Source organism: Micromys minutus, assembly GCF_963924665.1.
Source record: "Micromys minutus genome assembly, chromosome: 1".
NCBI classification, from domain to species: domain Eukaryota; kingdom Metazoa; phylum Chordata; class Mammalia; order Rodentia; family Muridae; genus Micromys; species Micromys minutus.
Genome location: NC_137969.1, coordinates 40526679 through 40598767, shown reverse-complemented (window position 1 = coordinate 40598767; position 72089 = coordinate 40526679). Strand labels below are relative to the sequence as shown.

Here is a 72089-nt window from a genome sequence, read left to right as displayed (position 1 = left end):
TGTGTGTGTGCATGTGTGCATTGTATGTGTGTGTGTTCCTTCACACACATTAGTTCCCTTTTTGGAAGACATTCCTTTTGAAAGCCTAGAGTAAGTATATTTATAAAAAGAAAAAGCTAAGCAGATGTATGTAGCTTTGTGTCAATCAGGAGAAGTGCATGGCATCAGGAAATTGCTGTCCCTGGAATTGCACGTGTGTTCCCTGTTACACCAACATCCCTTGAGTCCCTAGTCATTAAGTCTCTATTCTCATTCCCTGGGGTTCCAGCAGTAATAATGATAAACTCTTAGGAAAAAAAGTTGTTTTAAATAAAGTCAATAAGTCCTTCCTACACCAGGCCTATATATACAGTAGGTGTGTATACCTGCACCTTTATATAAAGGTATAGAGAATGATGCACACCCTTACCTGTATGTAACTATAAAGTCACCAGATATTAGGACATTTCATCATCTTGAGAGTTATTAATAATGTAGGTAAAAGTGAAAACTAGACTTTTGGCTTAAGTACCAACTCTGATTTATAATGACTATGTCACCAACCATGCTGAAAGGATACTAGGGCCACATTTCAACCTAACAACAATTTGTGATGTCTACATAGGCAAGAGTGGCTGTGTAGATTCTGCTTTTTACTTATTTAAGCAAGGTGGCTGCACAGACTAGCAGAGCCTTTACATCAGCGTTCCAAGTTCTGCCAAGTCCAGAAGTCCTATATGTTTTCAGAATAAGACTATTGAAAGTATTTCCACCACTTTAAACTCTTTTTCTGTTTGTGACAACTGGTCAGGCTCTCCAGTGACCCAGGAACCCAGCTCGTTCATTCATTAAATCTGTATAACTACACAGTTAGGTACATGGATTTTCTGTTTTTGTTCACCTTTTGTTTTATTTTGTGCATATGGGTGTTTGGCTGTGTGTGTGTGTGTGTGTGTGTGTGTGTGTGTGTGTGTCTATGTACTATGTGTGTGCCTAGTGTTCGTGGAGACCCGAAGAGGGTATCAGTTTGTCTGAAACTGGAGTTACAGACGGTTGTGAACTTTCCTATGGATGCTGTAGTTGAACTTGGGTCCTCAGCAAAGGCAGCCAGTGCCTTGAAATGCTGAATATGTCCCATAGTACTATGTTTCCATTTTTAAAACAACAGTACGTCTAACAACAACATTTGTAAAGTGACAACATGTTGTCCAGGTCAATTTAAAGGTAGCTTCAAGTCTTGACTAATGGGTCTTTGAAGTTCAAAGTTAAAGTTAACGTGTTTCTGGAAGCTATCAGAAAGCAGGCAGAAGCGAGAAAAGGCTTTCCTTCATGTGTCAGGGGAACATGGTGCTGTGTACTCCTGGATTTCACAAACGTAGAGTCCAAAATACTAAAAAAACAAACAAAAGCAAACTAACAAAAAAAAAAAAAAAAACCACATTCACATTTATGTTAGTTTAAACCGCTGTTTGGGTAATTTGTTACACCAGCCCTAGAAAAATAAACAAAGTAAACACATTAATAATAATGTCCCCAAAATATTACCAAATGGAGGAATGTCACAGGAACTTTAGATGCAAGCTTCAGAGAGCCTCATCTCTCTATCTACTCAGCACTGGGATTGCAAGCCCAAGACACCACACCAAGCTTTTAAAGGGAGGTCAGACTTGGGTCCTCTTGTTTTCAGAGCAAGCACTCTGGCCTAGCTCCATCATTTCTTTCTCTTAGTTCATTCATTCATTCACTTGTTCATTCATTATTGTATACATTGAGCTGCCTTTCTGTCTTCCCTCGGCTCTACCATTTCTAAACAAGCGATGCACTTTCACTGAGCTAAGCAGGGAATGAACATTGCCTCCATTTCCATCCTGAGCAATAGTGTCAGATGGATACCACCCTTAGTTACCATCCAGGGAACAACAGAGGAACATGTAGATATGATTATTAGCATGATTTAGAAAACCATGTGTCAGCATGGAAATCTTTTGGGCCTGTGTCTTGTGTTTGAAGGCTTTGACTCAATGTCCCTGTCAAGCCTCTCGGGAACACACTGCTCTGGTTCTTCTCTGCAGCTGCTGGTAGCCACAGGACAAGCTCAGAGGATAAGGTGACTTCCCTGTGGACTTTACTGTCTGTGGCTGTTCTTGTTTCATTTTTACGTAGGGTCATCCGTCCCTCCCAGGATATGAATAAACTTGGCCATTTAAATAACTTGGTACCATGTGACTACATTTTACAGTGTTCCCTTTAGGGTTGGGCATTAACGATGGTGGAGAAAAGGAAACATCAACAACTCTAAACAAAATAAAAAAAGCTCTCCCTTCCAGGGAACCTCTTAATTCATGCAGCTTGACCTCAAGCTGGAGGACTAGGAGATAGCTCAAAAGAATAATGGTTCTGTTTGCCTGTGGAGTCACGACCTGTTTCTTCTAATTAAGACACATATTATACTTGAGCATAACATGAAAACCTGAGCAAAGTGAAGGAGGGTGAAAAATGAAACACTTTCAAAATTGCCTAATACTATTTGTTTTGTTTCCCAGATGTTACCAGCCACTTCCACTCAGAGCTTGAAGTGGTAAACACCATCTATTTATTTTGTGATGACAGGCTGAAATCATTTGTAAGGCCATTTCTGTGATTAAAAGTCCAGGAAACTGTCATAAATTACTAGGTAGAATCATCCATTTGCAAATATCATAAATAAATAACATGATGTTTCTTCTTTCCAGCAATCACACAAAACAAGCTAGCTGCTGACCCGTACCTCTATGGAGGATGAGGCCATCTACTCTAGCAGGAGGGACTGGGCATGTTCTCTATGGCGAACAAAATCTATTCTGCTGGAAGATCTGGGTCTGTTCTTTAAAAGGAATGAGGCTTTCTACTCTATCTAGAGGGCTTGGTTCTGTTCTCTATTGCAAATGAGACCGTTGATCCTAGCTTGGAGACCTGACTGGTCCCTACATGGACTGAGAGTTTCTGTCCTAGCTGGAGGAGGAGGGCAGTCTGGTATCTATAACGATCCAGACCTTCCATTCTTCTGCAGGACCAATGTATGTGTGCTTTATTTTGTGAGTCGGACTATTTCTGCTGGAAGGCTTGATTGTTCTCTGTAAAATTGTTCTTTGAGAAAACGCTGCACCTTAAATGTTAACAATCAAACAGCAATAGTCTCTCTACATCCTAGTGTTGATTCTCATCGTGGAGTTTCTAATCTTTACAAACGCTGCTCTGACATCAGGCATTAAAGTCTGAATGGTCTCCTAGGTTCAGTATGTACTGCTCTGACCATATGCAGAAAGTAGCTAAAATTAGCTCTGCCTTAGCTTTTATATAAATAGGAATAATACTGGCTCCTCCATACAATTATTGTATGAAGTAAATTAATGAGTATATATAAATTATTTAGACTAGTGCCTGGCAATCAAATAAGGTTTAGTGCTGTTATTCTTTGTTGTATTTCTCAGTTGAAATGGAACTTGACTTACCTTGTCCTGTTTTAAAAATGAGACTAATGGAGAGAGATGAGAGGAGAAGGAAAGGGAGGGGGAGGGGGAAGAAAATGCAACCAGTGATGCAGGTCTGTGTAGCATCTGACTGAAAGCACCTATGAAATCATCATGTTACAGACCATCACTGAGACTTCCATGCTAGGGAGATTTCCACTACACAAAAGAAATATGGCGTGTGACTTTATCCTTTAGGCTCCTAATTTGGGAGGTTAGACTTTTTGGTTTTTGTAGTATGATTCCGTTGGGGTCTGTGGGTATGTGTTGACTGTCCTCGAAGACCAAACTTGTTCACCTTGCTGCAAGAAAAAGCTAAAGGAAAGGCTGAGGCCCCAGTTACCTCTGCCCAGGTATTCTAGTTTACTTCCATTGCTGTAATAAACACTGTGATCAAAGCAACTTTGGGAAGAAAGGGTTTATTTTATTGGACAATTTATAGGCCATCACTGAGGGAAGCCAAGGCAGGAACTAAGTCAGAATCATGTAGGAACACTGCTTACTAAGAATTTACTCCGAATATGGCTTACTCAACCTATGATTTTATACAACTCAGAACCACAGTGGGCTGGACTCTTCCATAGCTATCATTAATAAAGAAAATGTTCCCACCGATGTACCACAGGACAATCTGATGGAAGCAACTCCTTGATTGATATTTCTTCCCAAATATGTCTATATTTGTGCCAAGTTGACAAAAACTAACCAACACCCTAGGTTTTCATACAATTACTGAACAACTTTGGACTAGGGTGTACTTCTTAGAGTATCCATCACTTTCCAATAGAATCATGGGCTATGAACCAAGTCTTTGTAGGACACTGAAGACACATTTCCAAACTGTAAAGAACTCTCCAAAGAAAGACAAACTCTCAAAAACAAAGAAAGAAAGAAAGAAAGAAAGAAAGAAAGAAAGAAAGAAAAAAAGACAAACTCTCTAAACCTAGAACTCATCATTTCAGTCAAACTGGCTGGACCAAGAGTCTCCAGGATTCCCCCATCTCTGCCTGACCCCCAACACTTTTATGTAAATAAAAGATACCCAAAAAGTCTTCATACTTATGTAATGGGCACTTTACCTATTGAGCATATTCTAGGTTCCATGTTTGCCTTCTCTCTATAAGACTGGGCACTATATCCTTTGGGCCATATAAGGCATTAACACTGTCCACCAGAAAAGAATAAAGTAAATATAAGTCTGTCAGCTCCCATTGCTCATTAATCAAGCACTATTCCATGTATAGAAACCTGCTGTGGAATTTTGAGTTGTATGTGCATAAAGAATAAATATAAGAGAATGCCATTGTTCTAACTAGATTTTTGCCAATTTTACACAATCTAGAATCATCGAGGAAGAGGAAAGCTCAATTAAAAATTTGCTTCCACAAGATTGGCTTTGTGAAAGACAAGTTTGTCAAGGTTTTCTTTATTTACAACTGATGTGGAAAAGCTCAACCTACTGTGCATACTGCCATTCCTGGGCAGTCTAAAAAGGCAAGCTAAGAAAACAAGGCAGTAAGCAGCATTCTTCCATGGCCCCTGCTTTAGTTCCTGCCTTGAATTTTCACCGGCATCCCTTTACATTGAACTATTATCTGGGATGTGTAAAGCATATCTCCAAGTTGCCTTCAGCATAGTCTTTATCACAACAATAGAAAGCTAAGTAGAACATTTATGCTGCAGCTATGAGGAAGGCATATATCCTATGAACCTGGGAAGCTCATAAAACGTATGCCTAACTGGTTGTCCATGGCAGTGTCTGAAATAAGAGATAAAGTCAAAATGATACTAAGTTATGTCCAGTTAGCATTGATAAGGAAAGCAAAGAGGATGAAATGTGTTTAGAGGCTGGACATTGTGGCACACATCTTTAATCCCAACACTCCTGAGGCAGAGATAAAGGTTGGTGAATCCGTATGTTCAGACCGTCTGATCCATATAGCCAGCCAAGGATACAAGTTCCTGTTTCATAACAAAAAACAGCAAACATTTGAATGTAGGCATTCCAGATAAGTGCTTTTATTTTGAAATCATAGTCAAGCCCATGTCTGTAGACAATTGGAACTTAAATATTTCTTATCTCCTGACTCAAAATATCTATCTGAAGGTGTTCTTCCAAAGTCAATATCCCAACTTCATCCCCTGACTTCATTCATTTTCATTCTTTGACTTCAATATCAGAATCTTAAGGTGAAAATTTCAAAAAAAATGTGAATCATCTTTGCCATGAGCACAAGCTAATTCCTAGATGGTGCAGGGACAGTCCTGGGAAATGAAACTATAGCTCTTCTCAAGTATGTTCTTCCTTCTTCAGATGGTTCTGTCAGAGAAACTGATGGTCTCTGGCCAATCAAAAGAGAAGTAACTCTTTACTATTAATCCATGTGCTTCTCATCAAACACCCCAGACCTCTTTTGACTCCATTGTGACACAAAGTGAAAATCAATAGGAATCTGGGACAAGTAGGGAAAGGCATGAGGTTATCTGTGACTACTGAATACTAAACTGCATTTACCTTCATCTCTTAAAAAGATAAAAGCAGTACATTTTAAGGGTGAAGAAATTTATATCATGTATCCCATGTTGGATTGTTCTTCACAAACCCACAATAACAGCACTGAGGTTGCCATGCGGTCAGTGTGGTAGCCATCTATTTTTAATCCAGCATCAGTCTGGTGAACTAGGTGAAGCTATGGCAGGGATCATCATGCTTCTTCAGATGTTGGAAGGTATTATCATTTCATCTAACCTAACACCAACACAAAGGCAGTGGTTTGTACTGCCATATCAAGCCATTTCATATGACATGTTATATGATCATATTATATGACATATCAGTCATTTCTTCCCTTGCCAACTTCCCTTGAGGGCAAAGATTCATGTTGCATCCTGGATACTTACACTATTTGTTTGATGCTAAAGAGGTAAAACACAAGTCATATGAAATGTACCTACTATTGCCAACCTAGCATTCAATACAGGTAGGCTTCTCTTGGCTCAAAAAAAAGAAAAAGAAAAAGAAAAGAAAAGAAAATTAAAACAAACGCTCTAAAATTTCCATCTGCCTGTTTTACTACAACATAGTTGAGGAACCCTGGAAAATATCTCATTTGGGTATTACATCCCAAGAAATAAAACTTTTGTGGAGCAACCTGTTTCTGGAGAAACTAGAATGAGGCCTACACATCTCAGAGAACTACAACTAAAGAGGAGAAAAAACAGGGTTGGTAAAAGTTCTTCAGGTTGGTAGAATTATTCTTCATCTGTCTTTTGTGTCTTTGTCCAAAGAAGGAAGGCCAAAATTTGGATGCCTCAGTCCTTCTTAGAAGGGAGAACAAAACACTCACTGGAGGAAATACAAGGTCAAATAGAGGAGCAGGGATTGAAGAAAAGATCGTTCAGAGGCTGCCTCACCTGGGAACCACCCCATATGCAGCCACCAAACCCAAGCACTATTGCTGATGCCAAGAAGTACTTACTGGCAGGAATAAGATATGAATGCCTCCTCAGAGGCTTTGCCAGAGCCATACTGATACAGCTGAGGATGTTTGTAGCTAACCATCAGACTGAACACAGGGACTCCCAATGAATATGCCAGAGAAAGAACTGAAGGAGTTGAAAGGGTTTGCAACCTCATGGGAAGAACAACATTATCAACAAACCAAACCCTCCTCAACTCCCATGGACTAAAACACCAAGCATTGAGCACTCACAGAGAGACCGACCCATGGCTCCAGTAGCATATGTAGTTGAAGATACAGTGTCTGGCATCAATGTGAGAAGAAGCCTTTGGTACAATGAGGGTGCATTTTTCCCAATGTAGGGGAATGCCAAGGCACTTGAATAGAGAGTGTAATTGGGAGAGGGTATACCTTCAAGGAGACATGTGGAGGGAATGAGGGAATTAGATTGGGGAAGGGAGGGATAACATTTGAAATGTAAATACAGAGAGTAATAAAAATAAAAACAAATAAAAGCAAAAAAAGAAAAGAAACACACATGTGTTAAGTTTTGAGATTTTTATGCTCACCTTAAACTGTGCTATTTTTCACTATCAAAAGATATTCTAATCATTGTATAATTACTACAGATGCAAAATAAGTTACATAATGTCATCTGAACTTGCATTTTCAAAGCTAAAATCAGAACACATGAGAATTCCTACGCTCGGAATTTAATGCTCAGAACAGGTTGTAGGCTCATCTCTAGGCCTACAACATGCCTAAGGTAAGCAAGTGAGCATCAGCGGCAGCGTAAGCCAGTGGGCTGTGGACACTAACACGGAGACCCACAGGGAAGCAGTCACTGCTCAGAAACAGGAAGTATATTGCTAGGAAGATGTTTAGTGTACAGAGGACCTCACTGGGATGTGGAATTGCTGATATTCTGGTATCAAAAAGATCTACATCTAATCTGGCTCTTCTTTCTCCAAGTTGCCATTGAACATGTTATTTCATATCATTGATTCCCTATTCCAGATCAGAAATGATGAAGCTTATGATATATTGCAATGTTCAGTGAAGGACAATGAACATTTCCTTCTTATCATACTTTCATAGAACCCATAAGCCCTGACTGGTCTAACCTGCAAGCAAATCGAAGCTCAACTGGAATTCTCGTTCCATGCCCAGGATGTTGCTTGGTATGACTAACTCACAATACTGAGCAAATGAACTGCTTTTTAAAGTAACTGCCTGCTCTGAGGCCTCAAAAAATTATCTGTAGGTTTTAGAAAGGAAGAAACAGAAATTACTAAGTGGAGAGCTAAGGGCAGAGAAATCCTGTGGTGCTTATGAGCCTGGAGCTAAAGCAGCCTTATAGTATCTGTTCGTGTTATAAGTAGCGTAAATCACCTCTGGGCCGTCCTACAGTGCTAATGAGCCTAGTGAAGCCTGGAGCATACAATATTTATTTGAAAGAGAAAATGATTTCATTTTCACTTTATTTCTGGTTCAGCAAAGCATTCAAGTAGCACACAATAAGCCTTTCGATTACATGTTTAATTTGTTCTGATGATTTGTGCATAGTAAGGAGAACCTAATCCTAGGGATTCTCGTAAGAATGATGTTAGGTCTGCATAGCTCTTAGGGAGTTCTTAGATCCAACTCTATTTAGCACTAACTCATGGACAGAGCCAGAAAGGCACAGAGCCTACCAACTGTCCATCTGACAATAGTAAAACTTCTCTACATGCCTCACTCTCAGAGATCCCTTCACATCTCTCTCAGGCAAGACCAGCAGCTGTACTGAGCATACACACTCAGGTCACTGTAACTCTGTTTGTAATTAGTAATTATTTTAATCACAAGTCCCCACACTACTACATTGATTAGAGTGTCAGAGACCATCTTATTTAGTTCAGGTGCCCAAAACAAGACTTAACTCATTTTAAGTACTCAATAAAATGTGGTGACTAAACATCAATACAATATTATTTATTGATTTTGTTCTGAATAATATATAAATACTTGAATGTGATGTGATATGTGCCTAATATATTTTATATGATATATGTGATAGAAAGTGTGAATATGCATATAATTTAAATATGATATAAAATACATGTATAAAAATACACATAATTTGATATGATCTATACTCATTTTATATGTAATCTAAGGTACAGGTACACATTTATTACAAATACATAAAAATTTGGAGTAATCATCTTTTCTGATATAGATATGTAGTTATTAGCAAGAGAGGGAATTCATGTACTTCTTCTCCAAAGTAAGTCATAAAACAATATTTGTAGCAAAGGGGTAGAGAATTAGCTTGGAGAGTGTTTGATGACTAGGAGTGTAGACAAGGCCCTTACCTTCATTAAGCATCACTCGTCATCCATAAGGAGAGACTGATAACACTTCCAGGCATAAAGTGGTTTTACCATGACAAGGTAAGAACTAGTTATAGAAAATAGCACAAAACAATAATTAGCAAACACAAAAATTCAATAGCATGCCTGATGTTTAGCAAACATTTGTTGCATTGAAGGTGATGACCCCCTAAAGGCTTCTTTGGCAGCCACTTTGACAAAGTTTATTCAAAGGTATAACTCAAAGGTCACACACATGACCCAAGCCATATGCACTGGACTTTCTCTGATCCTTGTCTGTCACATGCAGCTCATCACCAAGAGCAGCAAGTTTTGTGATGACATCACCAACACCACTGAGGAAGAACACACGACCCAAACAGAAAGACTTGTAAGACACACTAGTAAGCTAAAAATCTAAGTCACAGAGTAGTACATAGCAAGACTCTATTTTAAAACTACATCTATGTGGGCCTTACATGTGTATTTACATGCACAGAAAAGGTCTAAACAGTAAAAAACAAGTAATGTTGTCATATCACTGTGAGGTTTCATTATGCATAGATGCATGTATTCACACATGCACACATATGCGTGCACACATGTACACACACATGTATATAAACATACATACATGCATGCACATATACACACATATGCACACATGCATGTGCGTGTGTACACATATATGTACATATATGCATATGTACATGCACATGTACATACATTCTCACACACACATGCACACACACATGCATACACATATTTACACACAGCTACACACATAAATATCTCCATATATACAAACACCCATGACCACACACGTACTGCACATAAACACTGCTTAAATGCTTCTGGGAAGCCAGTGTTCATGTATTGGCTATATTTTTACTTTGAGAAGGAGCCACTCAGTCCTTAGTCCAGGCTCACTCCTGTAAAGCAGGTAAAGGCACATGGCATTGTGTAGAGTTTGAAGAACATGCTGAGCAAAAGCCTCACTTTATACCTTTTCTCAATCTGGATGTAGTGACATGAATATTAAATTTCCCCTAAATGTGTGTTTGCTAATCTATGGACAGTGGGCTCTAAAGGAAGAATTTATTCACTGGGGGTTGCGTCCTTCAAGAAGACACTGGGATGGCAGACTGTCTCTGCATTGTATAGTCATGATGAGATAAGAAGACATTCCCTTTAGTCATGTACAATCGGGTGAACAAAGTCTCTCATCTGTACATTCTCACCAAGGTAAACCAACTACAGTCACGCCTCTGAAGTCAGGAGCAGAAATATGTGTTTCCTTCCAAGTTGACTGTTTCAGGTATTGTCACAACAGAAAACTAACATTCTGGTTTCTCCTACATTGCTTATGTGTTTGTCTGTGTTTGACTATGGCATATCTCTCTAGGTGTCCTTAAATTCTCAGGCAGTAAGAGCCAAGAGCATGAAGAGTGAAGGGTCCCAGTCTGAATCCTTGGGATCTGGTCTGTTCACAAGCTCTGATTTGCTACAGAGTCTCCAAGTCCTCGCTGCCTCATGTGCTCTCAGAGTCTCTTTCTTCTAAACCTTATGTTTTTTTTTAACAACTTTATTTTACAAAACAAAGATAAATGTACATATTTTAAGCATTGTTTGCATAAAATTATATAATACATTTTTGTCAGTACTTTTTTTTCAGATTTTAAAATAATTTTTACATAAAACTGTATGAATATATTTTTTAGTCAGTACTTGATTTTTTTAAAGGTTTGATAGTATGCCTTGAAAACTTAATAGTTACAATGAGCATAAAGTACATGGAAAACAAAATGTAACATGGAAATAGTCAAAGTTTTCTTGTTGTATAGACATTTTTTTGTTTTGTTTTGTTTTGTTTTCTTTATTTCTTGGACTTCATACAGTCTGTGAGTTGTTTCTGGGGCAGTGCGAGCCTCTGGCGTTAGCATCCCATTATCAGTGATTGCATATTATGTCTGTTCTTTTGTGACTGGGTTATCTCACTCAGAATGATATTCTCTAGATGCAGCCATTTTCTTAAGAATTTGGTCGAGTCATTGTTTCTGGTAGCTGAGTAGTATTCCATTGTGTAAATGTACCACAATTTTTGTATCCATTCATCTTCTGAAGGACATCTGGGTTCTTTCCAGCTTCTGCTTATTATAAATAGAGCTGCTATGAACATTGTGGTGCATATATCTTTGTTGTGTACTAAGGTGTCTCTGGGGTATATGCCCAGAAGTAGAATAGCTGGGTCTTCAGGTAGTATTATGTCCAATTTTCTGAAATATCACCAGACTGATTTCCAGAGTGGTTGTATTAGTTTGCAACCCCACCAACAGTGGAGAAGTGTTCCTCTTTCTCCACAGCCTCGCCAGCATCTGCTGTCATCTGAGTTTTGGATCTTGGCCAATCTGATTGGCATGAGGTGGAATCTCAGGGTTGTTTTGATTTGCATTTCCCTGATGGCTAAGGATGTGGAGCACTTCCTCAGATATTTCTCAGCCATTCGATATTCCTCAACTGAGAACGTTTTGTTTTATACACCCTGATTTCTCCTTTTCTCTACATCTTAAAGACCCACAACAAGAAAGTTAGGGTTCTTAGCCCCACTCATCAGCATGAGAAATGGGGCTCTACCTATGCCTGGGGGGGGGGAGATAGGAGCTGATGCTAATTGCCTGTTAGTTAGTGGTTAAAGTGCATAAGGAAAATATTTTCATCTCCCTCACAGCACTACTCAGCTGTGGATGCAATTCTTATAGATTTAAGTCTTCAGGGCAAGCAGTCACTGTGAGATTTACAAAGCTAGCCAGTTTTTCCCTGTTGGGAGCAAACTATTTGTCCCACCCTTGCAATAAAACAACTGCAGTCGTATTACAAATACTCTTTGGGTCTATGTTGTTTTGTATATGTGTGTGCGTATACATTCATACATACATATATGTGGATGTGTGTATACATATAATGTTTATATATCATATATCATAATGCATTACATATAGTAAATAATATATAATTATATGTAATATAAATTAATTATATATAATATATAATTTCCTGCATAATCTGTTATTTTATAAGTTATATGGCCACACATGAATGTATGTTCAAATGCATGCATAAATATGCTACTGAAAATGAATTGTTAATGAGCTGGCAAGATGGCTCAGTTAGCAAATACACTTTCTACTACCAAGCCTGATGTGGTAGTTTGAATGATAATGGCTCCACAGCCTCATATATTTGAATGCTTGTTCCCCTGTTGGTGGAACTGTTTCAGAAAAATTAGGAGGTGTGGTTTTGTCAAAGGAAGTGTATCACAGGGACAGGTGATGTGGAGGGAGTACACCTTGTGAAGGCAAATGGACGGGAGTGGGGCAGGGTAAAGGGATAACATCTCAAATGTAAATACAGGGTATCTAATAAAATTTTTTTTAAATAAATGTTACCTAGCCAGGCATAGTAGCACACTCTTGTAATCTCAGCACTTGGGAGACAGAGGCAGAACTTGAACTGCAAATTCAAGGAGAGCCTAGCTGAATAGCAAGACCTTGTACTGATAAAAGAAATTTTAAGACTACTTTTATGTGTCTCCTAAATCATTAACACAATGTTGACCTTTTTTATTTATTTATTTTTTTGCTTACTCAGTAACTCATCTCATTCTTTCTTAGTTAACTATCATTTATAAGGGTATTTGACCTAAGGTTTATTTTATAGCTTATTTTTAATTTTTAATTTGAAATAATTCTAGAGATTCACAAGCAGTCCCAAAAATAATACACGGAATTTTTACGTACTACTATCCAGCTTCTCCTAATGGTGTCATTTTATATATCTTATCAAAACCGAGGAATCTACACTAACTCTACACAGTTAACTAAAGTACTCGCTTTCCTCAGATTTCATCTTTTTGAATGGACTGTTGTTGGTTGTGCTTTCTGAAATGTATAACTTTCATATAGTGCTGTGACAGTTTATCCCATGTGTCACCTCTCTGTCCTCACAAAAGAATTCCTTTGCCACCCCCAGTCACACACATGGTTCAGCCATTGCTCATGTCCCCATCTCTGTTTTCATTACTCTGGAATGTGACATGAGTCATCCACTCAGAGGCGTGTGTGACACACTGCTCAGTTCATATTCATGAGAAGTTGGCTGCATCTCCCAACCCTAGAGGTTTATAATGGATAAATATCTCAATTAGTTTTTTTTTTAACTACAGAATAAATTTTTACCTTCAAGTCACATGGGCTATTTCACTCCAAAGGATATTTGAGAACTCAAAGAAACTGTGGAGATAAAAGATTAACATCATAATTCTTTAAAAGGCTGAAAAGAGTCCCTGAAATGTAGCCCTGGAAGGGAGAAAGGTAGTGATCCTCTGGGTGGTGATGGGGGGGTTCTCCATGGTACTCCAACATCCCATGGGGCCAAATTTGAACCCTGCTAGTCCTGACAAGAGCCTGAACTTGCCCTCTACATTAACAGTTAGTCAGCTTGGAAGAAGTATGCCTATAAATGTCAGAAGTAATATCCAACTACTTCTGTTAATCCCCCCCTACTCACAACTGACCAGAAAAGGAGACTGTTTGAAAACTGCTCAGCAAGCCAGGAAAACCAGCTGAGAACCCTTTCAATCAGATCTTTTGGAAGGAACAAGTCTAAAATAACTTTTGCCAAGTCTCTGGATAGCTCCTTTGTATACTCATTTTTTAAAGACTGTCACAAAGCAGTAACTGGAAGGGAAACATGTTTTATCTTGTGATACAATGAAGTCTTTTGTCCAGAGAATAGAGGTGATACCATCAGCATGTTCAGTATGTCCTGCTAGTTCTGCAAAAAGGGCTGTGGCTGCAGTCAAAATGTTTGCATCTCCAGTGCAGCTGAAAGCACATGAGAAAGGCTGGAAAAGCCTGTCTTTGGGCGCTTCACCCCTTCTTTTGTTTGAGTTTACTTCTCCTTTCCCACCCTGTCCTTGGCATCAAACACAGTTCAACAAATCTCATCCAACTGGCATGGGAAGGAAGTCAACAGGAGCTGTGCCAAGTGCCTCTTGGGCTGTGCTCAGCCAGGCACTGCAGACCAGCTCGCCACAGAGGATAGCTTTGCTACTCTCAAAGCTTTGTGCTCAGGCCAAATAGCTCTGGGGACAGCTATGACAGAAACCTACTCGCTCTCCTTTTACCCAGACCATCAGAACCACTTTGCACTTCAACACCTTCTCCTGTAATTCTGAGGCTGTCTTTGGAAAGGAATTCTCAATGAAGAATCACCTCTGAAAACCAATGATGACAGTTTCTGCTGACGGTGGGCAATCCATAGACTCCTGTTTGCTTAGAAAGCCCACACACATAAACTACAGTTTTTCTAAGCAAAATACACAAAAGTGCAAAGACATACCCATTGATATTCCTCAGAGGTAAGGACTCAAGCATTGAGTTAGAGACTCTCTGTGGCTCATAGCTTAAAACTGGAATGATTTTAATCCCTCCCCCAACAGATACTTAGTAATATCTGGAGGCAAGTTTCATTTCCTCAGCCTGTATTTGCCACTGAGATCCCTTAAGTAAAAGGCTGAGCTGTCCCTACATGGACTGGCTCCTCCCAGCAAGGGTTCTCCTGGTTCTAAAACCCATAGTCCTAAAGCACAAGCTATAAAGTCAGAGGACCTGGATCCGGATCTTTCCTTCATGTTCAAATTAATCGGTGAGCCGTTACTTCCATTGTCACTCCCTCTAGTTCCTGACCCCGGAACCAAACCAATTCTCCCAGCCCTTGAAAATCTTCCCACTGTGCCCTCCATAGTAGATGGTCAAAGGCCCATAGCTCTTCTATTGGTAACCAGCTGTCAACAAACACAGTTTTTAAGAAAGTCTCTTGCAGGTGATGAAAACTACTTCTTGTAGCATCCTGACACAGTCAGGAGGTATCATCCTCTCCAATGGTACTTCAAACGGCAATTGTTCTTCCTGTAGCCCAAATTCCTTTCCCCTGGCTTAAAATACTCCTTGCCCAGTTCTTCTGAGTTTCTTGGTAATTTAACACCTACATGGGATTTCCATCCAATTTTGTATGCTCTCATTATCTGGGACAATTCACACTTCTCACCTACAGTAACATAAAAGGTGTTGTCCCCGGTGTGAACAGAGTCACCTACAATCTTGCATTACACACACTGCATGACCGTGTGTAGCAGCCCGGGGTCTTTACCTAATGTGCACTCATCTCTTCCTACTCTGAGTCAACAGCTCCCCCAGTCATACCCTTAACTCCCACCATCACTGAAGCATACAGCTCCTTTCAGGTCAGTTCCTCAGATACCCTCACAACAACACTCCTCTACAGAAAATGACAAAAATCATTTCTACTTTCTGCCCATTCTCTCTGCTTCCGCGTTTTCTTGACAGGGGTCCAGAGTCCGCCATTATTCACCGGTTAGGGCCCACAGTCTGTAGCTGTCTTCCATTTTTCCACTTGACTAGCAAGGCCCCATCCCAAAAGGAACACAGTCACCTGCCTTCTCAGACATCAGTATCTTCGAAGTAGCATTCCAGAGGGAATCTCAAAGAAAGAAAGATTTGAATCAGAGACAATATAACGCCTGCCCCTCCCTCACCACCCACGTGCGTGCTCTGAGTCTTGTTTTTTATCCTTCTGGTCACATGCTCTGCTCTCTAACTCAAGCCCCCCTCCCCAGATAAAAGCTACAGCTGCAGCAGGCATATTTACTATGGAAATAGCACACAGTGAGTTATAAAACATGAACATCAAGTTGCTCCTTTCTCACTAAACAAACTTTATATTTGTTATTAGAATAAAATCAGAAATTCTTTTCATCACAGCATTACATGTTCTGGATGCTCCTGTATTTTTCTCTGTGTTGTCCTGCCCAGTGACCACCCTGGGCTTTTTTGGGTGGTCAAAATTCCCATGACCCTTTTAATGTAGAAAGCCTCCATACAAGGAGTCCCTTCTACTCACAATGACCTTCTGTGGCTTGCCTTTCTCACTCCTGTCCCCTATCACAACATCTGTGCTCAGAGTCACTTTTCCTAATCTTTCTTTTTCCTCACAATGTCCTCATTGACCTATGATCTCTTGTTATATATTTGTTCTTCTGAAATATTTATCACAAGCACAATTATTTTTATTAATTGTTCATAGCATGCTTTCTGACCATAAAGTAAGCTCCATGGGGGTCAGCAACTGAATATTTTATTCAGAGTTATGTTCCAGATACCTTGCAGAGAATAGATGCTCCATGAATAGTTGATGGAAATCAGTTAATTACTGAACGTCCAGGTATGATGGCAAACAACTTAAATCCTAGCACTGGGAAAGCAGAGGCAGGCAGATATTTATAAGTCTGAAAGCAGCTTGGTCTATATATTGAGTTCCAAGCCAGCTAAGTCTACATAGTGAGAGCCTGCCTCAGAAAACAAAATAAATAGATAAATCACTGAATGCGAATATAAACTTGTCCTTAAAAGATAAATGGAAACTGAATGGGAAAAAAAGAAGGGAGGGAGGGAGGGAGAGGGAAGGAGAGAGGGAGGAAGGGCATCTCTGCCCAGTTCAACAGCCAGGCAATTGCAAACGAAAGATACCATAAACCACCAGCTCTGGAGGAAAAGTTATTCTCTTAGATGCCCATTCATTAACCCAGTGTGAACACATACCACTGGATATCATTTGTCTTTAACTGAGCGTGACACAGAAGGGTTTTTTAAAGAGTGTATGGAAAACACGGAAAAACAACAGGAACATTCATGGAAAAATCAAAAAGCAGAATGAGTATAGTAGACTCAAGTTTCATTTAAACAGCAACCGTTGTACTCCCATTCACCTCTTCCCAGACTCAGACACTGTAAAGATCTTTGTTGTATTAATTTGTCTTTTATCATCATGTTTGTACACAAGCTTACCCAGTGACTGCAGCCTGAACTTCATCTCTCTCAGACTAGCAGGATCATTACCATATCCATGAGAGTTTCCAATACCTGGCAGAGTACCTGTCCATTGTCGATTAACTTTTTAGATGTTTTGTTTGATTGGTTTGGTTTGGTTTGGTTTAGGTTGGCTTTTCAAAACAGGGTGTCTTTGTGTAGCTTTGGCTGTCCTGGAACTCTCACTGTAAAGCCGGCTGACCTCAAACCCACAAAGCTTAACCTGCCTCAGATTTCGGAGTGCTAGGCAAGGCATGCACCAAAACAGCCCAGCTAATTTTTTTTTTAATATCTTGCACATAGCTGAGAAGAGCCATAAAATGCAAGGCCCATGTAGGTTAGAGATAGACTTAAATATTTACAATCCATAAAAAAAGTCTTAATCAAGCCATTTTCCCTTTCAGGCCCAGTTTCCTCATCAATGTAAGGAGACATTGACTTCATCTAGCTGTGTGTCCTGTCACTACTATAAATGTTAAGTGAGGTTGTGAGTGAATCCACAAGACTAACGTTTCATAAGGAAAACTGTCCTTTGGGAGATTCTTAAGGCATCTACAAACCATATCTCACGTAGTTTTATATACGTAGACTTAAAACCATTACTCCTTTTACAGTGGAAGTGGAAGATAACTGGGCACCAACCAAAGAAAGAAAGTCTGCCTTCCTCCGCTCTAATTATCTCCAAGAGCACTCACAAAGCTTGGCTTTTCAGATAGTGTCCACTGACTAGCAGGCTTTCTCACTCCTGCTGATGTTTGTGTCCTCTGGAACCTCACTGAGCAATAATGTAAGGGAGGCAACACATGCCTAGTACTGAGAATTTTGCTTGATGATTCACATGTTTTCAGAGCAGGGCTGTTCTCCGACACAGGCTATGTCTTGAGCTCTTTAATAATAAATTGAAGTCACATTTCTTTTTTCAGTAGAAACATGCAAACATCACTAGACAATGACCGGTAGACTTGTGATGGGAACACTAAACTTGATTCCAGAATACCCTGACAGCAGAACATTATCTAGAACAACAGGAATAGACACACTATGAAAAGACATTGGTGGTTAACTAAAAACTATGCATCCCCTATGCATGAACCATCCCAGTCTGTAAAAAGACACAAATAATACTATGTATTAATGTATTAGTTACTATGGATATGAGTTGAAAGAAAAAATAAGATCAGAGTAATCTTGTTAATTAGAAACCAGAGAGATGAATCAGTCATTAAAGGCTAGGCTCACAACCAAAAATGCAAGATCGTTTATTAATATGGAGCTGGAAAACAGAAAGCACAGGGGGAAATGTAGATATTAAAAGCAGGAAGACATGAGGGTGTTTAGGATGAAGGTACACTGAGAAGGAATAGGCAAAGTTGCATACAGATAGTATACAGCATTCCCATCTCTGAGGAGGCTAAGCCACATTCACCATTAAAAAAAAAAAAAAAAAAAAAAAAAAAAAGCCCTGGTTTTTGACAAATAAAGTAGGCTTCATTCAAGAGATAAAAGGATGGTTTAAAATATGTAAATCAATAAATATAATTGATCATATAAATTAACTCAAGGACAGAAGAATACAAGATCATCTCAATAGATGAAGATAAATAAGGCTTTTGGGGGGAAACCCAATATCTGTTCATGATATTAAAAAAAAGAAAAAGAAAAGAAAGAAAGCTCCAGAGAGATTGGAGTAGAAGAAAACATATCTCAACGTAATAAAGAATATACATTATAAACACCACGCTAGACAGGGATAAACTCAAAACATTGCACTAAAATCACAAACAAGAAAATGATGTTCCTTGTGCTCATTCTGTGTAGAACTTGAAGTCTTGAACCAGTAATTTGATACAGTTAAATAGAACTTGTATTTAAGAGATACTAAAGATTCTACCAGAAAACTCCTACTGCCAATAAATACTTCCAGCAAATTGGCAAAATACAAAATTAGCATGCAAAAATTAGTATCTGCCAGGCATGAGGCACAAGCCTTTACTATCAGCACAAATGTATTTCTGAGTACGATACCCGCCTTTCCTATACAGTGTGTTCCATGACAGACAGACCTGTATCATCATAGAAGCAGGGTAAGGAGGGATGGGAGAGGGGGAACAAGGAAAGGAGATAACATTTACTATGTAAATACATAAACTATCCAATAAAAAATAAATATAACAAAGTAAAATCAATAGCCTTCCTATATATTGATGCTGAACATACTGAAAAAGAGGCTTAGGAAACAATACCATTTTTGATAGTCTCAATTAAATAAAAAAGTAAAGTATATAGGAATAAATTTACCCAAGGAAATAAAAGGCATTTACAATGCAATTTTTATTTTTTTATATTTTTTATTTATTCACTGTATGTATTTGTGTGCATATATGTCCACACACATGCACAGAATATGGTACATATGTGGATGTCAGAGAACAACTTAATGGAGTCAGTCCTCTCCTTTCACTGTGTGCATTCCCAGGGTCATTTCTCTGACCTTACAATAAAATCTTAAAAAAAAAAAAAAACCCAAAATTTATACTGATAAATAAAAGACCAAAAACAGCCAAAGAAACCATCATCAAAAAAGTATTGACAAAGGTGGCACCATACCTGATTTCAAATTTTACAGCAGAATCAGACTAATAAGAATGGACAAATAGATCAATTAAACTAAATTAAAAATATACAAATCCAGATAACTTCAGCCATCTGATTTTTGACTTAAAAAAAAAGTCAAAAACACCTAAAACAGAAAAATACAACAAATTCAACAAATCTGAAAACTGAATGTCTACATGTAGAAGGGTGAAACTAGATCATTATCTCTCACCCTCACAAAATTAATCTCTTAATGGATCAAAGAACTGAGCGTAAGATCTGAAACTCTTCAACTGCTAGAAGGGCTGATAGGAAGTACCCTACAAGATACACGTTGTCTTAGTCAGTTTCTATTGCTATGACAAGACACCATGACCAAACAGCAAGTTGGGTAGGGGGGAAAGTTTTACCAGCTTCCACTTTCACATTAAAGTTCATCATTGATGGGAGTCAGAACAGGGATTTAAACAGGGAAGGAATCTGGAGGCAATCTGGAGTTGATGCAGAGGCCATGGAAGGAAGCTGCTTACTGACTTGCTTCACATGACTTGCTCAGCCTGCTGTCTTATAAAACCGAGGGCCACCATTGCAGGATTGGGGCCACCCACAGCAGTCTGGGCCCTTCCCCATCAAATACTAATTAAGAAAATAAAAGAAGCTGGAGATTATAGAGGCATTTTTCTAAACTGAGTTTCCTCCTCTCTGATGACTTTAGCTTGTGTCATGTTGACATAAAACTATCCATGACATAAACTGACATAAAACATGTGTTCATAGGCAAGGACTTCCTCAGTGACTCCAAGATTCAGAAAATATGGTCGACATCAGACAACGGGACCACGTGAAAACAAGAAGACTCTCTGCATCAATGCAAACTGTCCACTGAGGGAGAGATTGGTGCAGAATGGGAGACAATCTTTGTCATCTATATATATGACAGAAGATTAACATCATATGAAGAACTCAAGATACCAAAAAAAAAAAAAAAAAAAAAAAAAACCAACATAATACAAATGAGTTATTAGTCCAAAAAAAAAAAAGAAATACAGAAGGCTAATAATAGGGTTTTTTTAAGTGTTCAATACATGAATCACTGGTATAGCCATTGTGAAAATTAATGTGGAGGGTCTCATAAAACTATATCCTACTACGGAGGATATTCACATTCATTGCTGCCACATTAATAACACCTAAGAAGTAAGATCAGCCTGCATCCCCATCAACTCAGGGGGATAAGGACAATAGGCTATTTTTACACAAAGGAATTTTACTCAGCTATAAAGAAAAGTGAAACTATGAAAATTATAAATAAGGGTTCTGGAGAGATGGCTCAGTGGTTTAGAGCGCTGATTGTTCTTCCAGAGGTCCTGAGTTCAATTCCCAGCAACCACATGGTGACTCACAACCATCTGTAATGGGATCTGATGCCCTCTTCTGGTGTGTCTGAGGACAGCAAAAGTGTACTCATATACATAAAATAGATAAAAATCTTTTTCTTTAAGAAAGAAAGATGCAAATAAATGGACAGAACAAGAAAACACACTGTGACAAGTAACCCAGTCACAGAAGGACATGCTGCACTTATGGGTCTTAGCTTCTATCTCATAGATGTGTATGTTTAACTTGGAGTGCTTGCATGTGCTAGACAGGGGCCCTGGGGAGGACAGAGTTAATAAGGGTGGAAAACTTCAACTAGGAATGAGAGTAAGGAAAAAAAAGAGAGAGAGAGGGTTAGTAAAAGCAAAGGATGCATACACAAGCCAAACAGAAAGGGTGTGTTTATAAGCCAACTAAAAATAAATTTTTTAAAGACAGGTACCTTGCATAAATGTATAATGCTGAACATAGAAACCATGATCACAAAAACCCCTAGTTCCAGGTGTGAGGTAGCACCTCTTGATTTGTAGTGAGGGAAGCTCCCAGGGTCCCCATAACAATGCAGGCTCTTGCAATTCATCCTGGTTATCTACACAAAAGAGAAACAATATCCTACTATCAGGGACAGCACACTTGAGCTCTGTGGTCCCAGAAGGTGATGTTCAAGTTGCCTGGCAAAGAAAAGATACCAATAGTCTTATTTAGCTGTGGTCGCTGGGAACTAGGGCACTGGTAGGCTAGACAAGATATGCCCATTTTGCTATAGTGGTGTAACTATTATGGAAGAAATAAGTCACCTTTTGATCGGGTGTGAGTTATGCTCCACAAGAGGGAATCTATAGCCAAAGCCCATGGATGGAGAGATCTCAGGCCTTAGGGGGAAACCTGCAATTTTTGTTCTGCTAAGTGAACATGGTGCCAACTTCTTTCCAAATATTTATGTTTATGTCCGTAGATGAGGGCAGTGACTTCTTACACAGGGAGTGGTTTTAATGCAGGGATTTAATGCAAGAAGGAAGAGGAAAAAATTGAGTTGGGGACTTTTGATCAAAACATGAGAAAGAATAAAATTTTTAAAGATAGTGCTCACCTCACTGAACACTACATACTTCTGTTTTAAAATAATTTTTCTGAATTCTACAACATTCTCCTAGCCAACTTTTAATGTATAGTCCTGTGACAACTTCAGGGTTTGCCATGAGTACAGTTCACGGGGGACCTTGTGTTGCTCAGTTGCCAAATCAAAAAGGGTCTTTGAGATGTGGGTCTTGGATTTGCTCCACTGTACACTGAGGATGGAGTATCCAGCACCAAGGACAGAGGATGGTTTTCCCCTGGCGCACTAATATCTCTGTAGCCCAACTGTGGCCTTCCCAGCTCTTTCTAATTCCTTGTTGATGAAAATGGTCTTTCTTACAGGGAGCCAGGAACTCCCAAAATAGAGGCAGTCTATAGAATGGGCTCTGGATTTGCTCCGGTTTGTAAAGTTCCATTTTACTTCTCAAGCTAAGGTAAAGATAACAGTCCTGGTGGCTGCTTTTCGATTTCCCACAGAATTTTTTCTCCTGGAAACTCTGGGAGATTGTCCCTGTGTATGGCCCACAGTATACACCCAGCCTCCCTCCTTCTCCTCCACCACTGCTGGCTCTGTTTTCTGATGCTCTACTTAAGCTATGTCTCCCGGCTCAAGAAGACAAGAAACAAGATATCCCTGTAACAAAATAAAACCCTCCTTTTGGAGCTTCTGTGGTATCTTTTGTCCTTGCAATTGTTCCCTGGGGTCAGCCAGTAGGGTTTCAAACACAGAGCTCTACTCACTTAAGACCTGACTTAACCTTAGAAAAGCATTTCAAGACAAGTTGCTATGAAGCAGAGTTAAAATTTATAGGAAGACATGTATAAGATAGATGTTTTTAAGCATAGGAGTTATTAGACAGGCAGTCAGAGAAAGAACAAGGCATTCCATGGAGTATGGGGTGGGCATCTCGAGGGACAGTCTCGTTCATGGTTTTTACAGTGGTCATGTGCAAGTGTTTGACCCTTCAAGTGTGTGCTGTGATCATAAAAGACACTGTTTTATTTCTAGTACTTGAAGTTCATTTTATGACCAATAGCTTTTTTCTTAATATTCTACATCTTCATTTTTTTCCCCCTATGAGTATTCAGTTTAACACTTTACCTGTCAAGCATGCCAGGTTTACTAATTATTTTATTCAAAATTCTCACAAGTTTACAATTATTTTCCTTCCTGTTGCATTACAGACAGATGTGGGCTGAGGGCTCCAGCTAAGGGGTTTGGTTTATATTTTAACTCTAGTTTTGTCTGTTTTTGCTATATTGGTTTTGTTATTGAATCATTACATAGAAAGCTAAAACCTCTCAGTCTTCCACGTGCCCTAATACTTCATTATCCTTTCTACATCTCTCCATCCTTTATGTTTTAGATATACTTCCCAAACAGTTTTTGGGTTGGCTTTTCATACAATTGGCCATTTTACATCACTGGAGTTCAACATGACTGGTTCTTTAGATCAAACCTACTATCCTTGTCTGTGCCTTTTACTTATCTGTATTCTGTGACTCATTTCTTCCCCACCTTTGGTTACATGAGGAAATGGTTTATATTGTTCCAGCGCCTCCATTAAGAAGTTGCGAATCTCAGTGAAGATTTTATTTTGTTATTCACCTTTTCTTTTTAAAGACTATGTAGCTCTGACTGTCTTGGCATTTGCTGTACAGAACAGACTGTCCTCAGACTCACAGAGATCAGTCTGCCTGTCTCTCTCCTGAGTGCTGAGATTAAAAGAAAAAGTGTAGCACCAAACCCAGCTCAGCAGTAAAAGACACCAATGTTAACAATTGGTTTATGACATGTAATTCCTAATTTTACTATATAGTGAACAAAACCCTTACAGTGCTCTTATTGTATATACCTGTCCTGAAGAATTTGTTTACCACCTAAACATGTATCTTATATATTTGTCTTTTGTCACCTATTTTTGTTTTAAAATATTCTCTGTCTCTCAATCGTCTCTACGTTTCGCCAGCTTATCATCTAGGGATGGGACCCCATGAGATTTCCTTCATCCACAATGGCATGTCAACTACTGCTGCCATTGTTAGCTCTTGGTTAGACAGACATGTTGTTGAGATTTCAGGAGAAAAGCTTTGCTGTCATATCTAAAAGACACACTCTCGAAGTGAACTGTCTTCCAGTTCATCTGCAGTCTCTTCCACAGTGCTCTGCAGAGCCTTAGGTATGGGGGTTATTTTGTACAATTTATACGCACTTTTTATGAATTTCACTACTGTTGGGAAATTTATGTTTCTAAAGTATTCTAATTTTGCTGCTACACCATTCTCTTTTCCCTTTCATTTGTGTGAGTGTGCATGCGTGCAGGTGAGCATCCATGCCTGTGTGTGCGTGCATGTGTGTGCACACATATGTGTGCATGTATGTGTGCATGTGTATGCACATATGTGTGTGCATCCATGCATATGTGTACGAGTATGTGTGTTGAGTGTGAGATGAGCATATGAGTGTGCACATGTGTGCGTGCACATATGTGCATACATATGTGTACATATGTGTATGCATACACATGTGTGTGCATATGTGTATGCATGCACATGTGTGTGCGCATACTCGTGTGTGTTACACACAAGGTAACATTTTCACTGTACTCTGGTCCCCCAACTCCCATTTCTGCTGTCCCTTTCTTTCTCCACCATACATTCAACCTGGGTATTTTTACCATTGCGTACATTGTCTGCTGACTTTCTTCAGCGATGTCTGTCTCCGGTGCCCAAGTTATAAGCACTTCCTCCTTCAGACACCAAATGTTCTGTTTCAGATTTTCAATACAGGCCTGTTTGTTTTAATGATTGTCATTATCTGGGTTCTCACATTTACCCTTTACCACATCGTTGAGGAATGCTTGTTTTAAATGGAATGGCTAATAATACCAATCTCTAGAGCCCTGTGAGTCTCCTGGCATTGTTAGTCCCTTCAGGTTCCATCCCTGTCTTTTGTCCAGATCTCCCTCTATTGCACCTAGATGTTGCACTGGTAAGACATGGATATCATGATCCTTCAAGGAGAATTTGTAAAATCTGGTGCACAGGTGCACTAACCATCTGCCCATCTGCTGGGACCACTTTCAAATTCACTTGTCATTCCTCCTTCAGTATTACTCTACTGGGTAAACAAGGTCCCAACTCAAACTCATTCAAATGTCAGAAAAATGGACCCAAATGCTTATACAGCCCTAATGGTCCTGTTAGGCACAAATTAGATGTGGGGATGGTTAGAAGAGATTGTGGATAAAACCCTCCCTTGTATCCAACAGCTTGTAAAACAATGGACTAGAATTTTAGGCCTGTACTTGCTGATCAGATGAATGGAAGTTGAGTCATATCTCTCAATGGTCCTAGGAAGATATGAAATGTTCTACACTGACCAGAAAGCTGTTCACTGATAACTACTGAATCATGAATCATGGTTCCTAGAGTCCTAAACAGTTTAAGATTAGTATATTATGAGAGAGTGGGGTATGAGAACACACACACACACACAGAGAGAGAGAGAGAGAGAGAGAGAGAGAGAGAGAGAGAGAGAGAGAGATACAAAGACACAGAGACACAGACAGAGACAGAAAGAGACAGACAAAGATACAGGGACAGACAGACAGGTACAGACAGACAGACAGAAACAGATACACAGAGAGATAGACAGAGACAGACACAGAGACAGAGAGAAACAGTTTGCCGTACAGCAGGAGATAAGGGTATAGCAAAGCAAAGGGGATATCCTATAGTTCCTGCCCTTAGTCATTAGCCTGAAATGTATACAGTTGTCCACACCCACTTCTGAGAGGATTCTCCAAAGTTCATTTGGCCATTGTCCACTCATCCCTGGGCACTGGCAGTAAACAACAGGGAAACTTTGAATTCAGGGTCAGCCTGTGCTATATAGCAAGACCTGTCTCTAAGGAAAAATATCAATTTTTAAAATGGCCTTTTCACTTCCAGAAGGAAGAAAAGAAGCAGAGCAGACCCATGACCATAGGAGTCACCCCTATCTCTAGCTCCTGGACTTGGGGTTCTTTCCTATGCTTTCAGCTTTCTGTAACCTTCAAGTAATTAATATTTTTCAGTTTGCTTCATCTAAGCTTTTCATGTTTATTCATCAGAGTCTCAAAGTTACTTTGTCTAATCAAAATATGATCAAGGGCAGAAGATATTTAGATACGATTTCTTCTAACCTTGAATAAGAGAAGGAAAGAAAATAAAATGTTTTCTAATGTTTTACAAGTGGCTCTTCACTTAAATCTAAGGAATCAAATACTCATCTGACAGAATCATTTTTACAAAGTGTTTAGACAAACATGGTTTATTTGGTTTTCTGTTTATTTGTGGCTCCTGATTATGCTGACATGATTACATGAAGATAGATATTAATGTGACTTTCACTTTCTCAAAAAATCTTAACAGAATTGTGCTTCATACCCACACGTCTCATTAATATAACCTACAACACTTACATATATCACAGTGGAAAAACTCACTTGTAAATTATGTGTTAAGACTATGACTTTAATGAATTAAAGATATTCAAAGATTGCTGTAAAATTTTTAAAACCTTTCGATATCATTAAACAAGGTACTGACCCAAGAACCTGTTAAAATTTGTCATCGTCACCAAAAGATAAGGTCTTTGAACTTACCACCTGCAAATTTTAATCACTTAAGGAAAACCTTATTTAAATGAAAAATATTTTTCACAACCAAAATCTGTGATGTCAAGAACTTCATATTGGTGTCTGAGAGTAAGAAATTGCTTTTGATTTTGCTGTTCTCTCTCCTTCTCCTGCTTGTTCCCTGCTGGAAGAGAGCCTAGGACCAAGTTCCACATCTAACTGTGAGGAACTGCTTCTCAGTATGTCAAATCCATTCACCACTCACCAAACATTTTTCAAGTCCAACAGCTTACCAGATACAGGTGTGCACCTAGGTTCCCTTTTAATACGTTTTTCTCATTTACTTTGCGATTTACATGCTATTTTAAGTCTTACTGTCTGTATCATAATCAATGAGACTTCAAGAGTCTTTCCAAGACAGCCTTGAAACACAGCCCCATGTCTGCATTATCTTCTTAGCTAAAAGGGGCACATTCAGTAGACAGGATATGACGTCAATGTTCGCATCTTTTCACCTAAGTCATCACCTACAGTTGGATTATCTCTAAAGCGAGTCTACAGCCACTAAGACTCCCCCCTGCACATAGCCAGGCACACTGAAAAAGATGACACAGGTCTTAAAAGCAGTCAGTGAGAAGCCTGACTTGTGGTTGCCACCAGAGATGCATTTTTATAGATACATAAGTTGAAACAGAATGAAAGCAAAGAAGCTTTTGGAAGAGCAGCCTCTCCAGGCTCAATTCCGTTTCAGAAGCCACATCTATCCCCCAGGGCATTCGTCTTCACCTCACTTCTAAGCTGATGTTGCCTGAACATGTTTTTGTTGTGTGTATATACAAACATATATATATATATATATATATATATATATATATATATATATATAATTGTGTGTGTGTTGAAGTATGAGTGTTCTCTTGAATGACTTCAGATAGAATAGGAAATCAACCAATTGGCTTATTTTACATACACACACACACACACACACACACACACACACACATCACACAAAATGAACTTTAGTCATTCCCCCCATTATCCTCTCCCATCCCCTCTCCCTTTCTTGAAGAAACCCCTTTTCTACCAGAGGAGTCCACTTACATGCATGTCTTCTGTATCTGTGTGTGACTCACTGGGCTTAATTATGGCTGCACGCATGAGCATCAGTGGGGGGGGGGTGATTGCTGGAACATGGGCAACTCAACAGTGGCTACACCACTGAAGAGAGACATTCCTTCCCAGCCACCAACTGTCTCTAGTACCTCGGGGTGGGAGGGGGGCTGCATGAACCCTTACCCCTTCTATGAAGAAGTGTTGACTACTCCTTCCTGCTGCGGGGTATTGTGCAGTCACCCACCACCGTGCTGAGTTCATGAGCTCACAACCATGTCATGTCCAGAAGACAACTAAGACATATGTGCTCTGAATCAGCTAACCTAGATGTTCTCATGACCCCCACCTTTCCTCTGCTTCCATCCTGAGAAGGAAAGAATGACTCCCCCCTCCCAACCTACTCACGACGACAACGCTATTCAAAGAAACGTAAAACTGAGTGGAAGACTCGTCTAGTTTCAGACACGACTGAGTTTTACATGTAGGCTCAGTGCCTCACAGATAGGCTTCCCAACCTGAATCCACTCATAGCTACAGTAGTTTGGTGCCTTCCCCAGCATATTACCAAAAGGACTAAATGCACCGCTGCTTTATAAATACCATGGCTTCCATACACAAGCTGTGTATCTCAGCATTGTGGGGTTTGTCTCATCTTTAAATTACAGATCCCTCTTTGAGAAAGGTGAGGCAGTAAAAGCAAGGAGAGTCTAATGGACAGGGACCTCAGCCTTGGTACACAGTGATACAGGCTGAAACCTTCAGATGGTCCTGCTGCTTGTCTATGTCAGGATGTCTGATTTGTGGATCTGTGGTGGAGCGTGGGCATGGAGTTTGTTGGTCTTTAAGCTCCTAGATTCGTATATGTGGAGAGAGCTCCTCTTCAATGCCATGAACCAATGGGAACAACCCTCAAAATAACAAAAACCCCAGAACAGAGAGAGCCCTTGTGCTGAGGGCTTCTTCTTATGAATTCATTTACTTTATAAATTGACCTCTTCTTATGAATAGTTAGAGAGATTTCCAGTTTCCAATCTAAGAAAGATCACTTTATCTTAGGGTAGAAGTTTATCCCTACCTGATACAGTCAAGCATGACCCACAGTCTCACCGACCATACCCTTACCTATCCAAACAGAACAGAGAACTACATAGCAACAGGTTTAGGCCAAAGAACATCCTTAGGACAGCGTGTAAGAACTCACATGTCTTGAAATAAACCCTTCAACCACTAACCAGAAAGATAAGTAGACTACAAACTGGAAAAAGTTAACTATCCATCAAAGTTTCCCAGTTTAGAAAAAAATATATATGTATGTATTTTAGTTCTACCAGCATAATATTTTAGATCCATTTTCTTCCCAAAGCTCTGACACATATTCATTAAAATTTGTGTAGTCGATGATGGAAAGCCAGCACTGCTGTATCCTTCATAGATGAAGACTACACACAGCTTCAGCTCTTTATTTAAAGTCAACAGACACAGAACAAAATAGCTGGAATTCTGTGATTATCAGTCTTTCTGATAGTCTACAGTTGATATTAGAAAACAGTTTCTTGAGATATTTACCCGAAGATGTGGTATAGAAACCAACGATAAAAAAAAATCAGAGCGTCAAATCTTATGAAACTCGAAATAGCCATAAAAATAATAAACAGCATTGCTTCCTGGTACATGCATAATATGAGGCACGGGGCAAAATAACACAGTTCAGTGGCTCGGATCATACGTGCAACCAAAACCACAAAAGCAAAGAAACTATAGCATTGTCTACAAAAAAATAAAATCGGTGTGGAGGGATGCATTCAGGATTAGGAGCACTTCCTGCTTTTCCGGGGGACCTGAGTCTGCTTCTCAGCATCTGCCTAGGTGGACTCTCTGCCTGTAATCCAACTCCAGGGGATTCGTGCTTTCTCTGGCCTCCACAGCACCAAAGTAAGTGTGCTTTACACTCACACAGACAGACACACTAAATAAAAAGTAAACAAAGAAATTAAATCAAGGATTCCAAACCTGAAGAGGCTGCGGTGATGGCGCTCCGGGGGTCCGCAGCTCTGCCAGGAGGAGCAGCAAGGTCTCTTTTCCCTGGTTCTGCACCCTGGACAGCCACAGCCTTTTCGTTTGTTTGGTTTGGTTTGGTTTGGTTTGGTTTGGTTTGGTTTGGTTTGGTTTGGTTTGGTTTGGTTTGGTTTGGTTTGGTTTGGTTTGGTTTGGTTTGGTTTTAGTAACTTACACGTTTTCGAGAAAGCTAAATAATATTTTCTCTTAAAAAAAAAAAAAAAAAAAAAGTTCTTTAAAGAGGAAAGAAATGAAACTGCCAATCAACAAATAGGCAAATGAACCGAATAGAACTTTTTCAAAGGAAAAAACCTAATTCCCTTTATGAAAGCTGTTCGTTATTCCTGGCCATCAGGCACGTGCAAATCAAAACAACTTTAAGATACCACTACACGTCACTCAAGACGGCTATAGCATCCACAAACCAGACAAATCAAACACATGTTCGAGGGGATGCTGAGGGAGTTTATTCACTGTTGCTGGGGGTACACGATACAGCATTGTGGAAGTCAGCGCTGAGATTTCTCAAATAATTCAAAGTGAAACTCCATCTTGCTCTTTCACCCCCCCCCCCATGTATCCTGAGAGCTGCACCCCACCGCAGAGATAGCCACACCCCTTGCTTCCTGAGAGCTCCACCCCCACCGCAGAGATAGCCACACCCCTTGCTTCCTGAGAGCTCCACCCCCACCGCGGAGATAGCCACACCCCTTGCTTCCTGAGAGCTCCACCCCCACCGCGGAGATAGCCACACCCCTTGCTTCCTGAGAGCTCCACCCCCACCGCGGAGATAGCCACACCCCTTGCTTCCTCCTTGCTCTTGTTCACTTCAGCCACGAACTGCGATCCAGTCAGTTGTCCGTGAACAGACAAAAGCAAGATGCAAATGACATATGTGCGTGTGCATGTGTGTATAGGTGAACGTTTGTATTCACATGTGTGTACATGTGTGCATGTATGTACATACAAATATTTCAGCTCTAAAGAAAAACATAACCACAAAATTGGCAGGAGATAGAATGACATAAAAATGTATATTAAGCGACATCCTATATTCTCAGAAAGAAAAACTGCATGTTCTTCTCCTTCATATGTGAAATCTACTCAGTTGTGTGTGTGTGTGTGTGTGTTAAATGTACTCGTGGGTAAGGTATAAATGCAGAAAAGAAACCAAGAAATCCTCCATATTAGAAGGAGAAGGACTGAATGCGGTAAAAGATACCTCAGTCATGACAGAGGATAGGATGTAAAGCCAATCCTTTTGCTATTTCTAGAGATTGAGAGTGGATAAGTACGTAGAAATGTCCTCTGTAGTGGAAGTCTGAGGTCCCCTGGGATGCTTTAGAATGGCTACTCTGTGTAAAAGAGGCTCACTGAGATGTATGGACTTTCGGTTTGTTTAACACTAATATGTGATATTTTTGGCAAGGTTTTTGTTGCAATATTCATTTAAAAAAAAAAAAAAAAGATTATCCTAAAGTGCTGTTGAAATTCTTGAGAGACTAGAAAGGTCTATTTTTATACAAACAGATTTCAATTGTCCAGAAAAAAAAAGTATTTTTTTTAATTTTGTAGTTGTTAATTATTACACATTTTTGAGGTTTCATGAACTTAGACAATAAAAAAGAGCTAAGCCTTTGAAAATGTGCTGTGGAATCTTCGGGGACGCGCTGTTGTGATTGGTGCTGATCGGCAAGTAGACATCGTTTAAATTCACTTGGGGAAAGGGCCTCTGGGAGAGCCTGTCCTGGGCCATCTCAAACGCAGTACTTGGCGTTGGACGACCCACCCGCTGTGGTTGGCACCACTTCCTGCCTGGGATCCGGACAATATAAGTAGAGAGAGGAGCTGAGCAGCAGTAGCCCTCGTTGCTCTCGGCCTCCTGCTTGTGGGTAGCACGTGACCAGCTGCCTCAAGCAGCCGTGGCTTTTCCACCATGAGAGGCTGTGACCTTAAACTGTGAGCCACAGTAAATCCCTCCCTTCAAGACTCTCCTCAAGGAATTTTCTAACAGTAAGAAGAAAAGAAACCAACACGCACACACTATTCAAATCTGTGCAGTAAATAACTTTTTAAAGCAAACTACTGTCTAGGAATAAAATCATCAAATTCTATTTTTCTCAAAGTACGCTGTTTAAAACAAACTCCCTCTCAATATTCCTGGACGTTCAAATTCTCTGTTCACAAATTCTTACTGAACTTTTTTTTTTTTAAGTATCTTGCTTACATGTTATTTTCTTTGCTACTATAAATATAAAACTCGACCTCACAGAAATCCTGGGGACTAGTCCTGGTACCAAGTGAATCATCTTAAAAGAGAACTTTAGATTATGGTTTGTGTGTTAATAAGCATAACTTTGACACTTAAGATAGCAAGTATTCAATCACAATGATTGTCTGGCTATTGTCCGTTACAGCTACATGTTCTGTAATTTAATATTCTGAGCCAGGGTCTCACGTGCGCAGGATCGCCACTTTGTGGTGAGAATGACCTTAATCCTCCAGTCTCGGCACCAGTTTTTATGCAGTACTGAGTATCACATCCAAGGTTCGTGTATGCAGGCAAGCACTCTAGCGACTGAGATATAACTCCAGTGCCATCAAGTTTTATTCACTTTTTGTCTATCTTCCATGAAATCCAAAAATAGTTTCTACTTCATATTTAAATTCACAAAGCAAACCAAGCAACCTATGTTCTTTTGCTGCCACCTAGTGGTTTAAATAGAAAACTGCAACCGTGATAAATCTCAAAGGAGATGGGTGAGCCTTAACTGTGTAACTACACAGATACAACACTTATGCTCATTCCTAAAAGCCAAAGAACCAAAACTTTCTTCCTTTAATGTAAAAAAATGAGTAATTTCAATTTGAGAATGATCCTTTGGATTGCCCAAAACTCTCCTATATTTTAAGTTCATTTGAACACAGGGACACCTAGCTTCCTCCTTCCTGAGACATAAATTGGTACTCAAACAGGAGCAGACAGTAAGTAATAATAAATATTACATGCTCCCCAACTACATTTGTATTAGCTGTCCGATCAAATAATAATCACAATCAAATGTAACAGAAAACAGATTTAAAAGTATGAATCTTAGTCAATGACTTCATATTTTCTATAAACAGCCTGTTCTATATGATCAGAAGGAATCGGAACCATTAAGTCCAGGAATGAATGACTTTTCTGAGAGAATAATGATATTTAAGATAAGGTCTCTTGTGATCCAGGTAGCCTGGAACTTGCTACGTAATCCAAAAGTTTGAGCCTCCTGACTTCACTTCTCACGTTCTGAGAACATGGGCATCTTCCATGATGCCTTGCTTCAGAAAGAATTACTTTGGTTTTGGTAGTGTTGTGGGTGGTGGTGGTGATGGTGGTGGTGGTGGTGGTGGTGGTAGTGGCGGTGGTGGTGGTGGTGGTGGTGGTGGTGGTGGTGGTGGTGGTGGGGTGTGTGTGTGTGTGTGTGTGTGTGTGTGTGTGTGTGTGTGTGTACATCACAAGACAACCATAGGTGTCAATCCTCATGGTGTCTGAGGCAGGGTTCTTCTCGTGTTTATTGCCGCAGTATTCCAGAGTGCCTTGTCCCCAAGCTTTTGAACTTCTATCTTTACTTTCAATCTCACCATAAAAGAGCCGGAGCTACAGATGCATACTGCTATCTCCAACTTCATAAACTTTCAGGGAGGGATTCGAACTCAAATCTTAGTTCTTGTGCAGCAAGAACATCACCTGCTGAGCAGTATTCCTATCCCCCTATCCCCCCGGAATTTCTTTTGAGGAGAATGGGTGTTGTTTGCCTCCTGAATGGGTAATGTCGTCTGAACTAGAGAACAAACTGTCACACACGGTTTTAAAAATGGTTATTCTCGATTATTTCCCCCTTACTGATAACACAGTGAAACATAGAACCAGCATCGTGACATAGGTCCAACTATGCTCAGAAGTTAGTATGTATATTTAACTTTGCCATCAGGGAGACCCAAGTTAGAGCTACCTAGAGGGGATTTGAACCTGCAGAGCACCTGTGCTGAATCAACAAATGGCTTCCAGGAGAGACTCATTCATTCTCCGCCAAGTCTCTTTCAGGGGTGGATCATTCATAAAGCTTAGGGCCGGGACAGGAATGGTAAGGTTGGCAGTTGCATCAGAAACTCACATGCTAGTCTCACTCACAGCATCATCTTGGAAAACTGTCTGTGTCTGTCACTTTGCCTATGAGCAGAAAACTGCATCCACTGTAGCTGGCTTGTTAGACCACAAGGGAGAAAATGGGATGCTTGCCTGGTAACAGTGATTTCGTTAACCACTGCAAACCCACATCTTCATACATGGGTGCAGATATGACAATAAGCCATGAGGCTTTGACAGAGGCAAGCTTAATCACCTGGGATCCCAATGTAGCTTGAGCTCCACACACCACTTTCCTAATACATTTAGCAACTTCAGCTGTGCATCTGCGCTGAGCTGCACACTCAAGCCATTTCCAACGCCACACAGTCACTTTCCCATGGCACCTCCCTAGTAGCCCTCTTATTTAGAATTTATAGCATGTCCTGGAACATATCCAGAAACTCCAGACAAAGCCAGTCAAGTCTAGACTGGGTTTGCGTGCAGGCACAGTAAGGCGAACTGTGCTCTCTAAGTGAACTTTTAAGGAGCCCTCTATTTACCACATTATGCCTATTGTGATGGTTTGTATATGCTCAGCCCAGGGAGTGGCACTATTAAAAGGTGTGGCCCCGTTGGAGTATGTGTGTCAGTATGGGTTTAATACCCTAGTCCTAGATGCCTAGAAGTGAGTCTTCTACTAGCAGCCTTCATGTGAAGATATAGAACTCTCAGCTCTGCCTGCACCATGCCTGCCTGGCTGCTGCCATGCCTGCCTTGATGATAATGGACTGAACCCCTGAACCTGTCAGCCAGCCCCAAGTAAATGCTGTCCTTATAAGAGTTGCCTTGGTCATGGTGTCTGTTCACAGCAGTAAAACCCTAGGACACCTACGTATGGTATATGTGCATACAAGTAAAAGCATATGCATCACGTGAAAGAACACATACCATGCACACAACTTACAAAACCAAGTCTGTCAATCAATCAAGAGAAACATCCACACTCTGCTCCTTAGCAAAGACCATGAGGAGAACACTTACACAGAGGGCTTGCCTAGCTTATATGGCCATACCACCTGCCCAGGGGAGGTACCGCCCACAGTGAGCTGAGCCCTCTTGCTTGCATCATTAATTTAAAAAAAAAAAAAAAAAGCCCCAACAGACAAATTTGATGGACACAATTCTTCAACTGTGGCTCCTTCTTGACAGGTGATTCTGGTTTGTGTCAAGTTGACAAAAACTAATCAGCACCAGTGACTATTTTGAATGTTTCCCACAGATTCAGGTCAGTTCATCAAAAGTAAGCCCGATGTGTTATAGCTTCAGGAGAGGAGAGCTAAGCTGTATATAGCCTCCTGGGAAAGAACTAGACAATCATAAACACTGCTTCCAAAAGTAAGTAATATTATCTCAACCTCTAGTTGAAGAATGAAATTTAGTTATAAATACTTTTGGTAACATTATATAGCTGAAAAACTCTGAACAGCAACTGTGTCAAAATAAAGTTTTAAGTAATCAATATATTAAGAAAGCATAGGTGTTAGTCTTTATTAGTGCTTTCAATGAACTTTAAAAGGTAAGCAATTCTTTTAAAAGTCCCACAGACCTGATTTTTAAAATTATAAGTATGCTTTGTTGTTGATAGTATAATTTTTTAAGACTTTCCTCATGTACACATACAGCACTCACACGTATGTGCACACATGTACCACTGTGCGATATCTGCCACTTCAGGTCAGCATTCTGTGACTTCCCCATCACTGACCAGTCTTAATGTCTATAGTTTCAAAACCTAGTGTATATCTCAGCTTTGGACAGAGGTTGGTTTTGGTCAGCACAATTGCTCTTCTTGGGATTTTTGTTTGTATGTTTTTGTTTTACAAAAGAGATGAAACACAGCATCAACCAAGCCACAACCCTGTGCTACTTCTCCTTGGTCTGTGGTGGGAACACAACTTTTCAGCATTCAGTTTACTTCCCAGGACTGATACCAATACCGCCGGTCCTAATGTGCATGCTTCCTGGCTTGCAAATCAGAGAACGGAGTACCTGATGGAGTTCCACTACCTTCAGAGAAATGACTTTGCTGGAACCAAAATAACAAAGTTTAAAAGATGGAACGTTCAGCCATAACTGACAATATGTTAGAAAGGTTTGAATGATTTGGCTTCAGAAAGAATATAGCATGCTCTTGATATTTCAAGATAGAAGTCCTGACATCTCTGCCCCAGTTTAAAATGTCCCTAGGTTTACACTTAGTAAGGTGTAAGTGTAAACTTACACCCAGTCCCTAAGATGCCAGGGCTTTTCCAGAATTGCACCTGCTCCTCGTGCATGCTTTCCTACATAAGTACTGTTTTTATCCATTTCCCTCCATCTGATGACTTCTGTATTTGTTTCCAGGACAGTGCTAACAGAACACCACACACTGGGCAGCTCACAATAGAAAATGTACTGTCTTGTGGCTTGTCACGCGCCCACGCTTCCCGCCAGTAGGAACAGGCGTGCAACAAACAAACAGATTCTTCTGCGGACAACCTTTATTGTACAATACTCTGAGCAGGGGATCTCTTGAGCAGGAAACTTCTCTCTGAGCCGGGGACTCCCTACCGGGGTCTACTGTATAGGCGACCTCTCATGTGCAGTCTCTCCACGTGGGATCTCTCTGCCATCTTTCCACGTGGGGTCTCCCGCAACCTCTCCACCATCTCCCTCTCCACGTGGGGGAGAAATGCACTGCTATATATGCCTAGGAGACTCGTGTCGCTACCTGATTGGTGCGCCCTCCAGTAACTCAATAGTATGCCCCGAGAGCGGGCTATGACGTATGTGGCGCATGCGCATTAAGTCTCTTGGCTGGGCAACAGCTCTGTTTGCTGAGTTCTCGGCGGGAAGCCGGCGCCATGTTTGGGTGTGGCACAAACGGCTCCCTACAGTGGCTCTGGAGAATGAAGTTCAAGATCCGTGTGAAAAGCACTGGTTCCCACCTTACACCTCCGTTCCTTCACACCTATTGGCATCAAACCTTTCTCTGCCTTCACACACATGGGAGTCTCGCTGTATACATGTCCACGGTGTCTCTTTTTATATTGTCATATGCAGTTAGAAAATATGCTACACTAAAGACCTCATGCTGATTAAATGTACAACCCCATAATAAGGGACGTCATGAAGAACTGAAGCTTAGGTCTTCCATACACTAACCCCAGGGTAGGAAGGCACAAGTCCACACTTGGCAGCCATTTTCCAGTTGTGTTGTGGATTGGGTCTAATGTTACTCATGTTAATTTTGTCCCCCAAATTTACACAGGAATCTGTATGTCTGCATGTAAGACTCAAGGTTCCTTGCTCCCAGTTGGCTTTGAATGGTGGGATTCCCTGGCAAGGAACAAAGGAAGAGGCAGAATCACCACACCTAAAGAGGAATAAGAACTGGGCTTGAGAGGCAGGAAGAGAGGCATGCTAACCATAGAAAAGCTGGGGAAGAGCAGACCCAGCGCCTTCCCCACCCCCATTGGGTCCGGGGTAACAAAGATGGAATATAGATTTTAGTAAGTAATAATTCAGGAGTATCAGAGGGGAGGTGTTAGCAACATGGAAGTTTGGGAGTGGCCCAACCATTGAGCTGATTAAGGCATATTGATATATAAGGTTTTGTGTGTGTGTGTGTGTGTGTGTGTGTGTGTGTGTGTGTCTTTCATTTCCAAATGCACAGCATTGAGGTAGTACCAAAAACATTCTCTCTGCTATGGGATGATTAGAACAGGTTGGTTAATCAGCAACAGCAACACAGTTGGGAAGAAGGTGTAGCTCAGTGGTGGAGTACTTGCCTAGCCTGTAGTAAAGCCCTAAGTTTTATCCCAACACTGTGAAAACAAACTCCAAACTAGTGTCTCGCAGGGATTCCCATGCCAGAGTTGGCTAGTGAATCTCCTATGCCTAACAGAGAACTTTGTACACATCTCAGCTAAGCATTTTGTTAAACGAATGAGTAAGGAAATGAATGCGACTATCATGAGGAAAAGGAAAAAACTGGAAGCCAAGATGGCTAGGTTGAATCATCAGTGAGGTTGAACATTGCTTTCCTTTATGGAATTGGCAGGATTGTACCCTAGAAAACCTCTAAGATAATCTATGCTCCAACAAATAATCAGATTAACAAGTATCAGAACCTCAAAAATACCTAATAGATGTCTGTGTATACTGTGTGCTTAAATAGTTGCTTTCTTAAAATCAATGAGACAAGGGCAGCAGGCGACTTCAGTTTAAATAGTACTAAAAACAGGCATCAAGGGTACCAGCACGGTCCATTACAGCATAGTCCCTCAGCAAAGCAGTACTTCAAGTCTACACTGGGCCATGTTCCTTGGTATAGTCTTTTTTAATAACTAACCCTTTCTTGATAAGCCCCAAGAAGAACTGGACCTCATAGCAACATGAGAATAAGAGGCTTCCTTTCACAGACATGTTAACTCAGCAGATAACACCCACCGAAGCGTTCTGTTTCATTTTTCCTAATGACCTCATTCAAATCCTCTCCCCATGGGTTTCCTGGATATGTGGTTTTAAAGTACTGTATGACTATAAACTTTAAATCCAAGCCCTGGGTAGGTCTACATTCATTATGACAGTGGCATCTTGAAATGTTGAATTATTATCCTCAATTTCCTTCAGTCATTTATTGTAGCTGCCAAAATGAAATGCTGCCCCTTAAAGGCAACACTAAACTGAAGAGCAAATAATAAAGTCTCTTCGATGTTTCATTTATAAAAGCTTATTTCTCCACCACCACATTTTGTACACCATCTGAAATATATATCACTTTGCGAGACTGACATCTTGCAGGCAGTGGCGCTGCTGAGATACATAAACTTCAAGGCTCAGTGGGAGGAGGGAGTAAAACCCAGCATCGGCTTTCCACCTTTCAAGAACCAGGGTCTGGAGCGATGGCTCAGTGCCTAAGATCACACCCACACAAATTTAACTTCCCAGCAACACATGGCTGCTCACTACTCTGTCTCCAGTTCCAAGGGATCCAACATCCTCTTGTGTCTATTCAAGCACTGTGCATGTGATACCCAAACACGCTTGCAGGCAAAACAAAAAAATACAAATACAAATAAAACTGGTAAGGAAGCAGACACAGAATTGGATGTGGTGGCATCCACTTGTTTTCAGCATTTGGGAGGCAGAGGCGAAAAGATTTTTGAGTTTGAGGCCAGCCTGACCTTCACAGCAAGTTATAGAACAGTCAGGGTTACATGGTTAGAATTTATCAAGGAAATGAAAAAGAAGCAGGGGAAGGGAGTGGAGAGGGGAGGAGAGGAGACCCAGAACTAGCTGGGCCTGGGTCTTGGCAGGGAGGTAGATGGGGTTACAAATCTGTAGTTTTACTGTAGCTGCCCCTTTGATCGATAGCTTCACTCCTTTGGGATATATTTTAAACTGTGCTATAACTGAGGGTGGAGTGTCTGCCAGCATGCCTGAGGCCTGGTTCAATATCCACCAGAGAGAGGAGGGGGAGGAGGGGGAGGGAGGGAGGGAGGGAGGGGGAGGGAAAGGAAACAATAAATGGGTCTACTTTAACTCTATAAAGACACAACTGTCAGTGACAGCTATAAAATACTAAATAACTAATGACTTACAGTTCCAAAACTCAAGTCTTAAATTAGAATTTAAGGGAAGAGGAATGTTCACACCAGTAAAGTATATCCACTGCACATCCACACAAGCCAGGATACTAAGAGATCACTAGGAAGAGACACTGGACCATCTGGACAAGCTTGAGGGTCAGTGCTCCTTAATTCCTGTTCTTTAACAAATGTTAAGACTCACATTTATAACATAATAAATGTTAGTCATCCCAGGGGTTGGAGAGATGGCTCAGCAGTTAAGAACACTGACTGCTCTTCCAGAGGTCCCGAGTTCAAATCCCAACCATCTGTAATGAGATCTGATGCCCTCTTCTGGTGTCTGAAGACAGCTACAGTGTACTTATATATAATAAATTAATTAATTAAAAAGAAAAAATAAAGAATCACAACCCAAATCTTTCTCAATTAGTAATACTCTGAAAAAAGATCACAAGCTCTGGGAATTTGTCATGTTAAACTTTAATGTAATAGAATCATGAGTGGACAATCCCAAATAACCTACTTAAGAATAAAGGGTCTACCTTCAGTACACTATCCATTTTTTGAAGTATTCATTTTTCTAGACAATTTTAAAAGCTGAAGTATGCCCACTTTAGTAACTTAAGTAGATTTTTATACTTCAGTTTCTTAAAAACCCATCTACTTGATATGACCTAATTCCAGAAATGTAAACCATGATCTAATCTTCAAAATTTTATATTCTACCTCCTCTGTATCTGTGAACAAGAAATTTTTAATATTAAAAGATTTCATTTAGATCAATGTCTACACATCTGCAATTCCTCCAATGTGTTGACTCCCAAGATTAATAACACATACAACTAACACCCCCTCCCCTTACAGAACAGCATTACTTGGAATAAACTGTTACCAACAACTACTCTACACTTAAATGAACTCACCACCTTGTATAGTTCTGGCTAAGGCCAGTGAGGGCAACTTCCTATAATTTCTGGGAACTCTGAAATACTGAACTGAACTAAGAATATTGTTCCACAACACTTCAGAAAAACAGCACAAGGGCTACAGACATCAACTCTGAAACCTAGACTGGAGCCCAGTGCTTGTCAACATGAACATCAGTGTGTTTACCTGTGAAATGAATAGCCCAGTAAACTGCCACCATTCAGCTCCTTGGTATGTTGTAATAATTATTTCAAATTTCATGCAATAAAATGGAACAGACTCGAAATATTTTATTTCTACAAAAATGCTGAAAGAAATAATTAAGGATATTCAATTTAGTGGGACACAGAGCTGGACTTTGAAAAATACCTTGGTTAACAATTGTCTGCAATTGTGAAAACTTTCATTAAAAGCTCCTTTCTTTATAAAATTTAAAAAGAGAAATACAAGATACAAGTTTGTTTGCAATGAATAACATTAAGAATGCATTCTACAGTTACCTTCATAAAGCACGTATGTCTCTAATGAAGTTACTTTCGCTATCATCAGAGAATTAAAATAACCCAAAGAGAAACTACAAATGCTCACAAGTGTTTTTACTTCACCAAGTATCTGATACCAGAGCTGAGACTTATTCTTTAAGAATTTAGCATGCCATGCAAAGTTCATTATAACTTCAGACCATTTCCAATATTGGCTGCCTAATTAAGAAATTCATATAATCAAAGTTAGTTATAAAAAATTAATCATGGACAATTTCAACAACTCTAATTCTCAAAAGCAAAAACACTTGGCTATCCTTGGCCTTCCTACACATGACAATGTGGGTCTAGGGAAGCAAGGTTATATGAGCTCAGACACTAGAAAGGTGCACTAAGTGGAATTCATCATAACAGACACTCTGCAAAAAGATAAGTCACAATGTAAATATCATTTGATTCCTCCTGTGCCTAGGGGACAGTTTTTAATAAAGAAGACGGTTCAAAACATGCACACGGCTTAGGAAATATTTAGTCAGAAAGATTCTACAAGAGTGAGACCAAGAGAACAGAGGACCATGATTCATAAATGTTGTCTACAGGAGGAGCTGCTCACAGCTGCCTCATCTGGAGGCCATGGTCACTCATGCAGTGGACAGCAGGTCACAAGTGAGCTAGAGAGCTACAATATTTATCAGCAGGGAATCACGCCAAAGCCAACCAAGACATACAGCCTTAGTTTCCGTCAGTATTAATGAGAATTTTATTTTAAATGGAACATGAAGAATTAAAGTACAACCTGAAGGTTTCAATTTTGCACTCTGAATATCAAGACAGCAATTACTCCAAAAAAAAAAAAAATCACAAACATGGTGAACTGAACAGAAAACAGAGTATTTAAGTCGTTACACTTCTCGCCACTGTGAAAACAGATGCCCTATAACTCCAGTCTACAGACAGCACACTTCATAGCATCATTATTCATTTAAAACACTGCAAATGTTTACAGAGAACATTTGGATTTCACAACTGCTTATCGAATATCTTACAGTATTAAAAACATCATGATGCTCTATATGAAAATCAATAAAGACAACTTAATCTTTCTCAGTAAAAAAAAAAGATTCAGTATCACAAATGTAATGTGTAAATTTATACATGAATTCAAAAAGGAATCCATTTAAACACTGCATGGTCACATAACTACACTGTAAACTGATAAAAATGATGTACTTCTTGAAAACATGTACATCAAAGCCAAAAGATTAGTGTTTACTTTTCCCTTTATTAGCCACTTTTGGTGTGTTTTTTGGTTTAGGTTCCCAGAGTGCGTTTTTGACAAATCTAGAAGCAGCACCCCTGTCCAGCTTGGCAGCCTTCTTCTTGTCTGTTATTTCTTTGACTCTGTTCATGTAGACTCTGATTCTTTCCTTAGAAAGAAAAATAAAAGGCAGTCATTTCTGGAGCTGTTCAGCATCGAAAGGTTTATCATATGCTTTCTCAGTGACAATCAACAGTGAGATATCATTGCCTGTTAAATCTGTGGTACAAATACACAGGATAAGCGCGCCCCATCCTTTCCTGGAGCTGGCAGTCTAGGAGAAAGCTATATATTAATGCTGGGGGTGTACCCCGAAATCCCAGCGCTTGGAAAGCAGAAGCAAGTCTTTGAGAGATCAGCCTGTCTGAAGCCAGCTTGGGCTGTACATGACACTGTCCAAAATCAGCAACAATACCCAACCAAACATTTTAGAAGTGTTCTGAACTCTTCCAGAGAATGATTCACACTAAAATATCACTATAGCAACAAACAATAACTAGTTTATATATGGCTCTATTTTTTTAATCAATGCTAACCTAAATTCTCGTTTTAACTATTTTGTATCTGAAGAATAAATTGTAAATCTGAATTCTCCTTTATTTGTGTCAACAAATTAACTTCTCCCATCATTTTTCTAAACAGAATATGGGTGGGGCAGTATTTTTATCTATTTTATGTTACTGTCAAGTGTCATATTAAAATCGGCAAAATGAAAATGAGATCTTTTATTCAATTTCATAATTTTAACTGGTAAGTATATAAAATTTTTTAATAACATATACAGACTTTAAAGGTAAGACACACAGTAGGCCTCTGGAACACTCTGAATCTCCTGAGAATATTACTCAGAATAAATAAATCTCATACTTCAAATGGTGAACTAAATGTGATGAAAACCATAATACAGTAAAAGACTGATCACTGCTTAGCAACAAACAAGTTTCATCAGAGTAAAATAGGCATAAACAGTAAAACACAACCTCTTCACTATCCAAACGGAGCTGCTCCTGTCAAACCTGTGAGCTGACCGAGGGCAGTGCTGGAGCCCGGCCCGCCTCAGGAGCCCTGCCCTGCCACTGCTCTGCCTACGAGCATCCACACAGCTCCTGCCTCCCCTGGTCTGTCAGTCCTTTCTCCCTTCTCCATTAAAACTGGACACTTTCCCCAGAGACTCCAAATCACTCTATCTGCTCTGTTTTTTTTCTTTTGCCCCATAAATTGCTTTTCTAGCATCCTGCACAGTCAAGATGCAGTGTTTCTATTATGGTCACTGTGTTTCCCTTCATTCCAAGAGTGGTATCTGCCATACCTCAGCTTTTTCTCAGAGGTATCTTCACTTGAAAATAATACCTGGTCCTTAGTAGGCATTTAAGTACCACTGAATAAGGTGACTATTTTCCAACTTGTGATACATGACAAATAACAAATCGATTTCCTCTAATTCTGTAACCAATCAGTAATGTCTCTCACAAGGTCAACAACGGAATACACTTAAGAATGCCTTTTATTTGCCAATCCTTATCCAGAAAATTAATGTGCTCTCCATAAAGTAGATGCTGAAAAAGAATGAAGACAAATGACCTTATCCTTTTATAGACATAATATTGAGTATTCTGTGTTGAAAACAATTTCATAAAAGGACACTGTTAGAAAATAGACACATAACCTGTACGTCTTAAAGCTAGTAGCAAATGTAACGTCTTAAAATTTTTTCATAACTATTATATTTAAACATAAATTTATTTTTCCCTCAAGAACTTTACAAAAAAAAATCCTGGTCTATATTTTTTTATATACTTTACATTTGAAATGAAGATACGTAGATTACTTATTTTTAAGTAAATCCTCTATGCCTTACTAAGATGTAACTAATATATATTACTAGTTACTATATGACTTGAAAACAAAAATAATTTCGTGTGTTTCACATACACATATACATTATATTTTATGTGGACAAAAAAATAAATGTATTAAAACTCTTATTCATAAAGCTAGGTCAATAAGGAAACTAACTATAAGTTTCATTTCTATTTTTCTTCTTCCAATTGGATGATTTGATTTAATATTTGAAGTCAGCAAAAACTCCAAGATATTAGATCTTATTTAGTGTACTTATACATCTAAATGGAACACAGAGACAAACCTAGAAGATTTATTACAGGTTATAAATATGTCACTGATGCAGAATTACTGGACAGTATACATACAGCTGGTGCCAAAAAAGCTTTTAGCTTTGTTGCTGAACTGAATTCTTTACTGCTGAGAAAATGAGTTAATGGAGAAATTGAAAAGGTAGGAGAGAAATTTCCCCATCTCTGCTAGTAAATCAACTGGAATACACTTTTAAGAATTGTGAAAGAGTTTTTTTTTCCTTAAGTAGCCCTGGAGATGAATAAAATTTAAAGAATTTATAGGAAAAATAATATGAGAATTATAATTAATTACTAGAGTGATGTCTCCCTAATGATCAGTATGACAATGGCCGTATGACTGAACGTTCAGAGGCACACAGCAGGCCTATAAACAGGGATGAAGCGCGGGCATCTCACCAGTTCCTGCTTCACTGGATGCTCCTTGGGATTAACTCCTTGAGTTGCCAAATAAACTGTAAGAGAAAGATGGTATGAAATAAACTGTAAGAGAATAAAGTGGTGTATATAATAGTAAGGGTGTTATAATAACAGAAATTCTAGTTATTAAAAAAAGGATGTTAACAGTTAATTCAACTTCAAATGATCTGTCCTCTATGAAATATTATTACAATGTATAGCTCACAGGAATCATGTATTCTGACATAAATAAAAAGAAAATGTGGCTAATAAGATTTATTATAAAAGACAATTCTATGTCAACTGCTAGTTCTTAAAAAAAAATCATCTGTTTTAAGTGACACCAAATTTATTACTTTTTAATATTTAAATACAAATATTAGTAAATTAATTTTTACATTTACAATTATATTACATCTCTTGCTTTTCAAAAGAATACCACAGGGAAGTATCCCTTTAGTTCTGTCTTTATAATATAGACCTGTCTGTTAATAGTATAAAAATAACTAATAATTAGTGAAAATTCTTTTTAACCAGAGAATAGTATCACAAGGAATTTTTCAAGCTTGGATGACCTATGTACATTGTATAATATTAATATTTTGTTATAAGATAGTATGAGAGTCAAAAGAAATAATTCTCTTAACTGAGAAAAGTCAAGTTTACTAGCAATAGATTATGTGGTGAAAAGTCTCTGAAGAGACATTTAATTTACATCTTTATATATCAGGATGCTTTTATCCAATGTGATCTAATTGTATGTTTTGTGAAAACAAGCTAGAGTGTATTAATACTTGGACTGTTAAACATATCACTTAATATTGTTGACAGAATAATATGCTTTGTAATCAACTACAAAGTAGCATACATACCCCAAAACATTGAATTTAAGGTGTATGCAGAAACTAAATCCACCTTTGCTTGTTCCAGTGGGTCCAACTAGTAACAGAAAAGAGACAAGATGAAAGATACACACACACTTCGTAAACCAACAGATGACAATTTCACTGGTTCCACCTACAAGGTCGAAAAGCATGCTGTCTTAGTTCCTATGGTTCAATAATAAAATGATCTAGTGATCATTTACAAAATTTTCTTAACCAGTGATTCTTTTTGTTTACATCTGAAACTATATTTTAAATACCACCTCAACACTCCTGAATCCCTTCTCTGATCTTCTCTGATTCACAACCTCTTTTTTTCATTGATACAAATACCCAAATATAACAACTGACTTATTTTTTGCTTAAAAAAAAAATGCTTCTGGATATCATTTCTGATAAAACAGGAAATGTTTATAGTCCAAATTATATCAATTTCAGTTTTATAATCTGGACTTTTATATCAAAAGTAATTATTCAACATAAACTCACTTATATGTAAGATGCACAATGAAATACTTAAGTCAATTCTAAAGACTGAAGAAACAATTTAATTACTGTTTCCAGAAATGCTGACAATATCTTAAAACACATAAAACATCAAAGATAGAATCTGTCACAAACAATATTGTGAGTGTGTGTTGCTTTTCAGTCAAGCTCCCAATGCAGAAGCTTTGTGGGATGTTCTGGCTGAAGGCACTCCAACACTTCTTCACCTAAACTCCAGCAGGAAGACATGGCCAGTGTTATACGACCATTTCTTTCTAATGTTCTGTCTTATGAAATTCTATCTGTACATTGTAGATTTTAAAATACCTTCTGCAACAACTCGTTTCTAGAAACAGACATCATGGTCTTCAGCATGTCATCCACAGCACCCAGGGAGCTCTCCAGGGCTGTTAAAGAATCATGAATTTCTACAGGATAGTCTTCATTCATTTCTTCACCTGCCATTGTGAGTAACTGAGGGGGAAGAAAAAAAAAAACCTCTCAGGATTCATATTGGAGACAGCTTTAGAAAGAAAATATGAACATTCACTTTTTAGTAAGGTTAGGCAGTGAATCTTAGCATGCAGCATACAAGTCTAGAGGAGCCACCTCCCAGCCTCTCTTCCTAAAATGCATGGGGAAAAGAGGAAAGAAGCCACACGGGTCACACATCAAGGCCTGGAGATTTTTCCAGCTCTGACAACATATCACAACACCATATATCAATAAGCTGAACCCATGTTCAACTGGATCAAAGGTACATGTACTTGGGAAGTGGAGCAAGAGGGTCAGATCCAAGGGCCCTTAGCTATACACAAGTTCAAGGCCAGTCTCTGCTCCAGGAGAAACAATGTCAGAAACAAAAATAAATGGGAGGGGGTACATTTTTAAAAGTATTCTGTTGAATGCAAAGATTTTTTTTTTAAAAGTGATAAATACATCCTGTAATGTCTACTGAAAAACTCAACAAAGTGAGTTTCTCTAAAAAGTTTAAATTTTATTTAGTTTTTTAAAAAACTTAGGTGTTTTTCTGACCATTCCTTTTTTAAGCTTAAAAAACAGAAATCCTAGATATCAAAAATCTTTATCAACTAGCACTGAAATTACTTTTCAGGTGTTTAGTGACAGCGGAGTAGCAGGAGTTGGGTGAATGGAGGCAGACACTTGTGCTTCACTGATGCTTCCACACTGACCAAATCGCTCCCTGGCCTTCAAATGTTCTGTTCATAAATAATCTAGTTGGTCTAATTATCTGCAACATTCATTATCAAAATTGTGGATAATTCTGTTATATATGAAATTATACATATGTGTCATTTAAGGACATACGGAAGCACACAGTGGTGAAATCATCTAACAGCATGAGCCTGCTGTAAAAAAGTATTCTCGTAAGGAACACAAGAACTTCCACAGAACATTATAACCAAGGTAGATGGCGGGTGAGTCGCACTCTGAGTCTGGGAGTAGATTCAGTTCATGCAGCATCACTGCAGCATCACTGCGAGACAGAGAAGGTGCAGCCTCCACAGCTCTACTACAGAACAGAGGAAAGGTATGATGCGTTCACCAACCCTGCCCGGCTGCTGGCCAAACACTCACAAATCTAATTTGATCAACAAAAGCTGAAATTTCAGATCATTTGATTATATTACAAATAGCCTTCTTTAAAACATTCTAAATTCACGGGGGGTGGGGGTGGGGGCTGCCTGCGAATTGAGCCAAGGGCCTCATGAATGCTAAGTATACGCCCTACCTCTAAGCTGCACTTCCAACCTCAAAATATAATTTTCTCCATGTTTATCTTATTATTTAAAAATGTATCCATGTGAAAACACTTAGATCAGATCCAAATCCAAATAAAATATATCTGCAGCACAAAAGAATACAGAGCCTCTGCAAATCAATTTAACAAACAAGCAGAAACTATACACAACTCTCCGAAAAACAGAAGCCCGCCGTTTACAAAAGAATCAAGTAACCAATAAACATAAAACTATTCAACTTCACTAAAGAAACCACAAGAACAAGATCCCATTTTTCATGTGTCAAACAGCACTTAATGTAAGCAGAGGTGGCCACCAGCAAGCCCTTTTCACCATTAACAGTTTGATTTAATTAAGCATTTTCAGAATTTGATCTTCCACTTCTCAGAAACATATTTAATTTTCATGTAACATAATGTTAAGGGGCATCCACTACAGTATTTTTCAAAGACAAGGAACAGCCTGCACGCCTATTAATACAGACGGATTAAATAAACTGATATATCCATCCAATAAAGCACTCTGAGCAGAGAAAAGCGCTGACAGACAGTTTACACGATCCCTAAGACATGTCAGGAAGGGAACTGAAAAGCAGCATGAACAGTTCTTACTTCTTTCCTTACAATGTAAGTGTCTATAATGCATTTCCTTATGACACGGCCATGTGTAGGCTTCCTCGCCTGTGTGAACCCAGCCCGCCCTCATATTGCCTTCTCTCTATTCAAGAAGACAACCTGAGTCAGGGATGTACTTCTTGTACGGTTTGGGTCTGATTCATGGAAAGTCCGATGTCACACGGTGGCCCTCAGCTCATGACACTCTTGGAAGACAGCAAAACCTTTAACGTGTTTTTTAAAAACATGCTTTTAACAGACAAGACTGAGCTGGCAGCTTTATGGTCATATTGGGGTGGGGGAAGTTCAAGAAGACTATGGACTTTGTGGCTCTCCCTTCCCTTCCCTTCTCCAGCCCCCCACCCCACCTCTGCCTGTCACATACAAGAGCAGCAAAGACAACCAGCCATGGACTGAAACTTTAAAATGTGAGCCCAATAAGCCTTTCCTTTTTCAGTTTATCTCAACTTTATGTGGCAGAAAACCAACATGCTTATACATACATGTGAGTTTCTTTAAACATACAAAACAAATTGTTAACTGTAGCTACATCTAGGAAAGGGGAGAGCGGAAAGTGAGCAGTAGCTTATTACGCTCTCTGTACTGTACTGCTGGAGATTTGTGAGGTTGAGACATAAGTTTGTAAATAAGAGTTTCGTGTGTTTGACATTTTGAAATTTACTGAGATAACAAATGCTTACTTCCCACTTCGTAGCAGCTATAATAAACCTATTATCCTTTACCTATACTACAGTCAAAGACCCAAAATATCTTCTTTTCCCTAGAGTTGAACTTTCTCCCAAAATAAAGGTATATTTTTCCTCATTCTCATTGCCTCTTCTAACTGAGCTTCCTGTGTGACCACGCCTCCCACCAGCTAGTTCAAGGGAGATGCTGCAAATCCACCTTTCCTGTGTGCCCACTAGCCAAGTTTGAAGAATCTTAACATCGTGATCCAGACTTACAAAAATTACAAAGTCACTATATGAATCCAAGAGGACAATGTATATTAAAAATGTGTATTAAAAATTACACACACACCACCACCACCACCACCACCACCACCACCACCAAGCTTGAAGACTAGAATTCAGATCTCCTGTATGTGGAGGGTGCCAAAATATGGAACCACCCAGCAGCCTAGCTGGACTGGTTCGGGTCAGTGAATCCTAGCTTCAATGAGAAACCCTACCTCAATAATCAAAGTGGAGAATGATAGAGAAAAACAGCATCTTCAAACTCAACACACACGCACACCTGCATGAACACCACACATAAATACAAAAAGATACAAATACAAAAGTCTAGCAATAAAAATTACATAAATTACAAGGCTGGAGAGATGGCTCAGCAGTTAAGAGCACTTGTTCATCTTCCAGAGAACCCAGGTTTGGTTTCCAGCAGCCAGTTTGGGCAGCTCACAACCATTTGTAACTCTAGCTCCGTGGGATCTGAGTACTTTTACTGGCCTCTGTTGGCACCCACATACATGTGGCAAATACACAGAAAAAGGCAATGAACACATACATATAAATAAATAGAAATATTTTAAAGTTCATAAATTCGAGGAGCTGATTAAGACTAGAGCCACACTGGAATCAACTTCTATCTGATGCTTACTTCAATATGTTTTCAAAATGAAAACAGGAAGCAACAAAAACTATCTTCTCAAAAAACATGGGGCTTGTTTATTAAATTACCTCTAAAGTCATGATAATATATAAGGTTGTGATGCAGACTAAATATAAATAAACTCTTAAAGTTGTACTCCATTAGTAGAATGCTCAAAGTATTAGCTCAAATTATTACTTATTATTTATGAAAGTGAGAATAACCAAAAGGTAACCCAATGTGGAATATTTAGAGCCATACATAAGGAGTTAATGGTTTGGAATCAATAGCTACCGTTTCTACACAGAATTTTTAAAAGGTAAAAACAAAAGAAAACTGCATTCTTATAGGCTCTGGAAAGCATCTCTAATTTGGAAATTTCATTTCTATTACATGAAAACAACAAAAACTGTTCACGTCGTCATCTTATCTTGTAGCAAAGCAGTTCAGTCTATAACAGTTCAGTAGAAGTTTTCTAAAGTTCAATAAAGGCTTAGCTGTTATTTATAAATAAAAACTAACGTTGATACACAGTTCTGTTTACTTAGTCCAAACAAGTTGATAACTACACCACAAACATCTCACTAGGGCAAATAAACCCTTTCCAAGCTAAAACTGGTGTTGTAGTCAACAAAATGTAAGTCACTAAAGCTATCTTCCAACAGAAATTTGAGCTACGATGAATTTTCCCCAGATCACAAAGAAAAATTACTCTCAACATAATCCACTGCAGCATGAAGCTGCTGACTGGGCATGATGTCGCTCGCCTTTAATCCTATCACTTGGAATATGGCGGGAGGCAGATCTCTGAGTTCGAGGCCAGCTAGGGCTACACAGAGAAACCGTCCCTCGGAAAAGGAAAAATAAAATTAAGGAAACCGTTATTTCAAAAGAGCTAACACTGCCACCGCAAGCATTCCGACCTTGGGCGGAACAGTAAGGACTGCTCAGAAAGTTACTCTCTCCACCTTCCATTCTGTCTCCGTTTGGATTTGGAATCGGCAAGAAAATGATGGCGTTAGGTGTTTAACTTGTCGCTTTTCAACCCTTGAAAGGCAACGTAAGCAATCAGAGAAAAAAGAGAAAGACGGTTGTGACAGAGAAACCAAAGGCCGAAGCAAGGCAAAGCCCGAGAGCCGCCATTGACAGGCTCTGCCGGCTACACTGGCAGCGAGAAGCCCCGCTCGACTCCTCCCAGTCCGCCACAGTACGGACGTGATCCCGGGGTGCGGGGAAAGAGACTGTGACAGCAGCACAAGCACCAGAACTCAGTTTTGCACAATACCTCAATACCGTGGACGCCTGTCTCCGGAATAGAGGTCGCACAATGATGACGCCATGACACGGTTTCTGCCTGCCGGGCGTGCGTCGTTCCCGGTGCGCGTGCGTAATTTAGTTTCCTGGCTCGCCCCGCCTCCGTCCATCCCGGAACTAAAGGCCGCGGTCTTTTTTTTTTTTTTTTTTTTTTTTTTTTTTTTTTTTTAACAGACACATTTATTCTTTTAATTAATCATTTTATCTACTTACATTCCAGCCGTTACCCCCTTTTAGTCGCCCCCAAGTTCCTCACACCATTCCTCTTTCCCCTTGCCTCCCAGAGGGTGTTCCTCTTCACCTCCCCAGCCCCCATCCCTGGGACCTCAAGTCTCTCAAGGATTAGGCACATCTTTTCCCACTGAAGCCAGACCAGGCAATCCTTTGCTCCGAATATGCAGCGAGGAGAGAAGGATTGGTGGGGTGGGGGTTGGTTGTTCAGTTTCTGGGAGCTCCCTGGAGTCCAGGTTAATTGAGACTACTAGTCTTCCTATGGGGTTGCCCTCCCCTTCAGCTTCTTCAACCTACCCTAATTCCTCCATAGGGTTCTCTGACCCCATCCACTGGTTGGGTGTAAGTATCTTCATCTGTCTGAGTCAGTATTGGCAGAGCCTCTCAGAGGGCAGCCTTCTAGTTAAGCAAAGGTCTTTAAAGTCTCCCACCAGGGTGGCAAGCGTGAGGCTCTGGCATCTTGTCTAGATTGGACTTCTGCAAACCGAGTGTTCGTTAAACCTTTGTCCAGGTCTATGCTTTGATGAAAACTGGGTCCAGAGTTCTGTGAGCCTCAGATTAATCTCTTTTTTTTGGGGGGGGGGGGGGCTGATACCTGGTTAGGGGATAGTTATGAAAATACAGTTTAAAAAAAATTAAATGGGAATATATGCAAGGTACAAGACCAGATTTATGTTATTTTTGTTTTTGAATGGGTCTCACTGTGTAATATAATACTGGATTACTAGTGTTGTGCCACCATTCCTAACCGTGTTGGATAGTTTTATGTCAACTTGACACAAGTCACCCTAGAAGAGGGAATTGCAATTAAGAAAATGCCCCCCATAAGATCAGGTTGTAGGCAGTCCTGTAAGGCATATTCTCAGTGACTGAGGGGGGAAGGCCCAGCCAATTATGAATAGTGCCACTCCTGGGCTGGTGTTTCCTAAGCTGTATAAGAAAGCAGGCTGAGCAAGCCAGTAAGCAGCACCCTCCATGGACTCTGCATCAGCTCCTTCTTCTAGGTTCCCACCCTGTTTGACAATAACAGCAGTATGGAAGAGTAAGCCAGATAACCCCTTCCTTCCACAACTTGCTTTTTGGTAACAGTGTTTCCTTGCAGCAAAAGAAACTCTAAAACACAAGATTTTTATGATTGTGGGCCCACTGTCACACTTCTCTGGCTGTGAAATGTGTTCCAAAAGCAATGCAATGGATAAGGCATTCTGTAAGTCCACAGATAGTGGTTTTGGCAGAAGTATTACGTGCAGGAAAGGCAAATCTATAACCAGAAAAAGTATCTACTCCAGTAAGAACAAAACGTTGTCCTTTCCACAGAGGAAGTGGTCCAATGTAGTCAACCTGCCACCAGGTTTCTGGCTGATCACCACGAGGAATGGTGCCATATCTGGGACTCAGTGTTGGTCTCTGCTGTTGGCAGATCTGACATTCAGCAGCACCTGTAGTCAGGTCAGCCTTGGTGAATGGAAGTTCGTGCTGTTGAGCCCAAGCATAACCTCCATCCCGGCCACCATTGCCACTTTGTTCGTGTGCCCATTGAGCAATGACAGATGACTGGGGAAAGAGGGTGGCTGTCCACAGTACAGGTCATATTATCCACGTGATTATTGAACTCTTCCTTGGCTGAAGTCATCTTGTGAGTGTTTACATGGGACACAAATATCTTCACATCCTTTGCCCATCTGGAGAGATCTATCCACATACTTCTTCCACAGATGTCTTCCTCACCAATTTTCCAATTGTGATCTTTCCAAGTCCCTGACCATCTAACCAACCCATTGTCTACAACCCATGAGTCAGTGAACAATCGTACCTCTATTTCTTCTTCCAAACAATGTAATACCATATCACTGCCCAAAGTTCTGCCCACTGTGAAGATTTTCCTTCACCTGTGTCTTTCAGGGTTGTCCCAGAAAAGGTTGTAATGCTGCAGCTGTCCACTTCTGGGTGGTGCCTACATAACGTGCAGAGCCATCAGTAAACCAGGTCCTAGTCTTCTCTTCTTCAGTCAGCCGATCAGAGGGAACACCCCATGAGGCCATAGGCACATGCTTGGCAGCAAATGGCATTGTAACAGGAGTAGAAACCAGGATCTGCTCGAACCCAGTCATGTATATACCACTTCCATTTGATAATAGACTGCTGTTGTGCATGTCTTACTTTATGACTTGAAGGGTCTGATAGCACCCAGCTCATGATGGGCAGTTCAGGTCTCATGGTAACTTGGTGTCCTATTGTCACACGTTCAGTTTCTACTAAGGCCCAATAGCAGGCCAAGAGATGTTTTTCAAATGGAGAATAGTTGTCTATAGATGACAGTAGAGCTTTGCTCCAAAATCTCAAAGGTTGCTATCTGTCACCGACACCTCAGGTACCATTGGGTCTGCTGGATCATATGATACAAAAGGTAGAGCAGCCTGCACAGCAGCCTCGACTTGTTGAGCCTTCTCCTGTTCCAGGCCCCATACAAAGCTAGCCCCTTTCTAAGTAAATAGGCCTGAGTAACACACCCAAGTGAGGAATGTGCTGTCTCCAGAATCCAAATAGGCTCACTAAATGTTGTGCTTCTTTCTTGGTTGTGGGAGGGGCCAGGTGCAATAACTTATCTTTCACCTTAGAAGGAATATCTCTGCATGGCCCACACCACTGGACTCCTAAGAGTATAGATGGTCCTTGAATTTTGGTTGAATTTATTTCCCATCCTCTGATATGCATATGTGTTACCAATGAGTCCAAAGTGGTTGGTACTTCCTGCTCACTTGGTCCAATCAGCATAATGTCATCATTACAGTGCACCAATGTGATGTTTTGTGGGATAGACAAACAATCAAGATCCCTTCTAACAAGTTATGACACAGGTAGGAGAGTAAATATAACCTTGAGACAAAACTGTAAAGGTATACTGCTGGCCTTGCCAACTGAAAGCAAATTGCTTCTGGTGGTCCTTGTGGACAGGTAATAAGAAGAAGGCATTTGCTAGATCAATAGCTGCATACCAGGTACCAGGAGATGTGTTAACTTGCTCGAGTAAAGAAACTACACCTGGTACAGCAGCTGCAATGGGAGTTACTACCTGATTTAGTTTTCAATAGTCAACTGTCATTCTCCATGATCCATCTGTTTTCTGTACTGGCCAGATAAGAGAATTAAAGGGAGATGTGGTGGGAACCACCAACCCTGCGTCTTTCAAGTCCTTGATAGTGGCAGTAATTTCTGCAATTCCTCTAGGAATATGATATGGTTTTTGATTCACTATTATCTTTGGCAGAGGAAACTATAAAGGCTTCCATTTAACCTTTCCACCATAATAGCCCTCACTCCACAGGTCAGGGAACCGATGTAAGAATCCTGCCAATTTCTGAGTATATCTATTCCAATTATACATTCTGGAACTGGGGAAATGACCACAAGCTGTGTTCGGGGACCTACTTGACCTACTGGGAATCAGACATCAGTCAAAACTCCATTAATCACCTATCTTCCATAAGCTCCTACTTTAACTAGAGGCCACACTGTTTCTTGGTATCCATGTCAATTCAGAAACAGTATCCAATAGACCCTGGAAAGTCTGATTATTTACTTTCCCCCAGTGCACAGTTACCAGAGGACCATAGGTCCCTCTGGGGAAGAACTGGAGAAAGGCTAACAGCAAAACTTTTAGGTGTCATATCAAGATCTTTCCTCAGAGGAACAACCCTGAGACTACCCCTTCATTCAAGGCGTTCTGAGTCTGCAAATTGGTTCAAGTCTGGAAATTGGTTCACTGGCCGAGACTGTCTTTTGCCACCATCCAATATAGCCTTTCTTTCATTTGTTTGAGAATTTTTCTGCTTATACAGATAAAATAGATATACAATAGGCTTCCCATCTATTTCATGCCTGGAAACACCATGACTGATTAGCCAGTACCAAAGGTCTGAATGAGACATGCCATTATAAATTTCATCTCTCCTGTGCTGGCCATTATGGTCCATGTCATTATAAACATTGTTTGTCTACACTGTCCATTAAAATAACTACAATCACTTTGTCTCTGGCGATTCCATGCTGCCATTTTAGATGGTTCTTGAATTTTGGTTGAATTTATTTCCCATCCTCTGATACGGATGTGTTACCAATGAGTCCAAAGTGGTTGCCACCTGGCCCTTGTTACCTCAAGGCCCAATTAAGCCCATTGCATTTAATTCATCCAATTGAGCAGCAGCATCTCCAACCCTAAGGTCTGGCACAAGGAAAAGAGCAAGAACGAAACCCTTCAAATGTGCTGGTGCCTCTCTCACCAGTTTGTGTCTTATAGAATTTAAGAAGGGCATGTCTTCTGGGCCTTCCCATTGTGGAGGATTAGATACAGAACGTACCCACTCTAGCATTATAATTTCCCTGAGCCTTAAAATCCCTTCGTCAACAGTAAGCCAGGGTGTACCGGGCATCTCCAACTCCTTTTCAGTAGGCCATCTTTTGATAAAACTTCAGCCAACTATTCAAACAAACTTATGACACCTTTTTTAACTGTTGGAGCGTCCATATTAAACCAGAATCTACTCTCAGAGCACCCATATCAATAAATTTAGCCTGACCTAGTTTTACATTCCTTCTACCATTATCCCATACCCTTACAGTCCAGTCCCACACATATTCCCCAGACTTCTGCTTGAATGAATTAGCAAACTCATTAAGCTCCTTAGTAGTGTAGCAAATTTCCTTATGGACTATATTTTCTACCTCCCCTTTAGGGGCCAGTTTTGCTTTGAGTCTGGTTATGGGTCTAGAAGAAACTATTGGTTGGCCTTGAGAAACATCAATATTGTTTTGTCTGGCATTTTCTTCAGTGAAAGTCACTGATGGTTCATCAGACTCTGAGGAATCAATTTCCTCATGTGAAAGAAGCATTAATTCAAGGGGTGGGGCTGAGGGTACAATTTCCTCAGGTGGGGTAAACCCTTGAGAATATGAAGACTCAGATTTCTCAGCTTCAACAGGGTCCTCCCACACATCCCCATCCCAAGGTATAGGATCCCATTCTTTGCCAATTGATGCTTTACTTTAACTGCTGACATGTTCTGAGGCTGAGGATTGAATTTTTAACTCAATTTAATTCTAATTCAGCCAACCTTATAATAAGGGTTTCCGTTTGATCTTCTTCAACTCGAGATCTATGGTGCTGGAGAGAAGGTTCTCTTCAAGAACATACTTAGCAACTTTTTTATTGTTTACTTGTAACTGGAGCTGTTCGATTTTACCACACAGCTCATTGTTTTCCTTCATCAATTTTTCCAGAGATACCAAGAGTAACACACCAACAAAATCATTTTCCAATTTTTTTCCCATTTTGTAAAAAGTTTTGCACACTGGGTCACCTAATTCATCAAGATAATCAAAGACTTTAGCTTCTTTAAGTTAGAAATATACCTTCAACCATGGATCTTCAACATTCTCTGAGCTCACAGAAGAGAGAGAGAAAGTATCTGGAGAGGTTTCAGTCGTTGAAGGTGCTGGTGGATTATTAAATCAATTCAAGATTCTGAAAAGATCCATTCTTATACTACTGCTCCTCTAGAACCACCCCACTTCTGGTACCAACTTCTGTATTAGCGAGGGTTCTCTAGAGTCACAGAACTTATAGTAGTGTCTATATAGCAAAGAATGTGTTGGTTACTTACAGTCTGTAGTCCAACTCCCAAGCAATGGTCTGCAGCAGCTGTGAAGTCCAAGGATCTAGCGGATGTTCAGTCCCATAAGGCAAGCAGGCAAAGAGAGCAAGACTTCTTTCTTCTAATGTCCTTATGTAGGTCTCCAGTGGAAGGTGTGTCTCAGATTAAAGGTGTGTTCCACCACACCGGGATCTAGGACTTGCTTTGTCCCAGATTACCTTGAGCTCAGAGATCTCCTTGCCTTGAGCTCAGAGATCCTAGCGTCCTACTATAAATAGCCTCTATGCCTCAAGATAAGGATCAAAGGTGAGCCTCCCAATTCTGGATTGTGGTTCATTCCATATATAGTCAAGCTGACAACTAGAAATAGCCACTACACTGGCATAATTAAATAAATATATGTATTAATCAGAATGAACACTCCTTCAGATAGAGCTGAGTTCTTTGCAAATATGGAATGTTCACATCAGATCAATCTGAATTTACTGAAATTAAAAATTGATGCTAAAGAAAAAAATAATCTCAAAATGCTTGTTCCGGGAGCTGGAGATTCTATGCCACAGCCAGTGTGAGCCATGTGTGTAATGCAACTAAATTCATTGTGCCTGAGACTGTGAAATCATGATTCCTCACCTAACATTAAAGGAAAATGAGAAACTTTTATTTCCAAACAAGAGAAATGTTGCAAAGAAAAATGATTTTTTAAAAAAAGTGTGGGATAACACTAGACACTGGGGCTTGTTGAAGTGACCCACTGGTCCTTAGCCACCGTGTGTTCTCGTGACCACTGGTCCTTAGCCACCATGTGTTCTTGTGACCACTGGTCCTTAGCCACCATGTGTTCTCGTGACCACTGGTCCTTAGCCACTGTGTGTTGCTATATAGCCCACTGGACCTTAGTCACTGTTTATTCTTAAATGGACCACTGATCCTTCGCCACTTATGTGTGTTACTTAGAAGTATATATACCTTTCTCGCTTTGATACTGTGTTTAGGAATGTTCAGTAAATACTCAAAATATAAACATAATTTCTCCTTTTTATTATAATGATAATGGACTGAACCTCTGAACCTGTGCTTTCAGACAGGAACTGCTTTCTTAATCAAATGGTAGAGATCCTCAGGGAGATCAGGGGCAAGGTCTTTGGACTTAACTCTCGACTCTCTGCTTTTCAGAAAGTCTTTTTCTCTGTCTGTTGCATGCATTTCCTAACCCTCAACAAATACCGTTCCTCAACTGATAAATAAATAATTGGCACCTGTATTCTTTATAAAACTTTCATGGTAAATTTTCCATATTTTAGGTTGTTGATCAATACGTTTTCCTCTCTCTCTCTCTCTCTCTCTCTCTCTCTCTCTCTCTCTCTCTCTCTCTCTCTCTCTCTCTCTCTCTCTGACTGACTTTCACCATGTGGCACTTCCTTCCACAAAGAAGTAGTGTATATTTTCCAAACCTTTGACTGCTTGAATTGTTGTGGCCAATAATGTAACAGTGGACAGTGGACAGAATACAGGTTTATGAATCAGTGGTTGATGTGTTGGGCTTCTATCTTCCCCTTTAGCATGTTAGGGCCCCACAAGCACATTGCACCAAGATGACATGTGGATCCCAGTCATCCACACCTCTGTTTGCCCAAAGCTGACTCATAGCTGACTCGTAGTTCGTCCCCTAGATAAATATATGAGTCCAGCTACAACCAATAGGTAGGAAAATTTAGAGAAACCATTCTTCATGAAAAGTAAATGTACAGACAGTCCTTGACTTATGATGGAATTTTGTGCTGATAAAATGAAGATAACACCCACAACTCAGAAGTCAAGACTTTATAAGTAGGAGAATATCTGTATGTGTAATGTATTAGCCTGTTCAGCCTCAGTAATAGAGGACCAGAAACTGGGTGGTTTAAACAATATAAACTTTCCCCCACATAACTGTAGCAACTAGAAGTCTGAGATTTTTTTCTCCTGTAGAAGTTTAAAGGGAGTCCCAGGAAACACTATTTTTTCCAACTACATGGGACCATAAACCTTCTTCCTATGAGAAGGTCAGGGTGTGTCTCAACAAAAGCCCCATTCATCTTTGAGTGAATCATAATCATATCGTAAATTCTGCAAGACTTTAATTCAGGAATAAGAAAACACAGGGGCATTGACAAGGCTGTTATGACATGCCCAGAGAGTGTCACAAACCTGAGACCAAATGCTTCCAGACTGTTCCTGCCTGTGTGTTAATGGTCAATTAGACTGGCCTCCAAGGAAACTTTGTTCTTCAAGTTGTTAATATTAAATAACTGTTTTGTTTGAGCAATTCGTCCCAGGCTCTGAGACCAATGTATTCTAAAATTAAACAGTTCACAGTTCATCTTGCTCACCCTCCAATGTTATTTGAGAAAACTTGGTCTGGAGTTTATGAACGTGGATCTCCAGGACCACAAAGCAGCAGGGGACCAACAGCTGTCTTCAGAAGTTTTGTTTTGATTTGTTTTTTTATTTATTTTTATTTCACTTGCATTGGAGTTTTGTCTGCATGTATGTCTGTGAAGGAACCCCCTAAAACTGAAGTTACAGGTAGTTGTGAGCTGTCATGTGGGTGCTGGGAATAAAACCAGGATACTCTGGAAGGGCAACAAGTGCTTTTAACTGCTGAGCCATCTGTCCAGCCCCTCCTCAGAAGTTCTGTAGATAGATCACTGATTACGACAGAATGGGTTACACCAGAAGGAAAGCCAGGGTGTTTGAATTTTCATGTTTATTACCCAATATCACTATTCAAATGAATATTTTTTCTACTTGTCATTGCTTTTTAAAATATTGGCTAGAGTCCATACATGTAGGTGAATGAAAATTGATTATATTATTATTTTTAGTATTATTGTTTAATAACAAAGCAGCAGAACATTGTAGTCACATAATCACATAGTTTTAAACCAATATATTAAGCATGAAATGTAAATAAAAAATAAACTTTCTGAGCAAGAAAGCAGTTTAGCAACCTGCCCCATGTTATTCAGTGAAAGAAAACAGTCAAGAGAATATATAATCTCAACACAGAAACACAGTTCTCACATCAATGGAATAAGAGAATGGAATCAAATATGACCAAGTGTTGTGCCGAAATGTTCATGAACCCCAAATGACCATGAAGCAGATAAATCTAATGCAATCGAATTAGGGTCTCTTTATACAAGCTCCAGCTTAGGCTCAACCCACTGCCAACCCACAGGATAGTTTTGGTGGAGTAAAAGCCCTGAACACTCATTAGGACAAGTTTTATTGAAAATGGCAAGCAAGGGGTGAGTGTTTCTAGCCTGGTAAGCATATAATTGGGGTGCTACCGTGGTCTTTTGTGTAATTGGTTGGTGCAGGGAACCCTAAACTTCTGCTTTTTACCTGATTGTTGGTTGTTAGGCAGGGGTGAGCTTGTAACCTGGAGAAGCAGATTTGTTGGGGGAATAACCTAGAGACTGGTGCTAAATTCTGGATTTGTTCGGGAGGGTAATAACTTGGAGACTCAGGTCTTGTTGGAGAGTAGCCTGGAACTTGGAGCTAGGTATTGGCCTGTTAGTTTACTTGGGTTTAAATTTAGGTTGGGTTCTCTAAGATGCAGTCTAACCCCAAATCTTTGGTCTTTCAAAAAACTCTGGAACACAAAGTAAGCTTTATAATTATGTGTATGCATGTATGCCTATTACAGGTGGTTGTGAGTAGTCCAATATGAACTCAGATTACCTGCAACAATGAACCTGTTCTTAACTGCTGAACTATCTCTCTAGCTCTGAAATGTTTAATATCCATGTGTTTGTTTGTTTATTTGTTTCTGTGTTTATTCTGTATTGTGTTTGTCTAATATGTATCAAAATGTTCCTGTAGGGATCAGAAGACAACTTGTGTGAGTTGGTTCTCTCCTACAATAAGGGTTTCAAAGATGAACCTCAAGTTATCTAGTTTTACCCACTGAACCATTTACACAAGTCCTAAGTATCTTTTCTAAAATGAGAGCTAGATGCCCAGGAAAAAAAATCCTCAAATGTTTCTGTGATGGTTTGCATTTGCTTGCCCCAGGGAGTGGCACTGTTAGAAGGTGTGGCCTTATTGGAGAAAGTGTGTCACTCTGGGGGTGGGCTTGGAGACATTCCTCCTAGCTGCTGGAAGATGCTTAGTCTGTTCCTGGTTTCCTTTGGATGAAAGTGTAGAACTCTCATCTCCTCCTGCACCATGCCTGCCTGGATTCAGCCATGCAGGAGGAGCTGAGAGTTCTACACTCAGCTTGATGGTAATGGACTGAACCTCTGAACCTGTAAGCCAGCCTCAATTAAATGTTGTCATTTCTAAGACTTGCCTTGGTCATGGTGTCTGTTCATAGTAATAAAACCCTAACTAAGACAATTTCCAAGTTCAGTTTGATAAAAAAAATGATAATAATAATTAACAACAAAAGAGGGAGTCTTCAACTCTGGAGTCAGACTCCATGCTTTTCAATCTATGTTCTATTGTCAGCTTCACAGTGTTGGTTGAATTATTTAAATCTGTACAAATATTCTTTATTCATCTGGTGTGATCATCTTGTAGGCTTGCTGCCTCTGTCTGGTAATCTATGCCTAGTCCCTGAACCTTCTAGCCTCTGTACAATGTTATCTAGACATAGAATGCTTTCAGCCACTGAGACTTGTTGCTGAATAAGCTTACCCTTTCTAGCTCTTTTTGATACCTGGCTGGCTAGTTCAATTCTACTGAGAGTTGGGGTTATCCTACTCCATCAAATCTTTTTCTGATTTGGCACTTTGCTACTCAATTAGACATAACTTTCAAACATTGATGATTCCTTCTACATACTAACTTTACGTTCATTGTTTTGGGTTAAAGGTGTACTAAGGGCATTTCTGTTCCAGTCAGGGGATTAAAGGTGTATTCTAAGGCTGAGCCACACCATAACTAGAAACAGGTTTTTTTTTCCGTTAAACAATTCAATCTCAGTGTTCACAGTGGGACCAAATATTCCACAATACAAACACAAAATCATTTCTATTCCCTTGCTTCTAAAATATAGACAATATTATTCACTGCCTTTGGGGTTTTTTCTAAGGATTGGGATTAAGCATTTATGCAAAATTGCTTAGCACAATTCTTAGTGTATAGCACACACACACACACACACACACACACACATATCACATTCTTTTGATTAATTTAATACAGGGTCTTGCTATGCATATCAGACTGGCCTGGAACTTGTGACCTTTTGTTTAGGCCCCCGAAGTTTGAGAATTATAGGCATACACCACCATGCTCATATACGCAGATGTATAACTATGAAACAGTAATTCTACATAGACAGATTTTTATGATTTTGATCTTAAATGTCTCACTGAGGCTCATGAGTCAAAAGGCCTGTTTGAGCTGATGGCACTATTAGAAATCAGTGGAAGTTTGCTGAAGCATGTGTTGAAAGTCCTGTAGACAGGCCCTCCCAGAACAAGACATCAGTATCAGTACACACATGTGTAGCCTTATTCCATTCCTATGTCCTCAGTCCTATCTTAGTGTTCCGTTGCTGTGAAGAGACACATGACCAAAACAACTCTAATTTTAAAAAGCATTTAATTTGAGTTTCTTATAGTTCCAGAGGTTTAGTCTGTTATAACATGGCAGGAGCATGGTGACATACAGGCAGGCAGACATGGTGTGGTGCTGGAGATCTGCAGGCAGCAGGAAAAAAGAGAGGGGAGGGGGCGGCGAGGATACTGGGCCTGGCCTGTGCTTCTAAAGCTTCAAATCCCACCTTCAATGGCATAATTTCTCCAACTAGCCATACCTCCTGTGGTGGTTTGAATAAGAATGTTCCTTTATAGGCTTATAGATTTGGAAGATTTGTCCCCAGGGAGTAGCACTATTAAAAAATATGGCTTTGCTGGAGTAGGTGTAGCTTTGTTGGAGGAAATATGACACTGGGGGAGGTTTGGGGGCTATAAATACGCAAGCCAATCTCAGCGTCTCTCTCTCTCTGCTGCCTGCCAATCCAGATGTAGAACTCCCAGCTACCTCTTCAGCACCATGTCTGCCTGCATGCTGTCATGCTGCTTATCATGATGATAATGAACTGAACTTCTGAAACTGTAAGCCAGCCCCAGTTGAATGTTTTCTTTTATATGAGTTGCTATGGTCATGGTGTCTCTTCACAGAAAGAAACATTCACCAAGACAGAATTTGGTGCCTGGGACTGGGGTATTGCTGTGACAGGCTTGACCATGTTTCTTAATGGAATGTGGACCTTGAGACTTTGAATTAGGAAAGAAGTTGAACTCTTTTAAGTGGAGCTTAATGGGCCATCTTAGTAGAAACATGGAAGACAGTGATGCTGAGAGAAATGTAGTTATGTTGGCCTGGCTCAAGAAACTTCAGACAAAAAAATATGTTTGGCCTCAAAACCATTCTTGTGATATCTTGGCAACAAATGTGACTGCTTTCTACCATTTGTCCAAAAAAAAAAAAATATGCCTAAGGATAAAGTAAATACTTTGAATTAATGGCATTGGCAGAGGAGATTTCAAGACAGCCTAGTATTTAGTCCTGTGGTTGTTAGTAATCACTCATGCCAATCTATAATGAAAAGGAGCAAGATGAACATGGAAAAAATGAAAAATGTACAGTTTGAGGAGTAAGGGCACAGCCAGGAAGTGTAATGGAGCTAAGTCTAGTGTATTCAAGGAAATAAAAGGTTTTAAAATTTGATGCTAAATGGAATAAAGGGAGTGGTGAACTCAGGGCAAGACCCAACACAACAAAGCTTTCAACTTGCCAAAAGGAATTAAAGGAAATCCTGAGCAGTGAAGGAAACCATGAAAAACTAAAGGCCTATGGAAATGCAGTTGAAACAGTCTCTTCAAACAGAGGCAAGAGGTTCAGGAAAATCATACAGGAAACAACACAGAAGACTCAGGACATTTTTTTAAACTATCAAGATTCGTAAGGCTCTTCCTCAAGGTCATGAAAATAGCACACAACTGCTGGGATCCAGGCCTCTTGCCAGCCAACCTTCCTGGTACAGATTTTCTAACCAGGTGCCTATGCATTGTACAGAAAGTTTCAGTATAGCCTTTATATGTTCTCTTCAATGCTAATATTGGCTCTTTGCTGATGATGTTCCATCTGAGATGAGAAAACACTTGTTGACATCTCCCCAGGAAAAGATACAAATTATCCTTGTGCTATAGTTGCCTAAATATAGAAATTATGAGATGATTTAAACCAATTTTGCCTAGAAAACTAGAAATGCGATTATAAAGAAACATGGCAAGGAATTAGAAAGCAAGTAAGAATTTTCTGGACAGTACAGAAAGACTTCTCATCAGTGGTAGAACCCCTGGCAGAGCACAAACACAGAGTGCATTGGGGACAGCTTAGAAGGACATGAGCATGGGACTGGTGAGAACTGAAGACAAACAGGGACAGACAGGCCTGATAGTCAAAACTCTGGGGTCACAACAAAATGAGTGTCTTTTCACCTGCTTGACAAAGGTGAGTGGATTGCTAGGAAGTGATCCCAGGTGTCAGCATCTTAGTCTGCTGTCTTTCCCCAGCCAGATTTTAAATTCAGTATTCAGAAGTTAAATTCCTCACTAAACAAACACCAGAGTGGACAAAGCTTTTTGAGTCCTTCCTTTTGCAAACTACTCAGTACCATACAGCCCCACTGCCACTTGAATTCCTACCACTGTCCAGAAGGAAGTGGGTAGTACATTAAGGCCACAGGCCCTGACACTCTTCTTTCTCCAACTCATCCATCAACCCTGATTTCTGTTTAATGATGTGGTGGTTTGAATATGCTTGACCCAGGGAGTGGTACTATCAGGAGGTGTAGCCTTGTTGGAGGGAGTGTGCTACTGTAGGGGTGGACTTTGAGACCCTCATCCTAGCTGCCTAGAAGACAGTCTCTCCTGACTGCAGTCAGATCAAGATGCAGAACTCTCAGCTCCTCTAGTACCATGTCTGCCTGGACACTGCCATGCTTCCTGTCACGATCACAATAGATGAAACCATGACACAAAACCAGCCAGTAGAGTCTTGTATCTCTTTCTTTGGGTTAGGGAAATTTTCTTCTATGATTTTGTTGAAGATGTTTTTCTGGTCCTTTTAGCTGGGAATCTTCTTGTTCTATTTTTATTGTTCTTAGGTTTGGTCTTTTCATAGTGTCCCAAATTTCATAGATGTTCTGTGTTAGAAACTTTTTTAGATTTAGCATTTTCTTTAACCAATGTATCAATTTCTTCTCTTGTATCTTTTTCAGTGTAGATTCTTTCTTCCATCTCTTGTATTCTGCTGGTGATACTTGTGTCTATAGTTTTTGTTCTCTTCTCTAAGTTTTCCATCTCCACCACTGCTTCAGTTTATGTTTCCATTATTGCTTCTATTTCCATTTCAGTTCTTAAACAGTTTTATTCCTTTCCTTTACCTGTTTGATTGCATTTTCCAATATTTCTTTATATTTATTCATTTCCTCTTTGCAGGCCTCTACTTGTTTAATTGTATTTTCCTGTGTTTCTTTAAGGAGTTTATTTATTTCCTCTTTAAATGCTTCTATAGACTTCATAAGATTATATTTTAGGCCATTTTCTTGCACTTCAGGTGTGTTAAGATATCCTGGGCTTGCTGAAGTAGGCTAGCTGGTTGGTGGTGACATATTGCCCAGGTCTTTGGCTAACTATGTTCTTATCTGTTCTGGGTGTTTACAGGTCTGTAATCCCTAATGGCAGCAGGGGTGCAGGCAGAGCTGGTAGACCCCGATGGCAGCAGGCCTCTGAGATTGCAGGTAGAGCTGGCTGTCCTGGATGGCAGCAGGCTTCCAGGGATGCAGGCATAGCTGGTGGTCTCTGATGGCTACTGGCCTCCAGGATTGCATGTAGACCTGTGGACTGGAAGAGGGAAGGCAGAGGGGGCTGGGCAGACCTCACAGCTGCTAGGCTTGCCTGGAATTATCCTTGGTGACAGCAGGTTTCCAGGATGCAGGCAGAGCCTGACCCTGGAAATGGAGTGCATAGGGGACAAGACACTAAACTTGCTGCTGCTGGATTTACCCAGAGGGGCCATACACAGGCAAAAAGTTGGGGTGGAAGTCTCACCTGGTGGTCCCTGATAGCTGCAGGCCTCAAAGATTTGCTTTTTTTTTTCTTTTAATTTAAGTCTTAGAGATAAAAACAAGTTCTCCATGCTGGCAAAGCAAGCCCTTTGCTGACCGAACTAACTCCCTGGTGCCCTGCGTTCCTTCCTACAGAAGCAGAAAAGTTTGTGCGTACAGTTAAGAATTAGAGTGTTGGGTGCATGGTCGCAAGCAGCGCACAGGGTACTTGCTGGGTGCTCAGCACCAAAGCAGCAGTGAGGCTGGGGGACACGAACAGGGAGCACTGTTGAAAACACCTCACACTTACTACTCCTTCCATTTTATATTAATTTTTGGCTTTCGCTCTTGCCAGTGGTTTTTTTTTTTTTTTTTTTTTTTTTTTTTTTTTTTTCCTGCTTCCATTTTGAGTTATTTGATTTTACATGATGTCATGACTGAGACTTTATAAAATTGGGGTTTAGGCTCCTGTGTACTCATGTATTATGGATACAATCTAGTTGCCAACAAGGGCCCATTGACCCACTGCCCTTTCTACTACTATCCTGGAATTAAAATATTAATTTTAAGTCTGTCTTAGTGACAGCTAATGAGAAACCCCAGTATTTTAATGTTACTTGTTCTTTGGTATTTCATCTACTTGTGGCCACTGAGATTCAAAAACTTCAATTAAGTTGTGACAAGCTTATATACACCACCTTGCTGACTCTAGTAAACTGTTTAGTATTTGGTAATGAATGGCCTAGTGTCCAACATCAAACCATCATTTGGCATTAGCGTAGCACCTGGGATCATACTTCCTGGCCCTTGAGGAGTCTGCAATCTGTCCGGAACATTCATAGTTCTGTGCTCGCCCACTCAGGTGACCTTCTTTCCCATACCCTTTCTTTAACACTCTTCTCTCACCTGATTTGTTGTATCTCTCCTCGCAATGCCTCCCTCTGGATTTGAGAGGGGCTCCGTCTCTCTTTAGAGGGCTCACACATACTTTATCTATTTGCTGACAGAAGGTAAAAGATTGCAAATGTTGAACAACTTACCCAGGACCTGGCCCAGGAAAGGGCAGGCCTGTAGCTGGGTCTTCTAATGTCATTGGCTTGCTCGGAGTCTCTCTTTCTTCAGGCTGATGCTGTGGTGCAACCCACGCTGTTTAGACATTTTAAACACAGGTATGTCTGACAAACAAACATTATCAGCAATGGCTGTGTGACTCTCCCCTCCAAGACAGAGAATCTCCATCCGAAGCCTTTGATGCACCCATCAGAAGAAAACACTCTCTGGCCCTTTGGTAGAATCTTGCCATTTGCTTTTGCAGCTATATAAAGTCAACTCAGAAGAATAAGGAAGGGCACAAGAATCCAAGAAAAATTGTCCTGGGAACGTGGTTTGAACTTTATCTTTCGGTCCAGCCATGCCAAAAAGATTTCATCCCTGCATATCTTAATTGGACACCTTCTCCAAGTGTGAGTTGGGCTTTGGTGCTGGAGGAAGGGCATCATTAATAAAACTACAGCCTTCCACCGAGCGGTCAGTGCCTGGACGTCCCACATTCTCTCTCCAGCATGCTATGTGCATACCTTTCCTTCAAGCCATCTCTTCTGGCCAGTCCTCTCTCCTCAAGCTCAGACCAAAGCTACTTCCCTCTTGTTGAGCTGTTTTTGTCTTCAGCACCCCTCCTTGCACCACCCCATTGTGTTGTTGGTTTTGTGACTTCTTCTTTAGAGGCAGGTTCTCATGTAGCCCAGCCTAGCCTCAAACTTGCTATTTCTATGTAGGTCAAGGATGACTTTGAATTTCTGATCCTCCTCCCTCTACTTCCTAAATTCTAGGGTTAGAGAGAGGGGTATGTCATGTATGTGTGCTGGGTTTAAAACTAAGGTATTTTGCAGGCTAAGCAGTCACCCCACACGATGAGTGACAACCCAGCCCTGATTCTTCTTGACTCCCATATAGCTTAGTACCACACACTTAACAATTAATAAAATGTTGATGGATTCCGCTCCTTCAACTATATTATTCAGCATGAGGTGAGAATGTTTCACACATCCTCCAATTCTGAAGCCCTGCTGCAGAATGATAACTGAATTCTACTGAGCTTGTATTGTGTGCCCGCAGCATTTCTGAAGCTATTGATGCTGAGTCTCACAAACTTGTACTTCCTGTGAACACTCCATACAGATGAAGAAAGAAAGTCCAGGAAAGAAAGGAATGGGTTCACAAACTATCGGCTATGAAACAGAATTAGGATTTTAACCTATACCCTTTGGGCTCCAGAGCCCACATTGCACGAACCCTTCATAAATATTGATTAATTAAACACATGGGCTAGTATAGCTTTAGTCAGAACTAAGGCAATGCAAAATCTTAGTTTGGCCCAACCTTTCCAGTAGGATTGTTTTTACTTATAGAAAAGATGAAACAAAAGCAGAAAAATTAAACTAAAAGTATAAATTATGTGTGAGCTAAGTTATCAGGGCTGGGAGGCTCTTGTCTTTGCTGGTGCCAAAACTTCAGGCTACTCCTGCTATGATCACTCGGCTTCCTGGACACATTCACACTCTGGGCTGTTTACTCTCTTGGGAACTGTTACACTGTCTCAAAATGCCATAGCATCTCCCCGACATGCGACCAAGTCTTTAGCCCATAAACCTTTGGAAACACTTGTCTAAACCATGAATAATCTTAGTCTCTCTAGAGACAGGCTAGCAGTTTCTCTCTGACTTGACTCCTCTGTGGCATCCTCAGTTTCAGTAACCACACAGACACACACACACACACACACACACACACACACAGAGAGAGAGAGAGAGACAGAGACAGAGACAGACAGAGACAGAGAGAGAGAGAGAGAGAGAGAGACAGAGAGAGAGAGAGAGAGAGAGAGAGAGAGAGTCTAAGATATGTCACTTAGCAGACCTGGAAGTTTCATTCAGGCCCTGGTGCTTCGAAAGACTGTGACTCCCGGGGCTCTCCTTGGTCTGTCTTCTCGGGGCTCTGCATTATGATAGCTTGGGAATCCAAAGTCCCCTTCCCTGGGGAGTCACTGCATTATGTTGGAGCATTGTTCCAGAGCCTTGCTTCAGTGAGGTGTGTGTCGAATCAGGAGTTAACAGGATCCAAACCTCCTTATTACAAGAACAGACACCCCTAAGTGTGAATATCTCTTACCAGATAAGGAATCGGCAGATCAGACACCTTCTTATCTGCAGGCAGAGAGAGCCAGAGTTGTGCTCCTGTTGCTACCTGGCTCGCTCACTTCCCCTCATTGCCAGTGGGCTGGTCTTGCTTGTGTGGCTGCTCTCAGATTCTACCTACTTAAACCAAGAGGTTCCTGGATTCTCAGGGCTGAAGGACACCTCAGAATAATGTATGCTTTCAGGGAGACCATGAGATTTAGAATAGGGTCCAGTCTATCTCCAGACAAATGAATTGGAGGGAGTATCTCTGAGGCATCTTCTAGAGCTGACATCTGATGACAATGGGAAGCAGAGGCAAGATAATGGGACAACGAAGAAGTTGTAGTACCAAAATGCGTCTTCAGCTTCCTGTGAGAGGGAGAACTGTCTGGACTACACAGTTGTTTAATGGTCCATAAACTGGATGGTCCATAGCACCACACGGCAAATGGGGGGGGGGGGGCTGGGTCAATCGGGTTTGCTAGTGTAAGAGTGGACGTAAAGAATACGGCTCTTTCCCAGGTCAATGTGGAGCAAGGAAGATGGAGAGAAACCCCAGTATCCTTCAGGAAGGCAACTGATGGTGTGAAGAAATCCTCAATTGAAGACCTTTCACTAAAATCAGAACTTCACAAAGGGATATGATATTTATTTTGCAAACCATAATTACTTGCTCTAAAGACAAAGGCAAGTCTTTCCCTAGGAAGAACCCGTTCCTGGTGCTAGACACCAGATTGGCAAAGAAACAACTTTTGTCTGCTGATCTCATTGCATCAGAGCAAGCACAGATGTTATGTGGGCTTTTTCATGAATTTGTACTTTGGGGAGAGAACCTTAAGATAGTGTGTTTCTTGGGGTTCAGTTTGTTTTGTGTGCTTTCTGGTAATTAGTGAAGATTTTAAAGGTTAAAAATCATGTTCCTTTTGTAATCAAAGATCTGCAATGGAAACACCATGGGTATTCAGTTAAACCAAAGCTTGGGGTTTACACTGTCACCTCTAGGACAGAGTGTCACCAGGACACAAGTGGTGAAAGGCAGATTGCAGTCCACAAACATGACTGAATATTGTGGCCCCCAAAGACTCAATGGTTATCAGAAACTTTCAGGCTGTTGCTAGGTTGAGGTGGGGAGTAAAAACTCTTATGTTGCAAATCCCTTAGATATCCATGAGCAAAAAAGCCAAAAACATTCTGTAGAAATGCAAAACGCACCCACTTAAGTCACCAAGAGAAGGGAGTTCAAGCAGATGCCAGCGTATACTGAGTCAGGAATAATCTACAGTTGCCTTAAGATTCTTTAGTGGGTTTATGCAGACACCAGAAGTGTTCCTCCCGGGGCCTGCACCTGCCTTGGGACAGACTGCCCTAGTTCCGACAGGTATTTGGGGGTTGAGAGAAAATACAAAGGAAATGTGAGATTTCAAGAAGAAATGTTTAGGCGAAAAGGTCTAGTTTCCTGTCATGTTCTCTACTGCATTGGGCTTTTATTGGTTGTGCATATAATATCTTGCACATCAAAAGGGAAGAAATAAAAATTTGAAACATCTGTGTTTTGTCTGTACCAGATGACAGAAAGGTCACAAAGGAGTAGTGTAGATAATGAGAAACCCAAAGTAACAGCGCTGGGTCCCAAGCCTAAAGTGTGTAGGAACAATGAGCTGATAACATCCCAAGTTTTGCCGCCTGTGTGAACTCAGCCAGAAGACCATGCGTGAGTGTCTGGCTTACTGCAGCAGGATCTGTTTGCATCCCGTTATCACCATCCCTTCTTCCTCAGCACCAGAACTCCCAGTGGTCTGCCTACTGTTTCGGTACTCACTGTCTGAGCTGCTTGAAGGAGCAGTGGGCCTTTGAAGATTATGCCTGGCCAGTGGTTCCAGTCCCACCATTTCCTGAACTGCTTCTATGGGAATATCCTCTCCCTACATGTTCTTGCTGCCACAGACATTGCCTTCCTCCAGCAAGAGAGTCTAAAACACTTTAAAACCACGAGCCAACATAAATCCTTCCTCCCTTAAAATGTTTCCACCGGGTATCACAAGTACAGCCATTGTGCAAATCAGTGTTTTAGTCTCACTACAGTGTATTATGTGGCAATGTGAGCAACGTGAAGGCAGGATATTCCTTCAAACAGCC

General features: G+C 40.2%; 1 protein-coding gene across 1 annotated transcript; it reads right to left on the bottom strand.

Moving 5' to 3' along the window:
- Positions 1-41089: 41089 nt before the first annotated feature.
- Positions 41090-51820, bottom strand: C1D (C1D nuclear receptor corepressor). Its single transcript, XM_080921222.1, has 5 exons — positions 51755-51820; positions 46809-46955; positions 45984-46050; positions 45112-45167; positions 41090-42668 (listed from the first exon to the last, which is right to left on the bottom strand). The coding sequence occupies exons 2-5, from the start codon at positions 46944-46946 to the stop codon at positions 42504-42506; spliced, it is 426 nt and encodes a 141-aa protein (XP_080777348.1). The 5' UTR covers positions 46947-46955; positions 51755-51820; the 3' UTR covers positions 41090-42503.
- Positions 51821-72089: the final 20269 nt, after the last annotated feature.

What these genes read in the sequence shown, in the direction of transcription:
- C1D (XM_080921222.1), bottom strand. Translation starts at nt 46,946, where the DNA reads ATGGCAGGTGAAGAAATGAATGAAGACTATCCTGTAGAAATTCATGAT. An exon ending in GAAACGAGTTGTTGCAGAAG is followed by an intron (nt 46,051 to 46,808) that starts GTATTTTAAAAT and finishes TTCTGTTACTAG; the next exon opens with TTGGACCCACTGGAACAAGC. An exon ending in CTTAAATTCAATGTTTTGGG is followed by an intron (nt 45,168 to 45,983) that starts GTATGTATGCTA and finishes TTTCTCTTACAG; the next exon opens with TTTATTTGGCAACTCAAGGA.